Source organism: Macaca thibetana, chromosome 11 (assembly GCF_024542745.1).
Source record: "Macaca thibetana thibetana isolate TM-01 chromosome 11, ASM2454274v1, whole genome shotgun sequence".
Lineage (NCBI taxonomy): Eukaryota > Metazoa > Chordata > Mammalia > Primates > Cercopithecidae > Macaca > Macaca thibetana.
The window spans coordinates 65,493,221-65,565,309 of NC_065588.1; the positions used below are offsets into that span (position 1 = coordinate 65,493,221).

The following is a 72,089-nucleotide window of genomic DNA, read 5'->3' on the forward strand; positions in this document are numbered from 1 at the left end:
CCTTTGCTGACTCTCTTTTCGGACTCAGCCCGCCTGCACCCAGGTGAAATAAACAGCCTTGTTGCTCACACAAAGCCTGTTTGGTGGTCTCTTCACACGGGCGCGCGTGACAAATACCATTAGGGGGCAATATCCTTGGCTGACCTCCCCAGAGAAGGCCATCTGGCTCAAAGGTTAATGGAAGTAGGGTAAACAGACTTAACTGGGAAGCCTCTGTTGTCCCTTGTATTGACTCTATGACCTAATGCTCTAAGGTAAGAGCCAGCTGCCTTGGCCTGTTCAATTATTACAAGCTATGTAACCTTTTGGCCTTCTAAAAGGTTTGTGACTGTTTCCTATAATTTTCCCTAATATTTCCCTTTACCCTTTCTGCCACCAACCTGAGTGAATCCCAACAGTTTTCTCCCGTTGCAAAATGTACCACGTTCAAAAGTTTGAAGATCACTGTCTTTATTATCATCTTGCCTTTAATTTTGGCCTTCCTTCTCCAAACACGCACACACCCACCCCCACGCACAAAATCACTTTAGTCTGTACTAGCAAAAAGTGAGCTATGTGATCCTTTTTAGCACACAAAAAAATACAATTGTGTCATTTCTTTTACTCAGAAGACTTCAGTTTTTACATTGCCTTCAGCAATGATTATAACATATTTTAAGTACTTACACTTTTGAGAATAAATAAAGCTTTTCACTTTCTTCTGAGAAAAATATGCAATATAATTTTATATAATTTTGGAGGTATAGCAACACCTCTGAAGCCTATCCATAGATCTTCTAGGGATCCTTCACCTAACCTATACAATAAAAACGGAATCTCCTTTGAATAGCATAAAAGATTCTTCATTTACCTAGCCAGGCTCTTCACTTCCACTTCCTACTTTGAAAGGAACTTCCACAGCATACCACATTCTTTCTTATTGTCAGACCTCTGAGCCCAAGCTAAGCCATCATATCCCCAGCGACATTTGTGTATACATCCAGATGGCCTGAAGCAACTGAAGATCCACAGAAGTGGAAATAGCGTTAACTGATGACATTCCACCGTTGTGATTTATTTCTGCCCCCACCAACTGATCGATGTACTTTGTAATCTCCCCCACCCTTAAGAAGGTTCTTTATAATCTCCCCCAACCTTAAGAAGTTTCTTTGTAATACTCCCCACCCTTGAGAATGTACTTGGTGAGCTTCAACCCCTGCCTCCAAAACATTCCTCTCAACTTCACCGTCTATCCCCAAACCTGTAAGAACCAATGATAATCCCACCACCCTTTGCTGACTCCTTTTTCGGACTCAGCCCGCCTGCAACCAGGTGAAATAAACAGCCTTGTTGCTCACACAAAGCCTGTTTGGTGATTTCTTCACATGGACATGTGAAACACACCTTTTTTTCCTTTCTTTTCTCTTTTCTTTTTTTGAGACAGAGATTCCTTCTGCAACCCAGGCTGGAGTGAGTGCAGTGGCACAATGACGGCTCACTGCAGCCTCTACCTCCTGGGCTTAAGTGATATTCCTACCTCAGCTTCCAGAGTAGCTAGTAAGGGAGGAGACCACTGCTCATATCGTCTTATGCCCAATTTCTGCCTCCAAAGAAGGAAGAAGTAAAAACTAAAAGGCAGAAATGAAATCCACAGGCAGACAGCCCGGCGCTGCGCCCTGAGCCTGGTAGTTAAAGATCGACCCCTGACCTAATCGGTTACGTTATCTGTAGATTACAGACATTATATGGAAAAGCACTGTGAAAATCCCTATCCTGTTTTGTTCCGATCCAATTACCTGTGCATGCAGCCCCCAGTCACATACCCCCTGCTTGCTCAATCACGACCCTCTCACACACACCCCCTTAGAGTTGTGAGCCCTTAAAAGGGACAGGAATTGCTCACTTGGGGAGCTCAGCTCTTGAGACAGGAGTCTTGCCGATGCTCCCGGCCGAATAAACCCCTTCCCTCTTTAACTCAGTGTCTGAGGGGTTTTGTCTGTGGCTTGTCCTGCTACACTAGGACTACAGGCATGTAACATCATGCCTACCCAATTTTTTTTTTAACAGACAGAATCTCACTATGTTGCCCAGGCAGTGTTTATTTTTAAATGAACTTTTAATTTTAGCATAATTCGAGATTTACAGAAAAATCCTGAAGATAAGACAGTTCATTTCTGTATTCCCCACACCCACTTTCCCCTACTACTAACATCTTACATCAATAAGGTACCTTTGTTACAATTAATGAACCAATATTGATATGTTATTATTAGCTAAAGTTCAAACTCTATTCAGATTTTTTAGTTTTTACCTAATGCTCCTTTTCTGTTACAGGATCTTATCCAGGGTGGCATATAACATTTTGTTGTTGTATCTCTTCTGGTTTCTCTTGGCTGTAGTAGTTTCTCAGACTTTCCTTGTTTTTGATAAGCTTGGCAGTTTTGAGGAGTACCCGTTAGGTATTTTGTAGAATAATCTTCAGTTGAGGTTTGTCTGATGTTTTTCTTATGATGAAACTGGGGTTATATGTTTTGGAGAGAAAGACCACAGAGGCAAATGCCATTTTCATCACATCATATCAAGGATGCGTACTTATCAACACGCCTTATCACTGTTGATGTTAACGTTGATCTGCTGACTGAAGCAGAATTTGTCAGGTTTCTCTCCTGTGAAATTACTCTTTTACCTTGTTTCCATACTGTATTCTTTGGAAGGAAGTCACTATGTACAGCCTCAATACTTCCTTTAGGGTAGAGTATCTACATAAAGTACTTGAAATTCTTCTGCATGGAAGATTTGTCTGTTCTTCCTTTCTTTTATTTTTAAATATGTTCACCTCTACCTGGAATGCTGAAATAACACAATTTCAAAATTTCGATGACTTAGCACACATTTTATTCCTTATTCATTCCAAAATGCCTATCACACTTTAGCAAGTGGCTCTGCTCCACATAGTCACTCAGACGCTCAGGCTGCCAGAGGTTCCACCATCAAGTAGTTACACTTTCTGAAACACACAGCTTCATCAGTTGCCAAGGAAAAGTAAGAGCACTGGAGTGTTTTGTACCAGAAATTAAATGTTTCAACTTAGAAATGACATTTCTATCCATAGCTCATTGCCTAGATTTATCTACATCACTCTGCCTAACTCTACAAGGGGACAGGGAAGTATAATTCTCCCCTGTGCCTGGAAGGAGAGGGAACTAGATATGGGTGAGTACTGGAAGTTTCTACCACAAGTCTTCTACCCTACTTGTCCACTAAACAAAATTCTATTCTTCCCCCAATTCTCATTCAGCTGAAATGCTATGAAGCGTTCACCATCTCTTCCAGACAGACTTCAGGTTCCCTCCGTGCTCTGTCATCACTTTGTGGCTATCACCATTAAAACTATTATATTGGATTATAATTGTGGGTTTGCATGTGCTGTAGAAGAAAACAACCATGTTTTTTCACCTTGGTATCCTCAGCATCAATACCGTGCCTCTTACATAGAAAAATATTCAGTCAATGTTTATTATTGGCTGGGCGCAGTGGCTCACACCTGTAATCCCAGCACTTTGGGATGCTGAGATGGGAGGATTGCTTGAGCCCAGGAGTTTGAGACCAGTCTGGGCAACATAGTGAGACCCTATCTCTACAAAAAATGAGAAATTAGCTGGGTGTGCTGGTGGTGCACCTGTAGTCCCAGCTACTCAGGAGGTTGAGGCAGGAGGATCCCTTGAGCCCAGGAGGTTGAGGCTGCAGTGAACTATGATCACACCACTGTACTCCAGTCTGGGCAATAAAGCAAGACCCTGTCTCAATTAAAAAAGAAAGCTTTTATTATATTGAATTAATGAATAGACAAATTCTTAAACTTTGTAACCAATGTTACACAGGACCTTATTCTATAATAAGATTATAGTGTTCTTGGCAATGAAAGTGGAATTCTTTTGGTCCATATTAACTTTATTTATTTATTTATTTTTTGAGACAGGGTCTCACTCTGTCACCCTGGCTGGAGTGCAGTGGTACAATCTCAGCATATTGCAACCTCTGCTCCTCCTGGGCTTAAGCAATCCTCTTGCCTCAGCCTCCCAAGTAGCTGGGACTAAGGTACATGCCACCACACCCAGCTAATTTTTTGTATTTTTTGTAGAGATGGCGTTTTGCCATGTTGCCCAGGCTGGTCTCGAACTCCTGGGCTTACACAGTTTGCCCACCTTGGCTTCCCAAAGAGCTGGGATTACAGGTGTGAGCCACGGCACCCAATCCCTTATTAACTTTAAATGAAGTATTGAATCATACCTTCAAATAGTTTCTACCTAGATTGGTATGAGAAATCCTGTGCCTCAAACATATGGTTTTATTTCTAATGTATTCCAGAGGACTAAATTAACTGTGTATTTTTAAAAATTATTCTCTCGGCCAGGCACAGTGGCTCACGTGGTGGATCACACCTATAATCCCAGAACTTTGGGAGGCTGAGGTGGGCGGATCATTTGAGGTCAGGAGTTTGAGACCATCCTGGCCAACGTGGTAAAACCCTGTCTCTACTAAAAATACAAAATAGCTGGGCATGGTGGTGGGTGCCTGTAATCCTAGCTACTCGGGAGGCTGAGGCAGGAGAATCACTTGAATCCAGGAGGCAGAAGTTGCGGTTTGCTGAGATCGTGCCACTCTACTCCAGCCTGGATGACAGAGCGAGACTCCATCTCAAAAACAATAAATTAAATAAATAAATAAAAATTATTCTCCCTCTTTTTTTTTTTTAACTCTAAGCTATATTTTGTAATTATTTTCTAATAATAAAAAAACCCCACATCCCTCTGTAGTTTGTGGTTGGCTTTTATTTAGAACTTTGTGTTACTTCATTGTATCATGTGTAAAGTCCTGTTTTAAAACACATCCTGTTTTAAAACACATCCTGTTTTAAAACAATCCTGTTTTAAAACAATCCTGTTTTAAAACACATGTTCAAAAGAGAAGAGCAACAATTTAATTGTAGGTGGGATATATTTTTTATACAGTGATTTTACCAAATTTGTTGAGTGTCTACATTGTACAAATGAAGGCTTCTTACTGGTAAGGCAGAAGAAAAGGTTTAAAGGAGCATAATAAGCCCTCAAAAAGCTCATGATAGTAATTATAAAGACAATACAACAGCAAACAACAATAGAAAATGAAGTCATAGATGGCATGTAATGACATATGTGTGTGTTAAACACTAAGTCGTCTGAGTTCAAGAATGGCATGCTGTGGGTGTGGAGTGGGTCAGAAGAGAGAAAACCTGGAGTTAAGGGGATTAGTAAGAAGCCATGTACCAACATGAAGTTATCATGAAGTCCACACCCTTTAGAATCTAAAATAGATTCTACACTCCACAGGCGAGATTTAACTTGCAGTGTGATTGAATTCCTTACGTAGGTATGATAATTCTAAGTGTAGTTTTATGTGTTTAGGTTTATTTTACTACCTTTTTTCCTCAAATAAATAGTAGTCAAGTGTGTGTATGTGTGTGTATAAACTTTACTGTTGCCAGGCGCGGTGGCTCAAGCCTGTAATCCCAGCACTTTGGGAGGCCGAGACGGGCGGATCACGAGGTCAGGAGATCGAGACCATCCTGGCTAACACAGTGAAACCCCGTCTCTACTAAAAAATACAAAAAACTAGCCGGGCGAGGTGGCGGGTGCCTGTAGTCCCAGCTACTCCGGAGGCTGAGGCAGGAGAATGGCGTGAACCTGGGAGGCGGAGCTTGCAGTGAGCTGAGATCCGGCCACTGTACTCCAGCCTGGGTGACAGAGCAAGACTCTGTCTCAAAAAAAAAAAAAAAAAACTTTTCTGTTTTAGAAGATGGCACACTTACCGTGGAAACTTAAAATACCTTTACTTCCTAGATGTTAAAAAAATTCATTTCTTTTTTTTAGCAGATTAAGGTTTAGCATCCTATTTTTAAAATAACATTTCTAATTTACTAAGTTACTCTTCAATTACATGTCAGTTTGAAACAGCAGTCAAAGAAATTATTTTCTAAAATAAATGTGTGATTTCAACACAGTGTTTCTGGAACTAAAAAAACCCACACAAAATAGATGTGTGAGACACTGATACCAGCCTTCATCCTCTTTGGGTCAGGCTGACTTGATTGCAAGGCCTGGGTGTAAATGGCACTACATTTGTGGGTTCAGTTTCTACTTGACGGAGGTGGAAATTGAGTATTTCCATGCTGGCAAGCAGCCACCTCACAGAGCTATTGTGTACTGGAGTTGGGGGAGTTGGGGAGAAAAGAATAAGATAGTGTAGCTGTACCCAAAGCAACTTAGAGTGATGCCAAAAGGGAGACCAGCATCCTCTTCAAGTAAATGTGTATATACAAATCATCATTAATAGGAAGTTAAGTATTTTAACTTATTTGCTTTGCAGTAAAATATTTGTCAAGAGGGAGAAAAATGCAACCCACATATGTGATCCCATTATCCTATTTACAACCCTCTTTCATCAACATTTTGTGATGTTACCAGAGCTCATTTACAGATTGAAATCACTAGTTCAGTGAGAGGGAATTTAATAAACATGCAATTAGATAGGCACAAATGAAAAGATTATACAGAACCTAACTTAAAAAAAAAAACGGTAAAAATAAAAACAAAACTTTAAAAATACAAAATGAAAAGATTATACAGAACTTATATCCAAAGATCTTATTTAATACAGAACTGAAATCAGAATGCCCTTCTAGAAAGAGGAAGTTAAAATGGGAACACTTCTGTTTCTTTGCAAACAAGACTGCATTTCATCAAGTCTGAAAAATCAGTTGATGATTTCATTATAATTTCTCAATGTTGAATGCCCAGTTATTGTGTAAATTGAGGAAAGATCTTTGTAACTTGACCAAAGTGGGAAGAAAAATGTTTTCTTTATAATGGGAAAGGGGGAAGTGAGATCCAGCCAAAGTTCTAATTACTTTGGCCTTGGAAGCTTAAAGATAATGGAAATAATAGAGCACTGAGAAAGAAATCAAAAGTCCTTCAGAATGATTTTATCATTGTTCAACATCAAGGATATTGATTTTTTTAAATAGCCTCTAAGCGTTCAATGGCATTGCCTGCTATTAAACCAATCTCTTACAGAAAACTCATACCTTTAAAATAAATATATAAACGAGGTGTGGTGGTGTCTGGCCTATAGTCCCAACTGCTAAGGAGGCTGAGGTGGAAGGATCACTTGAGCCCAGGAGTTCAAGGCTGTAGTGTACTATACCCATGCCTGTGAATAACCACTGCGCTCCAGCCTGGGCCACATAGCAAGACCCATCTACAAAATATAACAAAATAAACTAAAATAAAAATTAAAAAGAATATAATGGGTTGGCACAACTATATCGGAACTGAAATCAGACAAGGGGTAGGCAAAGATGTTACAGCTTGTCAAAGCATGAGAATTGGGTCTCAACAGAATTTATTCCTTTTTCATTTCAATGTTTACAAGGTAGTATGGTAGACTGAAAAAAGGATGTAACTGAACCTGAATCCAAATCTCTGCTCTCGCATTTATTAGCTATATTTCTTTCTTTATTTATTTGTAAAATTGAAATAATACTTATAAAATCCCTGTAAGAATTATAGGTAATGTTTATTAATGGACTAGCGCTTTGTAAGTATGTGATAAACAAAAGCTAGTATTGTTTCCTTTCCCTTTTTTCTTAATCTCCAAATAGTCTAAGTAATCGCCAGTTTAGTAGGCTGACTATTCAACCTCCTAAATATCTCTTGAGCTCTCTCAGTTCTCTCCATAGGCAATCATCACCTGCCATCTAGATTATTTGTCAGTTCTCTAGCAACTGTCTCTGAAGCCAGTCTAGAGTGATTTCTTTAAAATTTTTGAGCCTGTTACTCTCCACTTTAATACTCATGAATAGTTTCTCATTGTCTTTGGGATTAAGTCCTAAATCCCACTGTCTTTGGGATTAAGTGCCTAGATGTGGCCCTGCCTCTCCCACCCTGACCTCAATCTCATTTCTCTTTGCCACTTTATCCAGTGGCAAATGTCTTTTACCAGACATTCTAGCACTTACAGATTTAAAGTCCAAATGTCTTTTTTTTTTTAATTTTTTTAAAAAATTTTTTTTAATTTTTTTTTTTTTTTTTTTTTTTTGAGGCAGTCTCACTCTGTCGCCCAGGCTGGAGTGCAGTGGCACAATCTCTGCTCACTGCAAGCTCCCCGTCCTGGGTTCATACCATTCTCCTGCCTCAGCCTCCCAAGTAGCTGGGACTACAGGCACCCACCACCATGCCTGGCTAATTTTTTGTATTTTTTAGTAGAGACAGAGTTTCATAGTGTTAGCCAGGATGGTCTCGATCTCCTGAGCTCATGATCTGCCTGCCTTGGCCTCCCAGAGTGCTGGGATTACAGGCACGAGCCACCACGCCTGGCCAAGTCCAAATGTCTTTACTAGACATTCTAGCACTTCTTTCAGGTTCTTCATCAACCTGTTCTTGCATTTTGCCTCTGGATTTTAGAACATGCTGTTTCAGCCCCACTCTCTCTCCACAATTTCCCTACCTCTCTCATTTGGCTAACTATAACTGATCATTCAGGTCTCAACTAGAACCTCCTAGACAGGTTTATCACTTTTGTTAATTTCTTCTATAAATACAGTGCTTCTATTTCTGAAGTACTCACCACACTTAAAATTGTTTTCAATCAGCATGACTATTCTATAAACTCTATGAGGGCAAGGATGTTATCTGCCTAGTTCCTACCAGAACCTGAGTTCCTTGCGCGGAGCTGCCTAGCGGATAATAGCTGCTAGATAAAACATTGTCAAACAAATTATTTCCCAATAAGTGCATGAGAGTATGACCCATGGCAAAGGCAACAACTGTAAGAAGCATATTAAAAGCAACTTAAGAACTTAAAAGCCAGGATGCCTTTACAAAACTGTTTTTGAACTTTAAACATAACTCTGAAAGAGTCTTAACTTTAAATATCCCTTTAACTGAAATGTTGTTACTTTTTAAAAACTATTTTCAGTGATTCTTTCAGATATGGCCTACTCTCTTTGTTCTCTGCCTTTGCTTATATGACTTTCTCTATTTAGAACACTGCCCACCTAACCTCAATTCCTTCAGTCCCCTGGCTGGCTAGTACTTCTTGAAGACTTTGTAGAATTAAGAGGCTTTCCATAGGCAGAGTAGGTGGGGAAGGGCATAGCAGATTGAGGAAAGAGCAAGAGAGAAGCAAAGAACAGAGTAAATGCACAGCAAATACCAGAAATGGTGAATTCTCCTCTGTGGCTGGAGGTAAAATGCATGGCAGAGCCTAGCAATACCCCTACTAGGCTAGTGCTATTTATTAGGCCAAGTGATCAAGTGACAGATTTTAAACATAGTAACATGTGGCTTTTGCTAGAGACTGTTGTAGCACAGTATTGGCAATATAGTAGAAATAATTCCCCATTACCCAGCCCTGTGATGTATGGTGAATTATGGTGAATAGTATTATTTCCTTTCAGAATTAACCAGTTACCTGACCCAAAATGCAACAGCAGCAAGACCATAGCATAAATTAAAGTTATATGATTTCTGGAGTTTAGACGGTGTCAGAAAACCCGGGAAGGAAATTATCTAACTTGTTTGATCTATTTTGCAATGAGCAGGACCTCAAATTACAGGGATATTGAGTGCTAAAAGAACAGATTGCATGCCAATCACAACAGGAAGAAAGAAAACAAAAAAGAACACACTGTGATCACTAATACTTGGAAAAAAAATACACTAGTCTGAATTAGCCAATCCTAAATTAGTTACCATTTCTTAGCAACCCATGTGCCTCAGGAGCCAACGAAATGCCACCTTTGGATTGGGGTCAAGCCCTACTCCTCATAGGGACTACTCCCACAGAAAGTCATTCTGACCCATGGCCCGGCTCCTGGACTTGCAGGGGGCAGCTGGTAGGGGTGCTCGTCCTGTTTCACAAGACTGGTACATAGCAGCTCCACTAGTTGAGAAAGTAATTACTTCACTTTAACCTTTCAGCGTCTAATGTCCCCTGGAGAGTCAGAGGGTATTGCTCCCTACATCCCAACTCTCTCACTCCCTGTATATTCTCCTAGCAGCCATGCTGCCACAACAGAAATGAATCTAGGTCCTCTGCACCCCTAAGCCAAACGCCACAGGGCAGCCTCAGTTGAGTCATGAGTGAAATGCAGCTGTCCTAACCACAGTATCCCAACGTCCTCAGTAACTTCAAGGAAGCAGCACTGCTTCACTACCAAGTGGTTATTTGCACCCTCTAACAAAAGCCATGCCAATGCTTCTCTCCATTAATACAATTTAGATTTATCTGCATCAGTGACATTCTGAGGTTTTTAAAATTCATTTTTCTGATATACTGACACAGGTAATATTTTAATTACTTAATACTAATAGCAAAAACAAGATTGTAGGAACAAAAAATATATAGTAGTGACATAAATTAGAGTGAAACAAGATTATAAAGACAGAGGGGTCTGGCTCACTAGTGTGGACCATTGAAAATCTAAACACTGGCCAGGCGTAGTGGTTCATGCCTACAAGCTCAGCACTTTGGGAGGCCAAGGTGGGAGGATCACTTGAGCCCAGGAGTTCAAGACCAGACTGAGCAACAAAGTGAGACCCCGTCTATACAAAAATTAAAATAATTAGCCAGGTGTGTGGTACGTGCCTGTAGTCCCAGCTACTCTGGAGACTGAGGCAGGAGGGTGGCTTGAGCCCAGGAGTTCAAGGATGTAGTGAGTTACGTTGTGCACTCCAGCCTGGGTGACAGAGTGAGAATCTGTCTCTAAAAAAAAAAAAGAAAGAAAAGAAAAGAAAACGACCTAGGGTTACCTCTGGAGTTAATGGTGACCTGAGTCATGACAACAACGAGCTAGTTTCAGGAAAATAGTTTAATCCCTAGAGCCCGCAGGAATCATCTCATTTTCTGCTTTCTGATCGCATTCTAATCAGAGCAAGCAAGTCTAGATCAAATAGTGTGGTTAGTATAGATTTGGTGTACCATAAATGGATGTAAGAAACATCACTTTGCTTTCTTCCCAAATCTAACAAAATATGTCTCTAAGCCCCGCTTCCCCCGTGTGGTGAGGCAATGCTAGTTTTCGTTAAACTTTTTAAGCTGCTCTCCTGTCCAGGAGCTTCTAGGAGTCTCAAAAAAACTACGAAGTTCCGAAAACCTGGGGAACACCTTAGAGTTTCAGCCCGTCATGGTTATACCTGAGCTGCTCAGACAGTGGTTATTGCCCAAGCTGACGTGGTCATTCAAAGGCAGGAGGCTCCTTTTCCAAGCTTTGTTGATGCCCAAGGCAGGGCAATTTGTGTTCAATTTCTCCAGCAGCTATGCGCCATCCAAGAGACCTCTTGCCATTGCCCTGGATCCCACATGGGAGTGAGATGCAGAGTGCTACCAGTCTTGGAATCTGCTGCCACTGTCACCCTAGATATGACCAAGTTTACCTTGTCAATACCCAGTGGCCTCAGAAAGTTCCTCCCCAGCTTATTCTCTCTCAGTGGAATTTGTTTCCCAAACAATAGCCTGGATAGGAGGTAGCATTCTGGAAGCATGGCAACTTGTGTTTCTTCCAGGAAATACAAATGCTATTCTTGCAAGAGTTTTAAATCTTTTTTTTTTTTTTAACTATGCAATAAAAATGACCCTACCAAAAGAACACTGTACTGAGATATTCTTTCTAGTTACTTTTTACACGGCTTATATGTTATTTGAATGCTGCTCATGAAGCTCTGTGAAAATAGTTCACTTATTTCCATTGGAATTTAAGAGAACACAGATCTGGGTAGAGATGAGCTGCAGAAGAAAGATGACTATAAAGTAATATGACTGCCTCAACAAATATGACAGAGTTCATATATGCAGATGAATGAGGAAGCCTTCAAAATAATCACCTTTACTTTAATAATTCCACTATCGATTAAAATATTCTCGGAACCTCTCTCTTAGAGTTCCCTTCAAGGCCTAAAACACACTCCTCTCTTTCTCCCTCCCTTTCTTTCTCTTATTTTCTCTTATCTCCCTGAGATATTCGTTGTAGCTTATGTCTTATTTTGTTTTGCCTCTGTTTCCTTTGAGTTCTTCTTCTCGAAATGTTTCTTTTGATATTAATGTCTCTGTATTTCACAATAGTGTCTTTCATCAAGTATCCTCCACTGATTGTGTAAGAGTAATATAAAGCACTAAAGAGCTGAGCAGAAAATCTGTAAGCCTGGGTACATCTCACCACAAGCAATTGATCGAGACTGGCCATTTCACTGTGGGCCCCAAATAATAATATCTATAGGTCTTTTCTCCTGGTTCAGATATTTACTCCAGAGAGAATCCTACTGGTTCCTGCCTGGGAGGTGGTTTTGGCAGCCAGACATCGAGGAGCTCGGTTCAGGCAGGTTGAGAGCTGGGTGACTGGCTTACTCTTCAGAAGGCAGATTTGTATTTAATGCCTCTATTTTCATTATGGCATTATCCCCTGTCTTTAGTCATGCCTTGAGTCCCAAGTCCAGAGTCTCTGGTTCATCATCTCCAAAGACTGATCTTCTCATCCTTCTTCTAGGATTGGGGAAAGGCAGCAACCTGGTTTCCTGGTCTGGGGGAGAAAATCTGGGGCTTAACTGTTTCATATACAGATTTCCAACCTGTCTTTCTGTTTACAGCACTGCCGTGCAGTCCTGCCTTCAGAATTACCTAGTTTTTTTCCAGGATCTAAGGCACAAGTTAGTTTGCTCTGTAGTGATTCCCCTTTTTCCAGGCACTCAGGTGTCAGCTCTCTCCATTATCCTAAATTAGTTACTACTCAGCCACTCTGTATTATAAACTTTTATTGACATTTCTCATCTATTATCATCTCGTCTGCTTTTCCTTTGCCCTTGTTGGTTTATACCTTTTCATATTCCTTTTGTTGATACTTTAATGTAATTTGGAAAGTGAACAGAGAGAAACCTGTGTGCCCAACCCACCACTTTCAAAAGAGGGCATAGTGGCTTATGCTTGTAATCCCAGCACTTTGGGAGGCCAAGGCAGGAGAATTGCTTGAGCCCAGGAGTTCAGGACCAACCTTGGCAACATAGCGAGACCCTGTCTCTACAAAAAATGAAAAATTAGCTGTGTGTGGTGGTACATGCCTGTAGGTGGGAGAGTCACCTGAGCCTGGGAAATCAAAGCTGAAAAAACATGATTGCACTGTTTCACTCCAGTCTGGGCAACAGAGTGAGACCCTGTGATACAGTTTGGTTGTTTATCCCCATCCAAATCTCCTGTTGAATTATAATCCCCAATGTTGGAGCTGGGGCCTGGTGGGAGGTGTTTGGGTCATGGGGGCAGATCCCTCATGGCTTGGTACTGTCCTGGTGATAGTGAGTGAGTTCTCACGAGATCTGGTTGTTGTAAAGTGTGGCACTACCCCAACCCCCGGCAACTCTCTTGCTCCCGCTCCCACCATGTGAAATACCTGTTCCTCCTTCACCTTCCTCCATAACTGTAAGCTTCCTGGGGCCTCTCCAGTAGCAGATGCCGATGCCATGCTTCCTGAACAGCCTGTAGAACCATGAGCCAATTAAACCTCTTTTCTTATAAATTACCCAGTCTCAAGTATTTCTTTATAGCAACACAAGAATGGCCTAACAGAGCTGGGTGCAGTGGCTCATGTTTGTAATCCAAGCACTTTGGGAGGCTGAGGCAGGAGGATTGCTTAAGTCCAGGAGTTCAAGACCAGCCTGGACAACATAGCAAGACTGTGTTTCTACTAAAAATTTAAAAAGTTGGCCAGGTGTGATGGCACACGCTTATGGTCCCAGCTACTCGCCTGTGGTCCCAGCTACTTGCCTGTGGTCCCAGCTACTTGAGAGGCTGAGGCAGGAGGATTGCATGAGCCCAGGAGTTCATGCTGCAGTGAGCCAAGATTGCGCCCCTGCACTCTAGCCTGGGCAACAGAGCAAGACCCTATCTCCAAAAAAGCAAAACAAAACAAAACAAAGCAAAACAAAACAAAACTGGCCTTACATCCTATCTAAAAACAGAACAAAACAGAGGGCTATAGCACATTGTTTAGAATATCTTACATTATGGCAAATCTTCATCTTTTCAGGATGGCTTTAGTTTTGGGGAATAGTCAAAAGTGTGAGAAACCCTTAGTCAGATTTCCTTTCCCAGGCCTGAAGCACCCAACACTCACCATAAATAATTATTTTTCTCTATCTTGAGAAACAAATGAGTAAATCATAACTATTATCCACTGTAATACAACAAAGTAATCTAGGGTCTGTAAGCAACTTTCGTAAAAAGATAAAATGCATACATTGCATCAAAAAGAACATGCAATACATACAAAATTTCTGAGGAAGAAAAATAATCTGTGCCCTCAAATCATGCTTACTTGCTATTTTATTTTTAAATAGATTGCTCATTAAACTTACCTCAAATGGAATGATAGGATTATAAATGGATAACTGCCCTTAACTTCTTCCCCAGGGGAGATAATTAAGGGGATCCCTTTGAAGTAGTCACTTGATAACATGCTATCACTTTGGTTCAGGTTGGCAGCAAATATTTGCTTGTTCCACTCCCAAGAAAGTATAAGGTCATAACTGTTTAGACATTTGAAAAGAAAAATTAATCTTATCAGCATAAGGCTGAAACCAGCATATGTAATAACTGGCCATCTTTAGTATTGAGTTGGGAATGGTATAAAGGGGACCAAAGACCAAAGGCTAACTCTTTTTTTCTTCTTCTTTTTTTTTTTTATTTTTGAGACACAGTCTCACTCTAGTTGCCCAGCTGGAGTGCAGTAGCATGATCTCAGCTAACCGCAGCCTCAACCTCCCGGGTTCAGGTGATCATCTGACCCTCAACCTCCCAAGTAGCTGGGACTACAAGCACATTTAAAAATTTTTTTTATTTTTATTTTTAGTAAACATAGGGTTTTTCCATGTTGCCCAGGTTGGTCTCCAACTCCCAGTCTCAAGCCATCCTCCTGCCTCAGCCTCCGATAGTGCTGGAAATATAGGCATGAGCCACGCGCCCAGCGAAGACTAACTCTTTTAATTGGTTTCTGTCTCTTTGGGTCTTGAAAATCTGTCTCACTATTTATTATTATTATTATTATTATTATTATTATTATTATTATTTGAGACAGAGTCTCACTCTGTTGCCCAGGCTAGAGTGCAATGGCACAATCTTGACTCACTGCAGCCTCCGCCTCCTGGGTTCAAGCAATTCTCCTGCCTCAGCCTCCTGAGTAGCTGGGATTATAGGCACCCACCACTATGCCCAGCTAATTTTTGTATTTTTAGTAGAGACAGGGTTTCAGCATGCTGACCAGGCTGGTCTTCAACTCCTGACCTCAGGTGATCCACCTGCCTTGGCCTCCCAAAGTGCTGGGATTACAGGCATGAGACACCACACCTGGCCCTCTTTATTATTGAAGAATCAAAATTAGACCTAGGCTGAAAAATGAGATTATTCTTGATTTTTGGACAGGGTCCTTGAACTGTCATTTAAAACCAAATCTGGTAATCTTTAGAGGCCACTGATGAAAAATAAGGGTGACTACAAAGTGATGACACTTTGTGTGGCTCAGAATCTGTCTTCATAGGCAGATACAGAAGCATAGTTCTTTTTGAGTTCTGGTAGCATTGTTTTAAAAGCTGTGCACAGCCTCGTGAGATTGCTATTTTCCAAGGTAGCATTTAGTTGGATATATGTGTTTGGGTAAGTTTGATTTTAAAAATGCTATTGCTTTCTAATAACCCCCTATGTTCTAATACGAAAATGGGAGGCAAAGTGTTGTGAAAAGTAGTTGGTAAATTCGGCCGGGCATGGTGGCTCACACCTGTAATCCCAGCACTTAGGAAGACCAAGGCGGGTGGATCACGAGGTCAAGAGATTGAGACCATCCTGGCCAACATGGTGAAACCCCATCTCTACTAAAAATACAAAAATTAGCTGGGCGTGGTGGCACATGCCTGTAGTCCCAGCTACCCAGGAGGCTGAGGCTAGATAATTGCTTGAATCCGGGAGGCGGAGGTTGCAGTGAGCTGAGATTGCACCACTGCACTCCAGCCTGGCGACAGAGTAAGACTCCCTATCAAAAACATAAAAAAAATGTAGTTGGTAAAGTTGTTCGCTTGGACCTTATTTATAATAGTAAAACACTGATTCATAATAATAAAACATTTACTATAGTAACAAAAAGAGTCTAGAGTAAGAAACTAGCTGAGCAACGTGGTGTCACACTATACACCTTGTAAGACAACAGGCACATGTGTCATGTCCATTTTGTGGAAAATGTATGTAAAATAATTTTAAGTAAAAAAGATAAATACCAAACTGTGAATGCATAGAAAAAATTTCATGAAATTGAATGTCAGTCAAAAATCACAGCTCATTTTAAGCTGTACAAAATAGTCATTGTTTTCTTTATAATTGCTCAAATTCATAATCAAACAGAAGAAGGTTCTTGTCTTGTAAACAGTGCTATGCCCCAATTCTTCCAGAGCCAGTACTTTAAACAATGCCATTTCATTATTTTCCTGTAGACTAATTCTTAGGAAATTAGAGTATCTCTCTTCAAGCATTAAAAAATCTCTTTAGAATCAGTAGATCAATACACAGTTCCTGTTTTCCACACAGCTGAAAGGGTGGAGCCACCAAAACACAAGGGGAAGAAGGAAGTTAAAAGATATAAATACTGGGACCAGCTCACCCTGCTCAGCCTGACCTAGCAGTCTGACCTAGCAGTCAACATGAAGGCTGTCATTATTCTGGGGCTTGTCCTCCTTTCTGTCACGGTCCAGGGCAAGATCTTTGAAAGGTGTGAGTTGGCCAGAACTCTGAAAAGATTGGGACTGGATGGCTACAGGGGAATCAGCCTAGCAAACTGTAAGTCTACTCTCTATACTTCCAGAGAATTAGTTATGTATGGAACAGACAACTAGGAGAGAAGGAAGAAGAAGGGGCTTTGAATGAATAGATGTTTTACTTCTTTGTGGTTTTATATACTTACAATGGCTAAAAACATCAGTTTGATTCTTTATAATCAGAGATACCCGATAAAGGAGTAAGAGCATGGCAGGGGAAAATTCCATTCTAAGTAAAACAGGACCTGTTGTACTGTTCTAGTGCTAGGAAGTTTGCTGGATGCCTGAGATTCAATGGCACATGTAAGCTGACTGAAAGATACATTTGAGGACCTGGCAGAGCTCTCTCAAGTCCTTGGTGTGTGACTCCAGTTATTTCCCATTTCGAACTTCTGAGAGCCTAAAGTGATGCAGCATTTTTTCTTGTCTTCAAGTGCCCTGCCATGATGCGGTTTTTTTGTTTGTGTTTTGTTTGTTTTGTTTTTTGTTTGTTTTAAGACGGTCTCACTCTGTGGCCCAGGCTGGAGTGCAGTGGCATGATCTCAGCTCATTGCAACCTCCACCTTCTGGGCTCAAGTGATCTCGTGCTTCAGCCTTCCGAGTAGCTGCGACTACAGGTGTGCACCACCATACCGAGCTAATTTTTTGTATTTTCAGTAGAGATGGAGTTTCACCATGTTGGCCAGGCTAGTCTTGAACTCTTGGCCTCAAATGATCCGCCCACCTCAGCCTCCCAAAGTGCTAAGATTGTAGGTGTGAACCACTGCACCTGGCTGACATGGGATTTTTAATAGTGATGTTTTTAAAGAATATATTGAATTCCCTACACAAGGGCAGTAGGAACCTAGTTCCCTTCATTCACTCTTTGTATAGGATTCCAGAAACTCAGCATGAAATATTTTATTATTTTTATCTACTCTACTTCACTATCTTTCATTTTCTCCCACACAATTCAAGATGTGCCACGAGGAAAAGTTATTTTACAGTTTAGTCCATAGTTGTCAATGTAATAATCTCTGTAGTTTTCAGATTTAATTCAGACATTTCCCCTCAATAGCTATTTTTGAATGAATGAGTGAAGGGATGAAATCACAGAATAGTCTTGTTTTCAAGATTCTAACTTGATATCCAAATTCACCTTTAGATATCATAAGAAAATTTCTCTCTATCAGAAAATCCTTATGTTTTTCCGATTTTTAAAAAAAGCATTTTTCCATCAGCCTATGTATCTGCTATGAATTTACAAAATCTACTCAACAGCTCTATTGATTTTTCTGTTCTTGGCTGAATGTTGCCTGAGGGATGGGAGCACAGGAAGGGTAAAAGCAATGGAAGAAACATGTATTTTAATATTTTTAAAAGTATGTTATATTGTTCATTAGTGTTACAAGATAATTTGCATTACAAAAGGATTCTCTTACAAGTCCCTTATCTTAATACTAAAGTGTTAAGATATTTTATAAGTTAAGTAAATCTTTATACTTATAAAACAAATCAGTAAAATAGAAGTAGCTAAATAGAACTGATTTTGCTATAGAGTGTAAGTCACTTAGTGTTGCTGTTTATTACTAAAAATAAGTTCTTTTCAGGGGTGTGTTTGGCCAAATGGGAGAGTAATTATAACACACAAGCTACAAACTACAATCCTGGAGACCAAAGCACTGATTATGGGATATTTCAGATCAATAGCCACTACTGGTGTAATAATGGCAAAACCCCAGGAGCAGTTAATGCCTGTCATATATCCTGCAATGGTAAGACCAGCTAATATTTGACCAATCTGGTTATACTTACAAGAATTGAGGTTCAATGCAAATGAAAAAGCCTTGAAGGGTTCATGAGGGACCTAGAAAAACTACATCTCAACTTCCAGAAAGTCATTATTATTTTCCTCATAATTCCCTGAGTAAGAAATTAAAGAAGCGGTATCATAAAAGGTTGACTTTTTTAATATACAGAAGTTTCTGAAATGACTTATTAATTTACTGTCAATGGCCTTACTGATGCTTTGTCCCAAACAATGCCATTGCTCCTGCTTACTTTGGGGAAGTTTAGGGATAATTTAATTGTATGGTCCCTTTTCAATCGTTTTACTTTTTATTAGGAAATGTTCTAAATACATACAAAATTAGAGACATTAGTATAATAAACAGCCATATGCCCATTATGCACTTTAAAAGTTGTTAACATTTTGCCATGGTCACTTCTTCTATGTTTTTTTGTTTTTTGTTTTTTGTTTTGCTGAGAGTTTTTTGTTTTGTTTTGTTTTGTTTTGAGAGAGTCTCACCGTACCCCAGGCTATAATGCAGTGGCACCATCACAGCTCACTGCAGCCTCAAGTGATCCTCCCACCTCAGCCTCCCAAGTAGCTGGGACTACAGGCATACACCACCATGCCTGGCTAGTTTTTGAAATTTTTAGTACACGCAAATTCTGTGTTGCCCAGGCTGGTCTTGAACTCCTGAGCTCAAGCAATCTTCCCACCTCAGCCTCCTTAAGTGCTGGAATTACAGGCATGAGCCACTGTACCTGGCTACTGCTGAGAGACTTTTAAGTGAATTAGGAACATTATGACATTCCATTTCTAAATTCTTTAGTTTACATCTTCAAAAAATACATTTCCTGTAGAACTATTACTGTAAATAAAAAATTAACTTAAGGATTTATTTAGGGTGAAACAAATGTTTTATTGAACTCATAAAAATAGAAATAACGTGGAATCTTCAGTGTCAAAAATATTGCAGAAATCTTGCAAAGTTGATATTACTAAATTTTTAAATATTAAAATTCCCAGTAGAGAACATTAATCTTATTTTAAAAATCCAGTTAATTAAAAATTTTAGGTCGGGTGCGGTGGCTCACGCCTATAATCCCAGCACTTTGGGAGGCTGAGACGGGTGGATCACGAGGTCAGGAGATCGAGACCATCCTGGCTCACACTGTGAAACCCCGTCTCTACTAAAAATACAAAAAATTAACCGGGCGCGGTGGCGGGCGCCTGTAGTCCCAGCTACACCGGAGGCTGAGGCAGGAGAATGGCGTGAACCCGGGGGGCGGAGCTTGCAGTGAGTGGAGATCGCGTCGCTGCACTCCAGCCTGGGCGACAGAGCGAGACTCCGTCTCAAAAAAAAAAAAAAAAAAAAAAAAAAAAAAAAAAAAAAAAAAATTAATTTATATTATATAATCTTTGGTCATTAAATAAAAATTAGAAAATACAAATAAGAAAATAACACCCATAATCTTACTCCCCAGAGGTTTATAACCATGGGTAAAATCTGGTATATATTCTTTTGTGTTTTTTGGGGTTTTTTTTTGAGACGGAGTCTCGCTTTGTCACCCAGGCTGGAGTGCAGTGGCACGATCTCAGCTCACTGCAAGCTCCGCCTCCCGGGTTCAGACTATTCTCCTGCCTCAGCCTCCCGAGCAGCTGGGACTACAGGCTCCCGCCACTACACCCAGCTAATTTTTTTGTATTGTTAGTAGAGACGGGGTTTCACCGTGTTAGGCAGGATGGTCTCGATCTCCTGACCTCATGATCCGCCCGTCTCGGCCTTCCAAAGTGCTGGGATTACAGGCGTGAGCCACCACGCCCGGCCTAATTCTGGTTTATATTCTTCCAGAATGTATATCAATCATGTGTATGAATGTTAAATTACATCATACATATATATACCCACATACAAACATGTAAGTAATGTGTGCTTTTGCAAAAATTAAATTGTATTATACACACTGCTTTACAATTTGCTTCTTATCACACAAAATTATTTGCATGTCAGCAAATACAAATCGATTTTTAATTATCTTTTGCTCCATTTTCCAGATGAGAAAAAAATACAAATCTGTATCATCATTTGAAAAGAATGACTAGAATTTTAATATATGAATAGTCTATAATGTACTGATCCAACTGTTACTATTGAGCACTTAGATTGTTTCCATTTTTCCCTCTTAGAAATTGCTATGAATAGTTTTGTGTATACATCTTTGGGTGCATTTCTTATTTCTTTTGGATAAATTTTCAGTAATAGAACTGCTGAGTAAAATATCACTAGGTGTTTTTTTACAGTGTCTAGTACAAAGAGGACCTTTAATCATTTTGTTAATACTTCCAGAGCTTCCAATGACTTTGGTAAATGAAGGAAAAAATACTTCATTTCATGCTGAATGGGAGAGAATGAAGAGAAAGTTTTCCTCAACAATCACACATATATGGACTTATAGAAAATAAGTCCATTCTTTCCACAGCCTAACAGAATAAAGCTGGCTAAACGTAAATTTAAAATAAAATATCTAATAAAGTTTTTATTGCTTACCACCTGTCTTTCAGCTTTGCTGCAAGATAACATCGCTGATGCTGTAACTTGTGCAAAGAGGGTTGTCAGTGATCCACAAGGCATTAGAGCATGGTATGTTTTAAGTGTTAAAAGGGAAAACTATTTTGCTCTACTGTTGATATATACAATGAGAGCAGACTTTCAAAGACGAAATTATGCTAATGACACCTAAAAATTGCAGCTTTTGGCTTATGCTAAATAATGTATTACCTACACCTTGAAGAAACAATCTACTTTAAGTGATCCAGACTCTTACTCTTTTACTCCACAATTTATTTTAGGGGATTTCTAGAGTTTTCAGATTCTTCACACTCTACCAGTTCCTTGTCATATCTTGAAATTCTTTTTAGAATAAGTAAATGTGGGCCGGGCATAGTGGCTCACGTCCATAATCCCAGCACTTTGGGAGACCAAGGCGGGTGGATCACCTGAGGTCAGGAGTTTGGGACCAGCCTGGCTAACATGGCAAAACCCGTCTCTAATAAAAATACAAAAAACTAGCTGGGTGTGGTGGCAGGTGCCTGTAATCCCAGCTACTTGGGAGGCTGAGGCAGGAGATTTGCTTGAACACAGGAGGTGGAGGTTGCAGAGGATTGCACCATTGCACTTCAGCCTGGACAACAGAGCGAGACTGTGTCTGGAAAAAATAAAAATAAAATAAAATAAAATAAATGTGGAATTCACTTTGCAGTTGCTGCTGTACAACGCACATTACTCAATCTTTATGTTCAGCATTCTATGCTCTACTGAGAGATTTGGGTAGGAGTGAAGTACTTTGTATACATATCTTCATTTAATAAATAGCAATCACTGAGTCTATCTTACTATTTTGTCTATTGATAAAATATTTTGTTTCCCCAAGGGGTGTGAAGTATGTATATTACAATGAAGATATGTTTTAACCTTTCACCATTTGCTTCATCTTTTTCTACAGGGTGGCATGGAGAAATCACTGTCAAAACAGAGATGTCAGTCAGTATGTTCAAGGTTGTGGAGTGTAATTGCAGAATTTTCCTTCTTCAGCTCATTTCGTCTCTTTCTCACATTAAGGGAGTAGTAATTAAGTGAAAGATCACACTACCATTATTTCCCCTTCAAAGAAATAATATGTTTACAGAAGCAGGAGCAAAATATGGCCTTTCTTCTAAGAGACGTAATGTTCACTAATGTGGTTATTTTATATTAAGCCTACAACAGTTTTCAGTTTGCAAATAGAGCTAATACTGGTGCAAATTTATCTAAAACCTTGGTTATCAAATACATCTCCAGTACATTCAGTTCTTATCAAAGAAATAACCCAGACTTAATCTTGAATGATATGAGTATGTCCAATATTAAGTAAAAAATATAACAAAAGGTTATCTTCAGTTGATCTTGGGCAAAATACCAGCAGCATTAGATGCCTTCATCTGTTCAGTCATCTCCAAAAACAGTAAAAATAACCACTTTTTGTTGGGTGATATGAAATTTTTAAAGGGATAGAATACTAAATGCTAGAAACAGACTGCCTGAGTTGAGAATTTTGTTTTCTTAAAGTGTGTTTCTTTCTAAATTGCTGTTCCTTAATTTGATTAATTTCATTCATGTATTATGATTAAATCTGAGGTAGATGAGCTTACAAGTATTGAAATAATTGCTAACTAATCACAAATGTGAAATTATGCATAATGTTTGAAAAACACAAACATTCTAATTAAAGGCTTTGCAACACATACCTTGTCTGTTTTTATTTAGACTCCTATAGTGCCTCTGAAGAAAAAAATACAAATATTTGAAAAAATATGATTTGATGCTCTTATTATCTCTTATATCCTCACTTACTTCACTTAAATAGTCGGATATTGCTGGAGAAAAATCCACAAGCATGCTGACAGGTCTCAGTTTAAATTCATAACCATAAATCTCAAATGAACCCTCATGTCTACCTGACCATTTTAGTTACTTCTCTGCAATCCTTCCATTTTTATGTCCCTAGTCTCCAAAATGACTGTTACTATTTTACTTTTCCTCTTCTCTCTTCAAAACCTCAAGACACACATTCAGCCTCCTCCTCTGCCCCGTTATCCTCCACCCTCCTCTGCTCTCAGCAGATAACCTGGCCTCATATTACACTTATAAAATAAAAGCAACTTCATAGCAAGTTTTCCCCTCCACATCACCAAAGCAGCAGTCATACCTTCCCATAGGCCCATCCTTCCTTCCTTCCCTCCTATTATCAGGATGAAGAGCCTCTGCTCCTACCAACAGCACTGACTCCACATGCAGTTCCCCTCCCATCCCTCTCACTACTCCAAGTTAGGTTGTTTCCTGCATCCCTAGTTTGTTCCTTTTAACTGGATCACCTCCATCATTCTGCAGTCTGCCCTAGTAACCTCCCATCTTACAACAAATACTCCACTGACCCTACATAATCCTCCAACTGCAATTCCATTCTCTGCTCCCTTTACAGCAAGACTTCTGGGGAAGGATGTCTGTACTTACAACTCCATGACCTCACCTCCCATTGTCTTTTCAACCCTCTCTAATCTGGCTTCCATCCTTACCCAGCTGAAACTGCTCCACCAGGATTTTTCCCATGACTCCTCAGTGCTAATTCCGTGGTCACCTTGTTCATCTCAGCAGCATTTGACAAAGTGAACCACTTCATACTTTTAGCAGTTTTTTTCTCCCTTGACTTTTCCTTATTTGCATCCTACTTCAATGACTATTCTTTCTCAGTCCTTCTTGCTCACTCTTTCTCTGCTATTTAATTTCTAAATGTGAGAGTGCCTCAGGGATCAAGTCTATAATAATTTTATATACTACATATTTTATTTATTTATTTCTTCTCACCAAAATATAACTTCCAAAATGACAGAGCTTTTCCCACTTTTTAAAAAAACATTGAAATAATCTCAATCTTTCAAAAAATGTAAAAGTACTGTACAAAGATCTTTTATTTTTTTCAGAACTGTTTTGAGAGTAAATAGCCAACATGATACCCAATGGCCCTGATTATATTGGTGTGTAATTCCTACAAAGACATTCTCCTACATAAAACCTCAAAACAATTATCCAAATTAGGAAATTAACACTGATACATTACTACCACCTAATCATCAGATTCCACTCAATTTCAGAGATTGTCCCAATAAGACCATCGTAACAAAAGCATCTAATTCAGAATCATGTTGTATTTTGTTTTCATGTTTTTTAAGTCTCTTTCAATCTGGATTATTTCTTCAGTTGTTTCTTTCTGGACTTTGTATGACCTTGCCACTTTTGAAGACCACGGACTAGTTATGTCATAGAATGTTCCTAAGGTTTTTCTGGTGTTCTTTCGATTCCATTAGGTTATGCATCTTTGGTAGGAATACCACAGAAGTGATGTTCTCACTGCATCATTTCAGGTGGCATGCAGTTTTGATTTGCCCCATGACTGATGATGTTCACTTGGATCACTTGATTAAGGTGATGCCTGCAAGCCATCTTCACTGTAAAGTATTTGGGGAAGAGGTGCCTTGAGACTACTGCTCATCAAATTTTCAGTTTGTTTTTTTATTTATTTAGAGACAGGATTTCACTCTGTCACCTAGGCTGGAGTGCAGTGGCGTGATCTCGGCTTATTGCAACCTCTGCTTCCTGGGCTCAAGCGATCCTCCCGCCTCAGCCTCCTGAGTAGCTGGGACTACAGGCACGCGTCACCAGGCCTGGCTAATTTTTGTATTTTTAGTAGAGATGGGGTTTTGCCATGTTGCCCAGGCTGGTCTCGAACTCCTGAGCTCAAGCAATCTGCCTGTCTTGGCCTCTCAAATGCTGGATTACAGGCGTGAACCACCGTGCCTGGTCATGCATTTATTTATTTTATCAATATGGACCCATGGTTTCTATTTTATTCAAATCATAAGGAGTTATAGTCCATTACTATTATTTATTTTGATGTTCACACTGTCCTCGATTTGGCCAGTGAGCCTCTGCAAGTTGGCTTCTGTGCCATTTTGACATATTCCCATTATTCTTCAAGCACTTTTTTGTTTTCTGGCACAAGATATTCTAAGGCTCACCTTGTTCCTTCCTTGCTTTCAGAAATGGACTAGCCATTTCTCCAAGGAGCCCTGATTCCTCAAAGTGCATAATAGTATTAAAAACAAGATCTGGGCACTAGGGTGTCACTGTTCCCAGGCCCTATCAGTGAACAGAGCTGGAAGATATATGTATTTACACTATATTTATCTCTACATCTATCTATTTATATTGAAAAGCATGAATCCACACCAGTATCTCCAATTCTAATCTCACACCACAGGATTCACTCTAGTTTTCTTCTTTTCCATGTTTTAACTCTCTTCTCTGACAGTAAGAAACTTAGCATCCATTACACTCAATATCCTTAAAATGTGTCCTTAGTACATTTATGTATTTGATGGGTTTGCCTGTATGTAACCAATTTCCCAACTCTGCCCAACATTGAGTGCTCTCCACTCAGGCTCTGACATCCCTCAGTGGGTTGCTTCCTTACCCCACACCTGGACATCCTCCTTACCATGATACATCTCTGATTTTATAATATGCTGAACCACTGTACTGATAGGAAGAATAGAAATTTTTCACTCATTCCACTTCTGTATTCTAAACACCTAGAAGAGTGACTGGAACATGGTACATGCTCAATAAGTATCAGTTGATCGAATAAATCTCTTGCTGATTATTTAGTATGTTCCCTCCAAGCTGATCATTCTAAGTTTTCTGTTTTTGAGACAGAGCCTCACTCTGTCGCCAGGCTGGAGTGCAGGGGCGCGATCTCGGCTCACTGCAACGTCCGCCTCCTGGGTTCAAGCGATTCTCCTGCCTCAGACTCCCGAGTCCTTGGGACTACAGGCACGCGCAAACACGCCTAGCTCATTTTTGTATTTTTAGTAGAGACGGGGTTTCACCATGTCAGGAGGTCGATCTCCTGACCTCATGATCCGTCCGCCTCGGCCTCCCAAAGTGCTGGGATTACAGGCGTGAGCCACCGCGCCCGGCTTTTTTTTTTTTTTTTTTTAATTAACTCTTCCAGGCCACATGATTCCAGTACAACAGCTTGCGGGGTTCCAAGCCACGTCTTGGCTATGTAAATGCAGCACATAGAGCAGCCATGGGAGGGCAGCAGAGGGCCACTACATAGGTGCCACGTTAGGCTTCAAAATTCTTGGATCATTCTGATGTGATTAAACTAAAAAAGAATGAGTTTATGCATATGGAGATACCCTGAGGTGTACAAAGGATGAGTCAAGGTAGGGGAGAGAGAGTTGAAGAGTGACAGCTGAGAAACAGAGATAGGACATGTCCAGGAAGTGCCAGGATAACCCAACAACACAGGCTGATTGAGGAAATTGCCAGAGATTAGACAAAGTAGACTGAAGAGGGAAAGCAATGTTTGTTGGATATTTTTGTTTTAGTTTTTGATAAATATTTCTTAGTTATACCAACTGTTTTTAATATAATTACGCCCCCAAACCAAATTTCTACTCTTATTCTGGCAAAAGATAAAAATCAATATCAATGTTTGATCATTTTCAAAAGAAACTCAGTTCCTATGTTGGTTGAAATGCAGTGACATTCATATGACAATTGAGCTCTTCATGTGGCACTGATTATAACTAAGCCCTGAGCACATCCCTTGCACTTCTATTTAGTGAAGTCTTTTAAAAAATATTTTCTTCGGCCGGGCGTGGTGTCTCACGCCTGTAATCCCAGCACTTTGGGAGGCCGAGGCGGGCGGATCATGAGGTCAGGAGATCGAGACCATCCTGGCTAACACGGTGAAACCCTGTCTCTACTAAAAATACAAAAAATTAGCCGGGCGAGGTGGTGGGTGCCTGTAGTCCCAGCTACTCGGGAGGCTGAAGCAGGAGAATGGCGTGAACCCGGGAGGCAGAGCTTGCAGTGAGCCGAGATCGTGCCACTGCACTGCGGCCTGGGTGACAGAGCGAGACTCCGTATCAAAAAAAAAAAAAAAAAATCTTCAACATTGTTAAATGGAATTACTGAAAATCACAATCAGCAATATTTTCTACTCTTTTAGCTTATTTTTAAAAAATACTTACCTCCATGCTTTTCAATATTACACTTACATTGCTGCTTCTTGATTTTTCCATTTTAAGATATTGACTTCCCACTATGGAAGTTAAAGATTAAGCTCTATTTCCTTCTCCTCCAACCCCATCAAGCATAGTACCTTTCTCCAAAGCCCATCCTTCCAAATGTAATTCTATTTTTGGGGGAGCGGGGGATCAATAGTCAGTATTTATGTAACCATAAATACAATTACTTTCTTTTCTTACGCAAGATTTTGTTTTCCCTAGAATTAATGGCTGCATAATTCTTACAGCCGCTTAGTTTTCTGTGTACCTGTCATGAGTTAAACTCCCAAACTCTCGGTCAAATCTCCTCTTGAGGATTCAACGCCAGCTGGAATTGTGTCAATTCCATCCTTCTAAAGCAGTGTCTCCCAAAGATTTCTGACCGAATCTAATCTGGATGCGTTGCCGTCTGTGCCTGTACACAGCTATCGTCCCCAGGGCTCTTTCAGTATCATCTTGGGATCTTATTATTTTCTGTGTTTATTATTTATTGTATTTCCTGTATTTCATAATTTCCTCCTTCTTGGCTTATTCCCTCATTTTGGTGGATCAGATCTACAAGATCTTCCTGGAAGTACTGAGAAAAGTAAGATAGGTACTATTTTTTATGTGTAGTGATTTAGCACGTCTGAAACTCTATTCACACACTAGATTGGTAGTTGGATGAGTATTGAAGACTAAATCGTAAGTAATTTTCCCTCAGAGTTTTGAAGACAGTACCGTATGGCTTCCTAGAATCTACCTGAGCAATCTGAAGCCACTCCGATTCCAGTCTTTATAACCTGGAAGGGTGTGGGGTCTCTTTATTCTCGATGTTCCGAAAATTCACAATGATATGCTTTGACATGGATGCTTTAATATTTGTGCTGGGTGCTTGGTAGGATCTTTCAATGTGGAAACTCATATTCTTAACATCTGGACAACCTTCTGAACTCATTTATTATTTCCTTCCTTTCATTTTTTTTGGTTTGGAACTCCCGTACTGGTCTTGCGATGTGACTGCAGCCGCCAGGCGCGTGCGCAGTGTACACTGCGTGCGCACACGCGAGCCCGTTGCGCCTGCGCACGGTGCCGCCGTCGCCCCTCCTTCCGCTGCGCTCTCCACCTGCGCGGGGCTGAATGGCCTTTGGGAGCGCTGTCGGCCTGAGGAGTTGACGGTTAGTCAGCGTTACAAGCCTTAGTAACTCGCCCTCCCTCGGCCAGAAACCCTCCGCCTGGGCCCGCGCGAGAGGAGCGCGGCCTCTGAGGGGAGCGGCGACCCCGCCAGCCCCGGTCTCTTTCCCTGGCGGCGGCGGCTTCTTCCGTGGGACAATATGTTCAAGAGAATGGCCGAATTTGGGCCTGACTCCGGCGGGAGAGTAAAGGTCAGTGCCCGGACCGCCCCTCTTCCGGGGTGGCTCTCCCGCCCCGGCTCCTCCCTGAGCGGCACGGGGAGGTCGCACTGGGTTTCCTTTCGCGCCTTCTCTCCTAGGGTTTGAACCGTGGTTTCAAGGCGGAGAGCGAGTCAGAGCCATTGAGTGAAAAAACGGCGTTCATTGGGCCCCAACTTCCTCGCGTCACTGCCAACTCCCATCCCCGCCAAAAACCAAACAAATCAGTGGTGGCTTGGGGAAACCTGGACGTGGCTGCCGAGGAAACGTGCGAGTCCGAGGGCTGGGAAAGCTCAGCTTGGTGCACATTCGCTGCCAATCTAGGTTATTGGTAAAGCGGTGACGCCACCCCCCTGGTGTGAGGATAACAATAACTAGCCAACAGTCGCTGAGCGCTCACCCGCAGTATTTCCAAGTGCGGTAACTGAGGCACCGAGGCATACGAAGGCTAAGAAAATTTGCCGGAGTTCATGGTGTTCAGAAAGCCCCAAAGCAGGGGCATAACACTGCCTGGCACATGGGGAACATTCAGTAAATGTCAACTTCTTTTGTTTTTAGTGAAATTATCATAGAGCCTAGCGTAATGTTTGACATTGTGTCATTTCCCTTACACATCCCCTGGCACGTTAATTTTTTTTTTTTTTTTTGAGACGAAGTGTCGCTCTTGTTGCCCAGGCTGGAGCGCAATGGCGCGATCTCGGCTCACTGCAACCTCCGCCTCTCGGGTTCAAGCGATTCTCCTGCCTCAGCCCCCCAAGTAGCTGGGATCACAGGTGCCCGCCACCACGCCCGGCTAATTTTTGTATATTTAGTAAAGACAGGGTTTCACCATGTTGACAGCCTGGTCTTGAACTTCTGACCTCACGTGATCCACCCACCTCGGCCTTCCAAAGTGGTGAGATTACACGTGTGAGCCACCGCGTCTGGGCCTGCACGTTGATTTTTAAGGCAGGGCCCACTGGCTCCTGATAAAACAACTATTTGTACCCCATCTGATTTTTATTTGTAGAGGAAAGGAAATTTTTCTTTAAAAAGAATCAACCATGGCCGGGCGCGGTGGCTCACGCCTGTAATCCCAGCACTTTGGGAGGCCGAGGTGGGTGGATCACCTGAGGTAAGGAGTTCGAGACCAGGCTGGTCAACATGGTGAAACCCCGTCTCTACTAAAACTACAAAAATTAGCCGGGCGTGGTGGAGGGCGCCTGTAATCCCAGCTACTCGGGAGGCTGAGGCAGGAGAGTTGCTTGAACCTGGGAGGCGGAGGTTGCAGTGAGCTGAGATCGCGCCACTGCACTCTAGCCTGGGCGACAGAGCAAGACTCTGTTTCTTCAAAAAATAATAATAATAATTAGTAGGTTTTAAAAATACCTATCTGTGTCTTTTTTTTTTTTTTTTTTTTTTTTTTTTTGAGACGAAGTGTTGCTCTTGTTGCCCAGGCTGGAGTGCAATGGCGCGATCTCGGCTCACCGCAACCTCCACCTCATGGATACAAGCGATTCCCCTGCCTCAGCCTCCTGAATAGCTGGGATTACAGGCATGCGCCACCATGCCCAGCTAATTTTGTATTTTTAGTAGAGACGGGGGTTTCACCGTGTTGGTCAGGCTGGTCTCCAACTCCTGACCTCAGGTGATCCACCTGCCTTGGCCTCCCAAAGTGCTGGGATTACAGGCGTGAGCCACCGTGCCTGGCCGCTTTTCTTCATTTCTTATTGTTGTTGGTTACACTCACTCAGCACTTTTCACATGTGGAAAATCTTGCTCTTTGTCCTTCAGATACATTTCTGTAACTGAGCCATTGGTTTCAGATTCATGTGCAACATTCAATATTTTCACTTAATTTGAAATTTTTTATCTTTCCGTCATAATCTGTCAATACTCACTGCCTTTGCACTTATCAGATATAAGAAATATGTATGTTAAACTAAGGACAAATGTAGCAAACATGTCATCAGCCATTATTTAACAAGCTTCAGGCCGGGCGCGGTGGCTCAAGCTTGTAATCCCAGCACTTTGGGAGGCCGAGACGGGTGGATCACGAGGTCAGGAGATCCAGACCATCCTGGCTAACATGGTGAAACCCCGTCTCTACTAAAAAATACAAAAAAACTAGCCGGGCGAGGTGGCGGGCGCCTGTAGTCCCAGCTACTCGGGAGGCTGAGGCAGGAGAATGGCATAAACCCGGAAGGCGGAGCTTGCAGTGAGCTGAGATCCGGCCACTGCACTCCAGCCCAGTTGACAGAGCGAGACTCCGTCTCAAAAAAAAAAAAAAAAAAAAAAAAAAAAAAACAAGCTTCAGTCATCCAAGTGACACTTGGCCATTTTTGCCATGTCTGAATTCAACTGTAATATTTATTGTAACATTTACATTTAAATCAATTTATTTTTTAAACGCCTTTTTCTAAACGTTAATGTTTTTGAAATTGTAGGGTGGGGTTTTTTTTTTGTTTTTGAAGACAGAGTCTCGCTGTGTCGCCCAGGCTGGAGTGCAATGGTATAATCTCGGCTCACTGCAACCTCCGCCTCCCAGGTTCAAGCAATTCTCCTGCTTCAGCTTCCCAAGTAGCTGGGATTACAGATGCACACCACCACACCCAGCTAATTTTTGTATTTTTAGTAGAGACGGGGTTTCACCATGTGGGCCAGGCTGGTCTTGAACCCCCTGACCTCAGGTGAAACACCCGCCTTGGTGAAATTGTAGGTTTTAATTTCTAGTTACAGTTATTATTATTTTTAATACTGATTAAACACATAAGTAAAAAAGTGAAAAATGACCTTTATTCTACCTCTCACAAATTACTCTTAATATTTACACTATGCTTTGGGAAACACTGCCACAGATTGGGTGATACGGACATTACCACAGGTGATGCCAGTCAGAATTGGCAATTTTTATTTCAATGCCTAGCTTTCAGGTGTTTAAGTAAAAGGCCTTTTGCATTTCTTTTAACAAAACTCTCAAAACGCTTTACGTGATAATTTAAATAAAAGCATTTTCAAAGAGGGAGCATTGTAATTATTCTGGTGATTTTTGTGTTAATATGAAATGAGGATAAGTGTCTGAAATTGATTTGAGAGAAATCCATTTTATAAGCAAACTATAGATTGTTAGACTGCCATTCTTTAAAACAAGTTTTCAGAGCTCTTATTCTGCTTATTTAGCTAATGGTACAATGTTCATTTATTTTAAAATTATTTTTCTTTTAGGGTGTTACTATCGTTAAACCAATAGTTTATGGTAATGTTGCTCGGTATTTTGGAAAGAAAAGAGAAGAAGATGGGCACACTCATCAGTGGACAGTATATGTAAAACCATATAGAAATGAGGTAGGCACTCGTTTTTTCTGTAACCGTTTTGCTTAAAGTTGTCTGTAATTTGTTTTGCTTAAAGACAACCTGTAATTTTTTATAGTAACTTTCTGATTATAAAATTGGTCCATCGTAGGAATGTTGTCAAAAAGTTTTTGAAAAAATAGAGAACCGTCATCTTCATATGATACTAGAATTCAATTTTCCAAAAATGTTTCCTAATTAAAATTCAGATAAGAATTATTATGCTATAAATATAGTACATCTTCCTAACATCATGTCTCAAGTTAACATAGTATTTAATCAGGAGTTTCAGGAATAAGCAGCTAATCCTTAAAGTGATAATGTGGTAATAAGACCATCAAAATATGTGAAAGACAGCTCTGCTGTGTCATCCGATTGCTAGTAATTTTGTTTCACTGTGGAGTCTTTAATGCCTGGAACATAGCCAGTATATAGTAGGTATTTAACTGATATTTATTGAGTGAGTAAATTATTCCTCCATTTAAAATCCTTCAAAGTCCACCCAAAAATTTGCATATGAGTATTGATACCAGTGTAATTCATAATAGCCAAAAAGTGGAAACAATTCATCTATCAACTGATGAATGGATAAATAAAATGTGGTATATCCATATAATTGAATATTATCAGGCAATAAAAAGTAAAGTACTGATAAAGTAAAGATGCTACTACATGGATGAAACTTGAAAGCATTATGCTAAGTAAAAGAAGCCAGATATAAAAAAGGCCACATATTATATGCTTTTATTTATATGAGATGTCCAGAAGGGGCAAATCCATAGACAAAGAAAATAGATAAGTGGTTGCTAGTGGGTGGGGCAGAAGGAGTATTGAGGTAAGTGCTAATGGATATGGCTTTCTTTTGTGTGATAAAAATGTTCTAAAATTGTAGTGATTCTTTTTTTTTTGAGACGGAGTCTCGCTCTGTCGCCCAGGCTGGACTGCAGTGGCCGGATCTCAGCTCACTGCAAGCTCCGCCTCCCGGGTTCCCGCCATTCTCCTGCCTCAGCCTCCCGAGTAGCTGGGACCACAGGCGCCGCCACCACGCCGGGCTAATTTTTTGTATTTTTTAGTAGAGACGGGATTTCACCTTGTTAGCCAGGATGGTCTCGATCTCCTGACTTCGTGATCCGCCCGTCTCGGCCTCCCAAAGTGCTGGGATTACAGGCTTGAGCCACCGCGCCCGGCTAATTGTAGTGATTCTTATGAGACTCTGTAAATATAACTAAAAACCACTGGCTAGGCAAAATGTCTCATTCCTGTAATCTCAGCACTTTGGGAGGCCCAAGCGGGAGGATCACTTGAGCCCAAGAGTTTGAGACCAGACTGGGAACATAGTAAGACTCCATCTCTACAGAAAAAAAAAGGTATCATTATGGTAAGATTCCAGTTTGTTTTTTAAATAATAAAGTTAGATATGAATGTAGATATAAGTAATTTAAAAATTCCTAAAAGTAAATTAAAAGGTTAATAAACATTACTATTGAATGTGACTTATTGCTTTCCATTTTTTATTCTTCTATAATGAATTATATGTTTTAAAAGCCACCTTCGCCAACAGAAGCCCCTTTATTTGCCATAACTAATGAATATACTTCTGTACTTTAAAATAAAGTTAAGAAAATGAGGAGTTTTTGTACTCAACAGTCTTAGATTGCTTTAAATTAGTTGTCCTTAGCTTTATGTAATATAATTTTTTGTTTGTTTGTTTGTTTGAGATGGAGTTTCTCTCTTGTTGCCCAGGCTGGAATGCAATGTCGTGATCTCGGCTTACTGCAGCCTCCGCCTCCTGGGTTCAGGTGATTCTCCTGCCTCAGCTTCCTGAGTAGCTGGGATTACAGGCGCCCACCACCATGCTTGGCTAATTTTTTGTATTTTTAGTAGAGATGGCGTTTTACCATGTTGGCCAGGCTGATCTCGAACTCCTGACCTCAGGTGATCCACCTGCCTTGGCCTCCCAGAGTGCTGGGATTACAGGCGTGAGCCACCGTGTCTGGCCTTTGTGATATAATTTTGTTCTTTGAAATTAACTATAGATTTGCCTTATATTTCTGTAATAGTACCAAATATGTACTGTTGTTTTAATGAAAAAAATCAAAATTGATTTAGAATATTATCTATAGAGGTTTATGAAAACAAGATTTGCCAAAAAAAGTGAATTTGGGACATGTATTTTTATATATTACAAATTATGAAAGAATTCAACACAGCCTTCCTTTGTTTTTGTTTTTTAAAAAAAGCAAAATAGCTTCCCAGGTATAATTCATATTTTTTAGAAAATTAGATTCCATAAAATTTGAAGGGAAGTATGTTTTTTATAAAATTAAGTATATATGCTCAGTGTATTTTTTTCCAAGTTTTCATTTGTAGATCATAAAACTAATTAATTCCTTATATTTTAGGATATGTCAGCATATGTGAAGAAAATCCAGTTTAAATTACATGAAAGCTATGGCAATCCTTTAAGAGGTACAATATAGTCTTTTGATTCACAATATCCAAAGTTAAAAATGGCTAGAAAACTAAACCGATAATTTACTATTTTTTTCTGTCTTTAGTTGTTACTAAACCTCCATATGAAATTACTGAAACAGGATGGGGTGAATTCGAAATAATCATCAAAATATTTTTCATTGACCCTAATGAAAGACCTGTGAGTAGCATTAATCTTTGTAAATATAAAATAGATTTCTTTGTAAATATGAAAATGCAATATACTTAATGAATAGGGTTCATTCAGATATGTTTTATGTAAATTTATGGCACAATGTATCTTGCCATGAGTTAAGTTTTTCATTTTTAAATGTAGTGCCTTTCAAAATCCTGTTTTTTCAAGTATGGAAAGAAAACATATAATATGAACATATATTGGAAAGAAACCATGGAAATCAGATGATTACTGCAGCAAAAATACTTAAAACTATTATTATCATTTGGTTATTAGTAATAAACAAGTTGAGCCCACATGCTGTGTAAAATGGTTTTTATAGTTTTTGGTAGTTAAACCCTAAGAAACAGTGTTTTGCTTTTTTAAACTGTCATCAGTACTAGTGCTTCATTTTATATCTTATTTATGAGTCTTTATTTTTATAGCCACTGGCTTTTTCATCTTTTGATCTCTTCTTATCAGATTGTTACTTGATAATGTAAAAAAAAATCCCTCCAGGCTTTTGCATTGATCCTTCAGCAAGGATATTAGGTTGTGATATCCTCATTTTACAGATCAGGATACCAAGGCCAGAGGTCAAGTCACTGCTCAAAAACACTCAGTTAATTATGGTAGAGCTAGTTTTCGAACCCAGATATTTGCATTCATACCTTTTTCTAGTATTTTTTCTTTTGAGTAAAACTACTAGGCCTTTTTTTTTTTCTTAAGCCCGTAGGGTCAAAACTCAGTAATGGCTCTCACATTCCACATATGTGACTGGGTTTTAACTCCAGTTTCAAGGCTTTCACATTCATCACCATTTTATCTTGTTAGAATCATATCATTCTTTTAGCACCAGACATTTACATTTTAATTATCAGATTATATTTTTTAAACTGTGTATGTATTTTTAAAGGAGCGGAATATCACCTGGACCAGTATTTCGGCAAACCGGTTCCTAACTGGCTGCATCAGAAACACCTGAAGTGCTTGTGTATTTATTTATTTATTATTGTGAAGTGCTTTTTAAAAATTCAAACTCCTAGACGTCACCTTTTGGAGAGTCTGATTCAGTAGGTTTGGAATGAGGCCAGCACCCCAGGTGATTTTGATGCACAGTGAGATTTGGGACCCATTGACATAGACTTACTCTTCTCTTCCTACGTAGGAATTTATTTAGGCAATCTCTCAAATGAAAATCTAGTTTGGGCTTGCATATCTCCAATGTGGAGAATTAACTTATGTCACTAAGTAAAACATTCTATTCAAGGTTGGGGTAGTTTTAGTTTTAAGAAAGCTGTACTTCGTTACACTTCCCTGAACCTTTTACTGATTACTATTCCTACATTAGTTTCCTTTTCTCATGAGTAAGCATCCATAGCTCATTTAAACATTTTTTGTGTTTTCATGTGATGAAGTTTTTAGATCTCCTACCGTCCATGTTGGCCTTCAGGAAAACACACTTGTTATATTTTGTTTGGCAAGAATTTTTTTTTTTTCTTTTGAGACAGAGTTACACTCTGCTGCCCAGGCTGGAGTACAGTGGCATAAACATAACTCACTGCAGCCTCCACTTTCTGGCCTCAAACTCCTTCTGCCTCAGCCTCCCCAGTAGATGGGACCACAGATGCATGCCACCACGCTGTGCTAATTTTTTATTTTCTGTAGAGATGAGGGCTCACTATGTTGCCCAGGCTGATCTCAAACTCCTGGACTCAAGCAGTCCTCTCGCCTTGCCCTCCCAAGGTGCTGGGATTATAGGCATGAGCCACCATGACCAGCCAAGAAATTATTAAATGTTATATCTGCTGTTTGCAAGATGTTGTTTAAGGGACTGAGAAGGATACAAAAATGAGACACTGACCTTATTGAGAATTGTTTATTAGGGAAAAGAGAGCGTAGAATTTAGCAGATGTTGAGAGGGAGAGAGAAGCAGCCTGTGATGTTACTAGAGTAGAAACTCTTTTTAACTTTGTAAGATTGCTCTGTTTTCATTTTTATTTTGAGAATATGCTGCCTTACCTCCCTGTCTCCTCATCTGTTACCCCTTATCCCCAGTTGGAAAATAAATCTGTGAAAGAAATCATTATATCCTGTAACCTCATTATGAGACAGCTCCTGAAGTCACTCTTAGAAAGGTAAAACAATATAACCTATTGCACTGCTGTAGTGATTAATCTATTGAATAGATTCCCATATAGATCTACATAGGCCTCAGTTTTATTCTCTAAAAAACATTGTAGTTTTTTTTTAGTATTATTTAACTATTGTACTTTTTCAATAGTTGGCTCTTACAGAAAATGTCAAATGAAGATTTATTTAAAATGTGTAAGAAAGACAACTTGGTTGGAAGGTAACTTGTGATTTACTTCTGTTACCCAGTAACCTATTATACAGATCAAGCTACTATAAAAAGAATGGTTGTTTCTGAAAGCAAAATGCCAAATTGAGTTTTCATTCCTAGAAATAGGGATTTCTAGGCAAGTATAGGCAGTTTCATTGTTCTAAGAATTTTCAAACAGCACTCAAAATTAGAGACATCTGTCTTGAAATGTTTTTATTGCCTATATCTGCATGAATGCCTCTGGAAGTCTGAATAATAAATTTAGGGAAGGACAGTTTTATGATGTAATTGTAAGAATTTTTTAATTATAAAAGTCAGATGTGCACATGATTTTAAGAGAAGATTTTTGAAATAAATGTGAGTCTTCTGTATTAGTTTTCTGGTACCACAAACTGTGGGATTAAAACAACAGAAGTTGATTCCCACAGATCTGGAGGCTACAAGTCCGAAATCAAGGTGTTGGCCATGTTTTTTCCAAAGCTTTTAGGGGAGCATCTTTCCTTGCCTCTTCCAGCCCCAGATGTTCCTTGGCTTTTGGCAACATATCTCTAATATCTTCCTCCATTGTCACATGGCCTTATCTTTCTCCCTGGTCTCTGTGTCTTCTTCTCTTAGAAGGACACCAGTCATACTGGATTATGGTCCACCCTAATGACTTCATCGTAATTACACCTACAAAGACCCTATTTCCAAATAATGTCACATCCACAGGTACTGAGAATTAGGGCTTCATATCTTTTGCCTGCATTTGTAGTCCCAGTTACTTGGGAGGCTGAGGCAGGAGGATCATTTGAGCTCAGGAATTCAAGACCAGCCGGGGCAACATGGTAAGACCTCATCTCAAAACAAAATATACCTTTTGCAGGGAGGTCACAATTCAGCCCATAACGTCTTCTTTATCCCATCTTTGACCTCTTTTCCAAGAAAACTACTTTTTAACAGTTACCTGTTTTCAATTCATCTAGAAATTACTCACTCCCATGCATTTCATATATTTGAATCCCTAATGTTGGATTTCTCAACTTCAGATAGTATCTTTCAGTGCATAATGATTATAGATGATCCTTTTTCTTCCTCTTTCCAAGTTTCCTTTTTACATTTTGCTGAAGGAATTTTTCAGAAAGGATGCCTGAGAAATAAACTTTCAGAGCCATTGCCCATCTGAAATGTCCTTATTTTTTCTTCATACTTCATTGTTGGGGAGAAAAATTCTAGGCACTAAAGGTAAATATGCTTTCTTGCCTATGAGTGGAAAGAGAAGGCAAGGTCAAGAGGCCCAGCTACCCCATAGCGTTCTTAACTTTGATACTTGCCAACTCTGAGCTTGGAGCACTGTAGGGCTTCTGGGAGCTCTGGCTCCCACCTCTGAGGCAGTTTTCTTAAGTTTTCAAGTTGTGGTTTTTCTCTGTTATTGTTTATTATCCTTCTTGGTAGACTCATCTGCTTTCTGTCTGTTCGAGAAATTTGTTAAATTATTTGCTTTAAATAATTTGATATGTAATTCATGCTCTCTTATTTTGCAGATTGTCTGTCTTTACTGTTATTTTAGTAGAATTCTGTGCATTTCCCTCCTCCCCTTTCTACATTGTTAGTGCATCATCTAGAGCCTGGAAGATGTCCTTTAAGTGGGATATTTCCGTTTGCTGAGCCATGTCCAGGGAAATCTGACACTCTATTAATTGAGCTAAATTGTCTTTATGGGGAGTTGATCGTGCTTGTTTAAATCCAGTTGCAAGGAATTTTATATTTTCTGACTTTTTCAGTGTACCGTTCCTTGCTCCCTATTTCGTGACTTTTGTGGAGAATAGCATTCTCTTACAATTATGTTAACTAACTTTTTGGAAAATTATTTGAGGTCTCTGGTTTTCAGAACTTCAACATGAACTCTGATGTTTTCCCAACTAGATTTTATTTTGCTAAAATAATCACACATTGTGCTGCAAAGCTTTTCCCTTGATGTCTTACTATACTTGTTTTAAAGTATTTGAAGACTTGTTGCTCTTCCCAAAGTGAATTACTACTGACCAACTTTTTATTTATTTATTATGTCATTTATGTAATAATCTTATAGATCCCCAAAGAAATTATCTTGCCCTCACTGAACTTTTTCATTCCTTTTAAAAGTATCAAATCTTTTATTCCCCACAGTAAATTTGTAAACTCTAATCTTCAAAAGCAGTTGTCACAACCTACTTGTGTAAGTAAAATAATTCATCTTTTAGTGATTTCTCAGTTTAATTTCTATAGCTTTATCTTGTGTTATTTTTATAGTTTCCTCTCTAGAGATTCTTGAACAGATTCTTCATTAGCCTCTAAAGAATATTCATGTTAGGTAGATATGAATATATCTACTAGGAAAATAAAGGTACAGAAAATTTGGGTGATTTGCTGCAATCAGTTGCAGTTGAAACAAGATCATGAATTTGACATGTATATACTTACTTCAGTCTCTAATTCAGTTTGAAAAATGCCAGTGTCTTGTGATGATAAAAACCATTGCACAGATGTGACATCTGTTTTTATTTCACAGGTAACCCTGTATCATTTGCTAAAGCTGTTTCAATCAGATACCAATGCAATGCTGGGGAAAAAGACAGTGGTTTCAGAGTTCTATGATGAAATGGTAAGAATATTTTATAATGACGGTTTTTTGTTTTTTTTTGTTTTGTTTTTTTTTTTTTTTTTTTTTGAGACGGAGTCTTGCTCTGTCGCCCAGGCTGGAGTGCGGTGGCGCGATCTCGGCTCACTGCAAGCTCCGCCTCCCAGGCCCACGCCATTCTCCTGCCTCAGCCTCCCGAGTAGCTGGGACCACAGGCGCCCGCCACCGTGTCCAGCTATAATGATAGTTTCAAAAGCATTTGAAGTTGGAGAACTTTGAAGTTATTGGGTTTTTGTTCATTCTATCCCATTAGATATTTCAAGACCCAACAGCAATGATGCAACAATTATTGACAACATCTCGTCAGCTAACATTAGGAGCCTATAAGCATGAAACAGAATGTAAGTGCCATGCATTCCTAATTCTGAAAAATAATGTATTCTGTAATGGTGAAAGGGTTGTATGATTAGTGCCTTTTAAACTTTAAAAAAAATGATATAGGTAAGTTTTTTAGGTGTTAAAAAACAGTTTGTATTACAGTAGAACATGTAAGAAGGATGTTTTAAATTGTTCCTAAGTAGGACTACTTTCAAGAAGGGTGAAAGACAGCCTCTCACATTCTCTGAAGTACTGTTTGTCTGTTTTATTCCCTAATTACATTTAAGTATAGTTTTTCATTAGTCTTGCTTAGCCTATCATTTTCTGTTGACTAATCTTTGCTAACAAAATCCGTGTGACGGAACTTGCAGAGCGTAATTATACTTTTATGTACTGTGAGCTAGTTTATCTTGTATTTTTGCCGATGTTATTTTACATAGTTTTAGATTAATGCTCAAGTATTGACTACCTGAATGCCACATTGATAATCGGTCATGTTGTATTTTCTCTCTAAGCTGATATGGTCTCAGAATCCTGTACACATTAATCCGTGCGTCTATTCTCAGTCATTTGCAATTAGCATTTAATATGAAATCTATTTGCCATCCCTGTGTTAACATTTATGTCACTGTTCAGTCATTTCTTTGATCATTCATTCATTACAATATATAGTGAGTACCAGTTACATGCCAAGCTTTGTTCTAGGTGCTAGGTGCTGAGGTTGGAGCAGTGTCCGAATCAGACAAAAAGCCCTATCCTCATGGGCCCTACATTCTAGTGGGAGGAAAACAGGTATTAAATAAACAGAACAAGGAAGTATAAGGTAGTGATTAGGTGCTACGGAGACAAAGTGGGGCAGGGAGCATCTTTGGTGGGAGGAGGTGGTTGGAGTTTTAGATACTAATACCAAAATATCAGTCAGGAAATGCTTTCTGACCATTTGGAGACCTAAAGGAGTAAAGGAGTGATCTAAGGGAAAGATGTTATATGTAGAGGGAGCAGTGAGGACGAAGGCCCTCAGGTAAGTGAATGGCTGAAAAACAGCAAGAAGTCCAGTGTGACTAGAGTAGAGTGAACAAGAGGACAAGGAGTGGGAGATGAGATCAGAGAGGTTAACAGGGGACTAGGTCATGTAGGGACTTGTGGGTAACTATGAGGACTTCAGATTATTAAACTGAGATGTGAAGTCATTTTTGAGTTTTGAGCAAAGGAATGACATCAGATTTAACTTCTTTAAAATGTTTAATTTTGTGGGTATATAGTAGGTGTATGTATTTGCTGGGTACATGGGATATTTTGATACGGGCATACAATGTCTAAAGATTATATCCAGGAAATGAGATATCCATCACCTCAAGCATTTACCCTTTTTGTTACAAATAATCCAAATATACTCTTTTAGTTACTTTTAAATGTACAATTACATTATTATTGACTATAGTCATCCTGTTGTGCTATCAAATACTTAATCTTATTCATTCTTTATATTTTTTGTACCAATAACCATCCTTCACCCACCTACCCACTATGCTTCCCAGCCTCTGGTAACTGTCATTCTACTCTGTTTTCTCTATCTCATGAGTTCAGTTTTTGTTTGTTTTTTGAGACAGAGCCTCGCTCTGTTGGCCTGGCTGGAGTGCAGTGGCACGATCTCGGCTCACTGCAACCTCTGTCTCCCAGGCTCAAGTGATTCTTCTGCCTCAGCCTCCCGAGTAGCTGGGATTACAGGCGTATACCATCACGCCTGAGTAATTTTTTTTTTTGTATTTTTAGTAGAGACAGGGTTTCACTATGTTGGCCAAGCTGGTCTCGAACTCCTGACCTCAGGTATTCCACCCACCTCAGCCTCCCAGAGTGCTGGGATTACAGGCATGAGCCACTGTGCCCAGCCTAGTTGTTTTAATTTTTAGCTCCCACAAATAAATGAGAATATATGATGTTTATCTTTCTGTCCCTGGCTTACTTCACTTAACATAATGACTTTCAGTTCCATCCATGTTGTTTGGAATGATAGGATTTCATTCCTTTTTTATAGCTGAATAGTACTCTATTGTGTATATGTACCATATTTTCTTTATCCATTCATCTGTTGATGGACACTTGGGTTGCTTTCAAATCTTGGCTCTTTTGAATAGTGCTGCGATAAACATAAACATGGAAGTGCAGATATCTTTTTGATATACTGACTTATTTTCTTTTGGATATATACCTAGCAGTGGGATTGCTGGATCATATAGCTCTATTTTTAGTATTTTGAGGAACCTCCAAACTGTTGACCATATTGGTTTTACTAATTTACATTCCTACCAACAGTGTATAAGGATTCCCTTTTCTCTGCATCCTTGCTATTTGTTATTGCCTATCTTTTTGATAAAAGCCATTTTAACAGGCATGAGATGACATCTCATTGTAGTTTTAATTTGCATTTTTCTGATGATCAGTGATGTTGAGCACCTTTTCATATACCTGTTTGCCATTTGTATGTCATCTTTTGATAAATGTCTATTCAGATCTTTTTCCCATTTTAAAATCAGATTCTTAAGGAGTTGTTTGAGCTCCTTATATATTCTGATTATTAATTCTTTGACAGATGGGTAGTTTGCAGATATTTTCTCCCATTCTGTGTGTTGTCTCTTCACTTTGTTGATTGTTTCCTTTGTGGTACAGAAGTTTTTTAACTTGATGTGATCCCGTTAATCCATTTTTGCCTTGGTTGCCTGTGTTTATAGGGTATTACACAAGAAATCTTCGCCCAGTCCAATGTCTTAGAGAGTTTCCCCAGTGTTTTCTTTAGTAGTTTAATAGTTTGAAATCTTAGTCTTTAATCCATTTTAATTTGATTTTTGTATATGGCAAGAGAAGGAGTCTAGTTTCATTCTTCTGCATATGGATATCCAGATTTCCTGGCACCATTTATTGAAGAGACCATTTTTTCCCCCAAGTGTATGTTCTTGGCACCTTTGTCAAAAATGAGTTCCCTGTAGGTGTGTGGATTTGTTTCTGGGTTCTCTAGTCTGTTCCGTTGGCTTATGTGTCTCTTTTTCTGCAAGTACCATGCTATTGTGGTTACTGTAGTTCTGTAATGTAATTTGAAGTTGGGTGATTCCTCCAGTTTTATTCTTTTTGCTGAGGATAACTTTGGCTATTCTGGATCTTTTGTGGTTCCACATAAATTTCAGGGGGTTTTTTTTTCTATTTCTGTGGAGAATGTCATTTGTATTTTGATAGGGATTGCATTGAATCTGTAGATTGCTTTGGGAACCAGGACTGGTTCCTTCTCTTCAAGGCACTGGGTTCTCTTCTGGCCCAGGGTGTGTCTGGAAATGTCTGGGAGCTAAGGCCTGGGGCCTCACAACTCTGCCCAATGCCCTATCCTACTATGGCTGAGCTGCTATCCAAGTTGCAAGACAAAGTCATCTTTTCACTTTCCTCTCCTCAAGTGGAAGGGAGAGGATCTCTTTCAGAGCCATGAGCTGTGTTGCCTGGGGCTGGGGGAGGAGTGGTGCAAGCACCCTTAGCTGCCCCAGCTGGTGTCTCACTAAGCCAGGTGTCCCCCAAGTCTACTGGTGTCAAGCACAGCACTCGCCTTGCCTAAGAGTTGCAGTCCTTGTGGCCTAGATGGCCTTTCAAGTTTATTTAGGACCCCAGAGCACTTTATCCCAAGGGGGTGAGGCTTGAGGCTTGCCAGAACTCAAGTTTTGACCACAGGGATGGGCAGTTCTCTGGATAGGGCGTGTAAATACTCTTTCTCTGGGCGCTAGCTGAGTTCTGCCCAGTGTTGGGAGCACTGTGTTCTAATGCAAAGTCCCCCAATCACTGTGCTCTCCCTCTCTTAAGTGCACAGATTCTCTCTTCGCACTGTGCAGCCGCTGCTGGGGGTGAGGGAGGGGTGGTGTTGGAAATTCAGTACTGTCTTTCCTATCCTCTTCGGCACCTCTTTCAGTGATATGAAGATAAAACCAGGTACTGTGATCGTTCACCTGATTTTTCCTTCTTATCAAGGTGCTCTTTTGTGTAGATATGTGTCAAATTTGGTATTCCTGTTGGGAGGACAATTGGTAGAGGCTTCTGTTCCACCATCTTGCTCCACTTCCTCCCCAAACTAACATCACCCTGGTTCTGCAAAGCAGATGTAATAGAAGGAGAAGTTGTAGTGTGGAGGCTGTCTCAATAATTCAGATTTGGTAGAATGGTGGCTTGGATCAGAGTGATAGCAATGGGAGAAGACATTAGATTTTGGACCTGTTTTGAAAATAGGTACAGTAGGATTTGCTGATCCTTTGAATAATGAGGTATTGGAGAAAGACAAGCAAAGGATGACTTACATGGTTTTGGGCCTGAGGAACTCCAAAAAAGTCATTGCTTTTTACACAGATGGTTTTGCGATTCAGAGTACAGCTTTGACTGGCCAGGTGTGATGGCTCATGCCTATAATCGCAGCACTTTATGGGGGCCAGCGTGAGAGGATTGCCTGAGCCCAGGACTTCAAGACTAGCCTGAGCAATGTAGTGAAACCCCATCTCTACAAAAAATTTTTAAAAAATCTTCTGAGTGTGGTGGCACATTCCTGTAGCACCAGCTACTCAGGAGGCTGAGGTGGGAGGATTACTTGAGCCCAGGAGGGCAAGGCTTTAATGAGCTGTTATCATGCCACTGCATGCCAGACTGAGCAATACAGCAAGATTCTGTCTCAAAAAAAAAAGTGCAAGTTTGGACATGATGGGTGTGGGATGCCTGTAAGACATGTAAGTTGAGATGTTGAGAAGGATGTTGCACACTGGCATTCAAAGAGAGGAGAGGTCTAGGCTGGAGACATAAATTTGAAAGTTAATAGAATTGTAAATTATGAGACCAAATGGTATCATCAAAGGAGTAAGTAAAGATAGAAAAGAGGTCCAAAGACTGAGAGACATGGGCACTCCAAAATTTAAAAATTGAGGAGATAACCAGCAAAGGGAATGAAGAACAAACAGCGAATATGGAGGGAGAAAAACTAGGTGCATGTAATGTCCTCAAAGCCGAATGAGAAAAGTATATCAAGAACTAGAGAGTGTCTAATACTGCTGGTAGGTCAATTAAGATGAGGGCCCAGTAATTGGATAGAGTAAGATGGAGCTCCTTGATGATCTTAACAGGAGCAGTGTAAGGAGAATAGTAAGGTCAGAAGATCAATTGAAGTGGATAAGAGAATATCAGATGAGATAAATTGGAGACAGACAATATAGACAACTCTGTCTTGAAGCCTGGCTGTAAAGGGGAGGAGAAGTCTTTGAAGCAGTAGCCAAAGCAAGATACGGGGTCAAGAGGGTATTGTTTTCAGGGGGAAATAAACCAGTATATTTGTAGGCTGAAAGGGAGTGATCCAATAAAAGAAGAGGTGGAGGGATGGTAATGAAGTGGGGAGGGAATTGCTGTTTAACAATTAGTGGTTATAGCAGTGTTTTGTTTATATTTTCATAAAACACTTGGTTAGGACTTAAAAGATCTGGGTACTATTTATAATTTTGCAACTTGGGTAGTCATTGAAAATTTGTATGCTTTAATTTCTATATCTGCAAAAAATGTTATGAACATAAAAACAGTTAAGTATATGATCACTTTGAAAAGGTAAAAAGCACTAGTGTGCTTCATTATTGATCACTCTCTTCTTTCTCTCATACCATGAAATGTGCCCATGCATGGTGGAAAATTCTCTTTCAAAATTCAAGTGCTCACATTTTTCTGTTTTTGACAAAACTATTATTTATTTATATATAACAAGTAGGTATAAATAATGTATTTTGTGAAAAGGCTGTAAATCTGTTTCGATGTGTTAAATCTTATGTATGGAGCTGTATAACCTTGGGAGGTTTTTATCAATAAATTACATTTTCTGTATGATCTTTAGTTCATTTTCTTAACAGTACCAAATCAATAAGGGAGAAAAGTCTAATTCCATAAATGGTGTTGGCATAATTGGTAAGCTTTTGGGAGGAAAACTTAATTTTGATCATCACTTTATAGTACTTACCAAAACAAATTCCAGTTTCGTTAAATATATTTAAATGTTTTTTGAAAATCAGTCAGCCTGTTTTTCGAAAAATTAGATTACTGGCTATCCTGGCTAGGGAGGACTTTCTAAATTTAAAGTGTTAGGAAAAATCACATTAAAAGAAGGATAGACTTTATTAGATATATTTAATTTCTACATTTCAAAAAGGCAAAGAAGAAAAGTTTGCAGAAAATATGGCAAAGAATTAATTTTTTTAATGCTAAAATTGATAAATGGAAAAACATGTTAAACCTCAGTAGATAAATGGGCGGAAGATATGGACAGACAGACAGAATAAGAGATCACCAGTAAATAAAATGATAAAATATTTGGCCCTGCTAATAACTTTAAGAATGCAAACCAAACAGTAATGAATGACTACATTTGTCCTATCAAATTAGCAAAAGGATTTTTTTTTCCCCCTAGAGACAGGGTCTCACTCTGTCACTCACTGGGTTGCAGTGGCGTGATCATAGCTCACTGCAGCCTCAAACTCGTGGGCTCACATGATCGTCCTGCCTTGGCTTCCCAAGCAGTAGCTAGGACTACAGTTACGTGTCACCACGTCTGGCAATTTTTTTTTTTTTTTGTAGAGGCAGAGTTCTCCCACCTCAGCCTCCCAAAGTACTGACATTACAGGCACGAATCACCGTGCCACCCAGGAATTTTTAATAGTTGTACCGATTAAGAATATGGTAAACTTTGCATTCTCATGAATTGTTTTGTGAGTATAAATTTAGCTTTTTAGGAAAGCTATCTGGGAATGTTAATCAAAGGTCTAAAAAATGTATGTATAGTTTTAACAATTTGAGGGCATATGATAGTCAATATTTAGTAATAATAAAATATCCGACTTAGTGCTTACTATTTGTACTCTTCTGAGTCTGTGTATATATAAACTCACTTAATTCTATAACAACTTTATTAGGTAATATTTAGAAAAGGAAACCAAGGTACAAGGAGGTTAAGAAATTTGCCCAGGGTCACACAGCTAGTTAGTAGTAGAATCAGAACTTGATCCCCGGCAGTCCTCAGAACTTAGGCTCCAAAAATTTAATAGTATTTTTATAGAGAATATTTATTATGGAGTATATTGGAAGTTTATTTAAGCACTAATGATCTAGCTTTTTAGTTACTTCTTCAAGAAGTAATAAAAATGATAGTGAACACTTACTGAGAGTTTACAAGTTTCTTAACTTGTTGAATACTCTAAATAATCCTAGGAGGGCGATACTATGACTAGCACCATTTTGTAGGTAAAGACTCTAGAAAGATTTGATAACTTGCCCAAAATTACCCAGTAGAGCCTGCATTTTAAACCCCAAATCTGTCCGCTTAATTAATAAGTTGTAAAAAGCCTGATAGTCTGTCTCCTAACCAGTAATTTGAACTGACTTTGTAAAAGTAGTAATTCTTTGGATTTGTTTTCTCGAAATTGAGACTTCATTGGGAAATTAAAAACAGAAACTTTTCTTTTTTTGTGTAAGCATTTAACACATAGGAAGCAGAACACTGGAACAAGCTAAAAGAAGTTTTAAAATGTTTTCCCCCAGGATCTCATTGCTAACTAACTCATGTCTTCTTCCAAACATCTAGTGCCCTTCGCAGTCTTACAAGTTGTCAAAAATAAAAGTATCATGAATCAAACAACATGAATCTATGTTACATCTACAGTGAATGCCGTCCTTCTGACAATTGAGTTAATCAGGTCTCCCTGGCTAGTTTTAAAACTACCACTTATAGCTATACAGGACTCCTTGTTTTTATGCTGCTTCCTGGGCCTGTATGCCCACTTCATTTACCTAACTCCTTTCTCATTGTTTAAAATTTAGTTTAGATGTTACTACTGCCAAGCAGCCCCCCTTCATAAAACTCACCCTTTCTACTTGATTTGAATCCAATCTACTCTTGTCGTTCCCTATGATTACCTCATGACATTAGTGCATTTTTTTCTTACCTGTTTCCTGCCTCTGTAGCCCAGCATCTAACAAAGTGCATATCATTCAGTGTGTTTTTTAAATTGATGTGGGGAGAGAGGGTACAGGGGAATACAAATTTCTGCATAGTAAAAAGCACTGGGAACAAACTCGAAAGACTGACAAGCCATAGAAAATGTACTCATGTCACACATGACTAGTTTCTTAACATACTGTAGTCCCCCTTTATCTGGAGAGGACACGTTCCAAGAACCCCAGTGGATGCCTGAAACTGCAGATAGTACCAAGCCCTATATACTGTTTTTTCCTATACATATATACCTATGATAAAGTTTAATTTATAAATTAGGCACAATAAAAGATTAACAATGATAATTAATAAAATAGAATTATAACAATGAACTCTAATAACAGTTATGTAAATGTGTGCTCTTCCCCCACCCCACCCCCCAAAAAATCTTATTCTACTGTACTCACCTGTTTTCAGACCGCTGTTGACAGTGGGTAACTGTAAGCATGGAAAATGAAACCATGGATGAGGGGGGACTACTGTATAAAGCTGTATATAGCTCTTATGAATCAATAAGAAAGGCCAATAACCCAATAGGAAAATGAGCAAAGGGAAAACAGATCATTTGTAGAAAGGGAGAAATGTCTCAAACATTATAAAAAAGATGAGTCAGCCCCAGTAGTAATAAGATGAATGCAAATTAAGACTACACTGAAATACTGTTTTTAACCTTTCAGGTTAGGTAAGACCAAAAAGTTGATGCAGTAGGGAAACAGACACAATGCTAATGGGATTATAAATTGGTAGATCCTTTTGAGTTGCTTAACATTATTCCAGAATTACAAGTATATATATATTCTTTTCTAGGAATTTATCCTACAAATATACTAAAATGATTATTCACAGCATACACATTATTGCATTTTTTGTAAAAGAAAAAATGGAGATACTCTGAATGTACATCAATAGGGGGCAGACTAAATGAATTGTGTATATCCATTCAATTAGGTCCTCTGTAGTCATTAAAAAGAATAAGACAGCTCTGTGTTATAGGATGAGCTTCCACATATAATGTTAAGTGAAACAGCAAGGTGCAAAACAGTGTGTATAGAATGATACCACTTGTGTTGGGAAGAAGAAGAAACTGCACTTGGGTATATGCTTTGTATATCAGCAGACTATTTCTGGGAAGATATCAGAGAACCCAACAGTGATTATTTCTGGGAAGATATCAGAGAACCCAACAGTGATTATCTCTGGGAAGAAGCACTGATTGATCGTGGCAGGCTGGGGAACAAGTGTAGTAGAAGGGCATATTTTTTCACTATCTACTGTTTTTAACCTTTTAATTTGTAATCTTGTATGTACTACCTATGTATAAATACAATCTTTAAAAGAATGAAAAGAATTACGAAGTAAAATATGAATTGTTTTGGCAGTCACTAAAAGCAAGTCGCTAGCAATGAGCAAAATAAGGAGAGAACTCATTAATAATTATTGCATGTTTTTTATGTGTTAGATGCTTTACATATAATTACTTCATGTAATCCTTGTAAATCCTCTGAGAAATACCTAGTTTTAACTGTATCATATAGACAAAGAGATTGATGGAGCCTTAGAAATGTCAGTATTCAGCTAATAAGGGAGCAAGGGTTTATTTGAACTCAGGTCTTTTCTGATTCCATAGTTGGGTTTTTTCCCACCAAAATGTAAGTATACTTTAATAGCGAGCAGCAGCAGTTACCAAAAATGTCCACAAGATGGAAATGTTAGACACAAGAAGATATTTTTCTTTGTAAAACATCATGCTACATATCCAAGTGGCATATTTAAATAGATGTGTCCTGTTTTGCAGTAATGTTTCTTTAGTACTTTGTCCTGGATAGTTTCAAATATCATTTAATGTTTCTCTGTTCTCATAACAATAGTTGATAGGGCTTTTTCTGTACCAGGCAGTATTCTGGGTACTTTGCATAAATTAATTCATTAAGTCTTCTTAACAGGTTGGGTGTGGTGGCTCACACATGTAATCCCAGCTGCTTAGGAGGCTGAGGTGGGAGGATCACTTGAACCCAGGAGTCAGAGTTTGCAGTGAGCCAAGATCACACCACTGCACTCCAGCCTGGGTGACAGAGTAAGATCCTGTCTCAAAAATTTTCTCAACAAATAATATTATGAAGTATTTGCCATTATCATTTCTGTTTCATAAGTGAGGAACATAGGTGAAGTAGCTTACAGTGTCACAACTCGTAAGTTGCAGAGCTGGGATTCAGCTTTTAGCAGTTATTCCTACCTCTTTGAAAAAAAAAAGGTATTTGCTTGTTTTGATAGTGTGATTTTGTTTATAAAAGTCTCACCTGGGCTGGGTGCAGTGGCTCACGCCTGTAACCCCGCACTTTGGAAGGCCAAGGAGGGTGGATTGCCTGAACTCAGGAGTTAGCAATCAGCTTGGGCAACATGGTAAAACCCCTTCTCTACTGAAATACAAAAAATTAGCCGGGCGTGGCAGCATGTACCTGTAGTCCCAACTACTCGGGAGGCTGAGGCAGGAGAATTGCTTGAACCTTGGAGGCAGAGGTTGCAGTGAGCCGAGATTGTGCCACTGCACTCCAGCCTGGGCGACAGAGCGAGACTCCATCTCAAAAAAAAAAAAAAAAAAAAAAAGTTTCACCTGTATATAAATTTAAGAATACGTGTAGTTAGCACTTCTCTCCTCCCCCCCGGCCACCTCCTTTAAGACAGACTCTCACTCTATCGCCCAGACTGGAGTGCACTAGCAACATCTTAGCTCACTGCAACCTCTGCCTCCCAAGTTCAAGTGATTCTCATGCCGCAGCCACCAGAGTAGCTGGGATTACAGGTGTGCACCACCACGCCCTGCTAATTTTGTATTTTTGGTAAAGACAAGATTTTGCCATGTTGGCCAGATTGGTTTCGAACTCCTGGCCTCAAGTGATCCACCTGCCTTAGCCTCCCAAGGTACTAAGATTACAGGCATAAGCCACTGCACCCAGTCACCTCTTATTAGCTGATATATCTTGGGTTTGTGTGCCCCCTTATTTCAATCTTAGTATGTGTATGGAAAAAAGGACATTATGTCTTAAAATTTTAACTGTGAGTTGGTGATCAGAATTTCATTTTTAGTTGTAGTAAACATCTTAGATCCTCTCTTGGGAATTCAGACATTCTTCCCCTACCCCAACCTACACCCATGTTTAATGTTGTAATTCTTAAGTTATCCATATTTCATTATGGAAACATTGTCGCCAGGAAATGCCATATTTATTACCCTATCATATATCTTAAACATGTGAGAAAAATACTTTAGTAAAATATTTGTTTTCTTTAGTTGCAGAGCTTGAAGTGAAAACCAGAGAAAAATTAGAAGCTGCTAAGAAAAAAACAAGCTTTGAGATTGCAGAGCTTAAGGAGAGATTAAAAGCAAGTCGTGAAACTATAAATTGTTTAAAAAATGAAATCAGAAAACTTGAAGAAGATGACCAAGCAAAAGACATATAAACAGTTCTCATGAGAACTTGGTAGTAAGCTAAACTGAAAATAAGGTGGGCTTCACTGGAGAAATGGACTTACTGCAAATGCTATGACGTTTCTTAGAGGAACTTCATATATAGCTGTTGACCATGAATTTCTCAGCAATAGGAATTTGTACTATTTAAGCAATCTTTAATGGAAAGTACATGTGTAAGAATGGATGCATATACATTTTTACCATTTTACCAACCCATTTTAAGGAAATTCTATGATATTAAGCGCAATTTTAAAAAATGTTTATTGTAGTATATGTATAGCTTATTACCCTTTTGACAGGCATCAGCATTTCATTATAAAGTATTACTTGTACAAATTTTGTACTTCTCTAGTAGTTAGAATTAGTGATAAACTTAATGTATATATTTAATTTCTTCAAGTTCTTACCTGCCCCCACCCTATCTTTTTTCTATATGATGTGTCCAGTAAGTAGTCAATAAATGTAGTTTATTGATCCTATTTCTCCCTCCTGATCTGTTTCTTCCTCTTTGAAGACTTTCTGGAACACCCTCAATACAATTAAAGTATCTTTATAGTATTGTGACCTCACATCTCTTACTGGCACTCATTGTCGCATATAGAAGCTCTTTGATGGTAAATATTATATTGTAAGTTTTGTTCTGCCTATCACAGTGTCATTATTCTTCACATACAAATGTATTAATTCTTAGGGGCCAGGCACGGTGGCTCACGCCTGTAATACCAGCACTTTGGGAATCCAAGGTGGGTGGATCACCTGAGGTCAGGAGTTCGAGACCAGCCTGGCCAACATGGTAAAACCCCATCTCTACTAAAAATACAAAAATTAGCCGGGCATGGTGGTACATGCCTGTAATCCCAACTACTTGGGAGGCTGAGGCAGGAGAATTGCTTGAACTCAGGAGGCAGAGGTTGCAATGAGCCGAGATCACGCCACTGCACTCCAGCCTGGGTAGCAGAATGAGACTTCATCTCAAACAAACAAAAAAAAAAAGTTAAATATTTCCTAGAGACATATGGGAAGCAGCTACAGCTGTGCATTAGCTTCATGCACTACTCCCACCCTCTCCTCTTTAGCCTCTTCTGTTCAAATCCACACAGCAAGTCCTCTACTTTTGGACTCATCTAATTTAACATTCATTAATACCTAATCTTTAAAGGTATGTTGGCTGAACCATCTTGGCAACCTAGGAACAAAAATACTTTCTTATCTGTCTGCCCTGATGGATTGGTTACTTTTTACTTTGTGGCTTTATTTTTTAAAGTTGTGACTTTTACAATTATTATGGAGGATGTACAAAGGCCTCTGTGGTCTGAAATTTCGGCCAGAGCCCTCTGAGGCTTGGTACTGGTACTTTTAATTGTGCCAAGCATCATTCATTTTTCTCTGCACCTTTTATCCCCATGCCTACCTACCAGGCTCATCATGCTAAGATTCCCCACACTACAGCATAGGACCTGGGGATAGATCAGGAAAATGACATGAGGGAAAGCCCCATTCTACTTGAGGCGTTGGTACAGGCAATCATTATTCTAGTTAGCCCCCCAAGAATGTATTGGTTCATAAAACTAAAGTCCATGTAGGTAGGTCTGACTTTATGCATATGCATACAAGGGTTCAAAATATGTGCTCATGGCTCAGTCTTACTCTACTGGCTCTTATTTCTTTGTTGGCTTTAATCTTGGTGGGATTTCACTGTGACATTGCAAAGAACTCCTATAACTCAACAAAAATTTTTTTAATGGGCAAAGGATTTGAACAGATTTCTTGAAGGAAGGTATCGAAATGGTCAATAAGCATATGAGGAGATGCTCAGCATCATTCATCATTAGGAAAATGTGAATTTATAACCACAATGAGATACCACCTCACATCCACCATTGTGGCTGTAATTTTAAACAAAATACCCAAAAAAGTTGGGTGAGGATATGGAAAAATTGGAACCCTCATATATTGCTGTTGAGAATGTAAAATGGTTCAGCCACTTTGGGAAACAACTTGGCAGTTCTTCAAAAAGTTAAGCATAGTTATCCAATGACACAACAATTCCACTCCTGGATATGTACCCAAGAGAAATGAAAACATTCACACAAAAACTTGTACATCAGTGTTCATAGCATCATATATGACTGCCAAAAAGGAGACAATTCAAAATGTCCATCAACTAATGAATGCATTTTTTAAATGTGGTATCTCCATATGATAGATTTTCCCATTCTTTTATAAGTAGAAAGAATATTTATTTCCCAAGGGATAATTTATTCATCTAGACAATAAGAAGAATTAAAGAAACTCAGCTAATTAGGCCGCTCACTTCTTTAAAGAAGATCAAAGTATTAGTCTCATTTTTTCTAACCAATGTAGGTGGTTGGTGCTGTTATTCATATTTTACAGATAGGAGATTAAGGAACTATAGCTTGGTGTTGAGTCAACCAGCAGTGACTCAGATGAGTAATCTGCTATGGGCTTTTCTGTCTCATTAATACTTAATTCTTATGTTCAAAGTGTTAGCATTTTTAATCGTCTGTTGCTCATGACTAAATACTTCTCAAACCTCCTTCCTTTAACTAATTGGAGTAACTTAATACTATATCAAATATGAACATCAGGTAGCATAAATGCAAAACACTGCAGATAAAAATCTTGCTAGCCTTTAATAACATGTAAGAAAATTCTAGTGTTAATTCTATTGGATGGAATGCTAAAGCATAGATATTTGAAATCTCTTTACAAAACATTTCAGGTACCTGTTCCTTAGCATTACCACTAATGTCTTCAGTTTTGTTTTGTTTTGTTTTTTAATAATAATAGATTTCAAGCTCTTGAGATCAAAACCAAGGAAAATGACTGGGCATGGTGGCTCACACCTGTGGTCCCAACACTTTGTGGGGCTAAGGATCTCTTGAGGCCAGGAGTTTGAAACCAGCCTAGGTCACATGGTGAGACCTGGTCTCTACAAAAAAAAAAAAAAAAAAAAAAAAAACACACACAAACAAAAAACAGAAAAGTTGGCCAGGTATGGTGGCATCCACCTGTAGTCCCAGCTGCTCAGGAGGCTAAGGCAGGAGGATTGCTTGAGCCCAAGAGTTTTTGAGACTGCAGTGAGCTATACGTGGGCCACTCACTGCATTGCAGCCTGGTGACAGAGCAAGACCTTGTCTCTTAGAAGAACAAAGAAAGAAAATGAGATCATACAAGTACCAGCTAGGAAAAAAAAATGAGTAAATTGCTTCCCCTCAACCCAGTCCCTGCCAACAATTGATAAAGAAATGAAAAAAAAAAAAAAAGTAAATATTATTTTATTGGAGTTGGAAAGTACAATGCAAAACCCAGATATCATAAAGTTTTGGATCTCAAATTTGAATGAGTTTAGGAATCTCCTGAGAGTTGCTAAATCTGGGGAAAGGGGATGGTAGGGGGAATAGGAAATACAGATGAAACAAGATTGACCGTTGCTAATTATTAAAGCTTGATAATAGGTACATGGGAATTTATATTATTTTCTGTACTCTTATGTATGCTTGAGATTTTTCATAAACAGGGTTTTAAATAATGTCAGAGAAAACCATGTTTTCTCCCTGAAGTCAACTGATGAAGAATAAGTCAATCTTATCTTAATCTTACTGGATCAGCACACTGTCTCACAAGATAACAGTAGCTTCCAATTGCATGGTTAGCATGTTTACTTGTATGTTTTATTTTAATAATTCTAGCAAATTCTTCAGTGCTGATCATTGAATGTAATAGAAGTTTGGAAGAATGGATGGGAGAGAGGAAAAAATAAAGGGGGCAGTTAGGGAAGGAGAAAGAAAACCCCTTAGGGAGCTTCTTAATAGTTTAGAGTACAATAGTAAAGACATTTGATTAGGTCTAGAACAGAGCTCAGGAATTTGCATTTGTACAAGGCATCCAGGTGATTTGAGAAACGGCATAGTGGCACAACTGCACAAGTTGTATTACATGAAATGCAACACTTCTAGATGGAGACAAAAAATAAAAATAGCCTAAAGGAAAACTGGGACATATGTGTGTCTAAAGCTTTAAGACTAAAAGAATTATTATAAATCATTAAGGAAAACGAACCACTGGCAAAAGCAAAAGACTTGAACAGGTAGTTCACTAAAGAGGATACAAAAATAACCAATTTTATGCTTCATCTCACTAAATCTTAAGAATATACAAATTTAAATAGCAAGTATTTCTCATTCATGTAGGATGAGATAAATGGTGCAGATAAATTGATAACAGAGAAGACACCACTGATGATACCAACAGAGAGAACAGAAACAGGCCATCTGGAAGATGGAGATAGTTTTTGTTTGTTTGTTTGAGTCTGAGTCTCACTCTGTTGCCCAAGCTGGAGCACGGCAGCCTTGACCTTTCTGGCTCAGGTGATCCTCAGACTAGAGGCCTGCACCACCATGCCCAGCTAATTTTTGTATATTTTGTAGAATTTCACCATATTATTGCCCAGGCTAGTCTTGAACTCCTGGGCTCAAGCAGTCAGCCCAAGTGCTGCGATTACAGGCATGGGCCACCATGCCTAGCCTGAGATAGAGTATCATTTTTTATCTGAAATTCAAATTTAACTAAACATACTCTATTTTTATTTGCTAACTCTACTTTTTAAATTCTAGACTTAAAAAAGCAAAGCAAAACAAAAAAAGACAGTGATAGCAAGAGAGTGAGGAAACAGCTACCCTCATACAATGATGGTATTATAAATTAGTTCAGTGTTTTTGGAGGATAATTTAGGAATATCTGCTAAAAGACTCTGAGTCAATAGTTTCACTTTTAAAATTCACATTTGTTTACTTTTTTTTATTGAAAGCAAGTAAAGTTTTAGGAATATGTTATTTATTTTCACAGAAGGAAGAAGGGAAAAGGAAAAAAAAATAAGAAAAAAGAATGTATTACTTATAACATTTATCCAAATATGCAAGATATGCACAAGAGTTTTCACTACAGCATTATTTACAATGAAAAAATAGAAAAAAATTGGAAGCAAGGCAAATGTCTGTCAATAGAAGCTGTATAAATTATGATATATCATGATACAATGGAATCCTCTGTGGTTGTCAAAATGAATAAAGCAGATCTATGCACTCTGTTGGTAGGGGAGGGAAGGCAGTTTGAAAAACAGTGTTTATAATTCAATGTTTGTACGTAATATGTTAGTAAGCAAATAAAAGTAACTTGGAGGAATGAATCATCACCAATCCTAACAGGAAGAATTATAGGGACTGTAACTATCTTCATTATGTGTCTAAATATTTAGCTTTTAAAAAAATAAGAATGCATTTCCTTTGAGTGAAAGAGAATAAAAATAGTTTAAAAATTAAATGAAAAGGAAAAACAGATGTCTTGATTATCGGAACATTGCCTCCTATGATGAAGTATCATATAACAGTTCAAAGAAATTAAACATGACCTGTAAATGATGTAAGGGACCAGGGCCAGGACTCCTTCAGGAACTTTATTGAAGGGACTTATGGGTAAAGTCCTTGCTCTTCAGTGCATTGTCCAGTGAACTGGGATAAATAACATTATGATCCTAATGTAAAAATAAGCAGTTAAACGTATGGGTTTCATCTGTATCCTGCCCCAGTCTGGACTCTCTGATCTGGCTTTTAAATTATTCTTAGTTATTTTTACTTAAGATAAATTTTAACCAATTGACCACCTAGATTTCAGTAGCCTTATGTAATGTGCCTCATGTCAGTCCCCAACTCTAGGTAGCCTTCCCCAGTCTCCACCCTAGCTGTTTACTTTTCTCACTTTCACTGGCTATCCTGAGTTAACTGTTCTCTACTCTCAACAAGGCTTCATTGCTCTTTAGTAATTCCTTAGTCTACCCTTAGTAAATTCTTCATTGTTGCTGTCTGAAAATTTCCAGTCTACTGAATCACCAGTCTGCTTATTCACTAAATGAATAGAGTCATAAAGCTGGGAGCTAATCATCTAACTTAATTCCCTCATTTGATAAGGGAGTAAAGTCATGAAGAAATTAAATGACTTTCAGAGTCACACAATCTGTTGGGACCAGAGATTCAATTTTAATTCAGCATTTCCTGACTGAACAGTCATGGTACAGCTCCCCCAAAGCTTAGAGAAGAGTGTGCAAACTGGAAATCAACTGGGAAACAAACTTTCCAAGAAAGAAGGAATCTGTAAGCTGAGGTTTACTGTTACTGAGGTAGTCAAATTCCTATTACTAAAATTTTGGCTCATTCTCCCACCAGTTAATCTGGTTAAATCATGTTCTCAAAATTAATGAGAATTGTCACTCCTATTTGGTTTAATTACATGCATGAATTGAAACCACGAATCTATTTACTCTTATTCTGCACATCAGCAGATGATCTCAGTTCTTACATCATTGAGATCACTGATGCTATTCAAATTGATTCTGTAAACTTCCATCCATACAAAGTTTCTCTTTGTTCTCACCAAATCCTGCTTTCTTTTATCTCCCTAAATGTTCTCCCCATCTGTAATTTTAATTCCAATTTATACTATGTACTACTGCAAGTTTATAATTAGGGGAAAATAAACTTTCCTGAGCCTCAGTTTGTTGTGGTAAACATACTACCTACCTCACGGAATTCTGTTTAAGAGTAAATGACATAGCACATGTAAAAGCATGTTGAATGGTAAGAATAAAGAGGATAATAATGCTGGCCATCTGCTAAAATCCTTGATGAAATACTAACACACCAAATCCAGCAACATAAAAAGGATAAAAAGTCCCATTAGCAAGTGGGATTTATCTCAGGAATGCAAGGTTGGTTTGGCATATACAAATCAATAAGTACACATATACTATTATGAGCTGAATTGTGTCCCTCTTCCAATTCACATGTTGAGCCCTAACCCCTAGTACCTCAGACTGTGACTGTTTTTGAAGATAGTGTCAAAGAAGTAATTATAATCATTAGGTTGGGCCCTAATCCAATACGACTGGTGATATAGTTAGGCTGTGTCCCCACCCAAATCTCATTTTGAATTGTAGCTCCCATAATTCCCACTTGTTGTGAGAGTGACCCAGTGGAGGTAACTGAATCATGGGGGCTGGTTTTTCCTGTGCTGTTCTCATGATAGTGAATAAGTCTCATGAGATCTGATGGTTTTATAAAGGGTAGTTTCCCTGCACACGCTCTCTTGCCTGCCACCATGTAAGACATGCCTTTGCTCATCTTTCACCTTCCACCATGAGGCCTCCTCAGCCATGTGGAACTGTGAGTCCATTAAATCTCTTTTTCTTTATAAATTACCCAATCTTGGTATGTCTCTATTAGCAGCATGAAAATTGACTAGTGTCCTTATAAGAGGAGACTAAGACACAGACACTCATGGAAGGAAGACTATGTGAAGACACAGGGAGGAGACAACCATCTACAAGCCAAGGAGAGAGGCCTCAGGAAACTAATCCTGCCCACAACTTGATCTCAGACTTATAACCTCCAGAACTGTGGGAAAATAAATACCAAATACCCATATGTGATAGTTTGTTATGGCAGCCTTAATGAACTAACATATACACTATATTAATAGAACAAAGGACAGAAAATACACATGATCATGTCAATAAATGCAGACAAATCATTTGACAGAATCCAATACCCCTTTATGATTAAAAAAACACTAAACAAATTAGTAATATAAGAGAACTTCCTCAGTGGGAAGCATCATATATAGTGGTTAAAGACTGGATTCTCTCCCCATAAGATCAGGAAAAAGATAAGGATGTTCACTCTTTCCACATCTATTCAACATTGTGTGGGAGGTTCTAGCCAGAGCAATTTGGCAAGCAAAAGGAATAAAAGTCATCCAGATTAGAAAGGAAGAAGTAAAGTGATCTCTATTTGGAGATGACATAATCTTGTACAAAGAAAACCCTAAGGAATACACACACCAAAAAAAAAAACCTAATAGAGGTAATAAATGGATGCAGTAAAGTTGCAGGATGAATGATTATATACAAAAATCAATTATTTCCATACTCCAGCAATGAACAATCTGAAAATAAAAATTAAAAAAACAATTTCATTTATAATAACATCTAAAACAATAAAATACTTAGGAATATAACACCTAAAGTGCACTCAACCAAATAAAAAAATAGACAAATTGACCGGACACAGTGGCTCAAACCTGTAATCCCAGCACTTTGGGAGACAGGGTGGGTGTATTGTTTGAGCCCAGGAGTTCGAGACCAGCCTGGGCAACATGGCAAAATCCTGTCTCTACTAAAACAATACAAAAATTAACTGGGCATGGTGGTGTGCACCTGTAGTCCCAGCTACTTGGGAGGCTGAGTTGGGAGGATCACTTGAGCCCAGTAGATGGAGGTTGCAGCAAGTCAGGATCATGCCACTGCACTCCAACCTGGGCAACAGAACAAGACCCTGTCTCAAAAAAAAAAGACAAATTGATCTTCATCATTAAAAACTTTTGTGCTTTGGCCGGATGCGGTGGCTCACGCCTGTAATCCCAGCACTTTGAGAGGCCGAGGTGGGTGGATCATGAGGTCAGGAGATGGAGAGCATCCTGGCTAACACGGTGAAACCCTGTCTCTACTAAAAATACAAAAAAAATTAGCCGAGAGTGGCGGTGTACACCTATGGTCACAGCTACTCATGAGGCTGAGGCAGGAGAATTGTTTAAACCCGGTAGGTGCAGGTTGCAACGAGCCAAGATCGCACCACTGCACTCCAGCCTGGGCAACAGAGCGAGACTCTGTCTCAAAAAAAAAAAAAAATTGACAAAAAATTTGAATATACATTTCTCCAAACAAGATATTCAAATGGCCAATAAAAATATAAAAAGATGCTTAATATCATTTGGAAATACAAATCAAAATGATGATAACACTTCACATCCACTAGAATGGCTGCAATAAAACAGACAGACAATAATAAGTGCTGATTAGGATGTGGAGAAATTGAAACTCTCATATATTTTTGGTAAAAATGTAAAAAGACACAGCTGATGTAGAAAAAGTTTCAGAGTTCCTTAAAATGTTAAACATAGGCCGGGCGCGGTGGCTCAAGCCTGTAATCCCAGCACTTTGGGAGGCCGAGAAGGGCAGATCACGAGGTCAGGAATCGAGACCATCCTGGCTAACATGGTGAAACCCCGTCTCTACTAAAAAATATAAAAAACTAGCCAGGCGAGGTGGCGGGCGCCTATAGTCCCAGCTACTCAGGAGGCTGAGGCAGGAGAATGGCGTAAACCCAGGAGGCAGAGCTTGCAGTGAGCTGAGATCTGGCCACTGCACTCCAGCCTGGGCAACAGAGCGAGACTCCATCTCAAAAAAAAAAAAAAAAAAAACATAGAGTTACCATATGACCTCAAAATTCTTCTAGATATATACCCAGGAGAATTGAAAACATGTCCACACAAAAACTTGTGCATGAATATTTATAGCAGCATAATTCAGAATAGCCAAAATTGGAAACAATCCCAATGTCCATCAACTGATGAATGAATAAATCGAATGTGGTGTATCAGTACAATGGATTATTACTCAGCAGTAAAAATGAATGATGTGCTAAACATGCAGAATGAACCTTATAAACATGCCAAATGAAAGATGCCAGACACAAAGGCTACCTACTGTATGACTCCACTTATATGAAACATCCAGAATAGGTAAATCCATAGAGTCAGAAAGTGATTAGTGGTTGCCAGGAGATGGGTGGGGAAGGGAGGATGGGGAGTGACTGGGTACAGAATTTTTTTAGGTAGGGGTGATGGAAAAGTTCTTGAATTAGATAGTGGTGATCCTTGCACAACCTTGTGAATATACTAAAAATGACTGACTTCTACACTTTATGGTATGTGAATTATATCTCAATTTAAAAAAAGAAAGCTAAGTGTTACCATTTACTGAATACTTTATGTGTCCCATACTCAAGACAAGCCAGTGAGTACATCTATCATCCCCACTTAGCAAAACAGGTTCAGGGAGATTAAGTGCTTTGCGCAAGGTCACATACTAGGAAGTCATAGAGCTGAGACACAAGTCTAACTCCAAAGCCCTGACATTCACTTAGCCACCAAGCTGTACTGATCAAAAGTTTTTAATAGTTTCCATTACATATCTAATAATACTCAATAAAATAGAAATATCGTGTGTATATAAACAATACATTAATATATATGCCATATATATATATCCCCTGCAAATCAATGAAAAAAGTCAATTCAATAGAAAAATGGGCAAAGAATATGATCACATACAAAAAATATAAATGGTGATTAATAAACATTTGAAAAGGCATATGGCCAGGCATGGTAGCTCATGCCTGTAATCCCAGCACTTTGGGAGGCCGAGGCATGAGGATCACATGAGCCCAGGAGTTTGAGAAAAGCCTAGGCAACATAGCAAGACCCCCCTCTCTAATTTAAAAAGTTTAAAAAAAAAAAAAAAAGGGTGTATGAACTCACTAGTAATCAGAGAAATGCAAATTAACAAAAGACAATTGTTGGTTCATTGTAAAGACAAAATTTAAAGATGTCTAATATTCAGTCACAGAGAGTGAAAGGAAATTGGTACTCATACATTGTTGGTGTGCATTAAGATTAATAGCCACTTAATATTACCTATCAAAATTTAAAAGTTACTGAGTGCAGTGGTGCGTGCCTGTAGTCCCCGCTATTCAGGAGGCTGAGGCGGCAGGATCGCTCAAGTCTAGGAATTCTAAGCTGTAGTGCACTATGCTGATCTGGTGTCCATACTAAGTTTGGCATTAATATGGTGACCTCTGGGAGCAGGGTACTACCAGGTTACCTAAGGAGGGGTGAGCCAGCCCGGGTCAGAAATGAAGCAGGTCAGAGCTCCCATGCTGATGAGTAGTGGGATCATACCTGTGGATAGACACTGTACTCCAGCCTGGGCAACATAGTGAGTCCTTGTCTCTTAAAAAAAAACTGAAAATTTACCATTTGATCAAGTAATTTCACTGATAGGAAATACTTTCATGTGTACATAAGGATGTTCGTTGCTTGTTTTAATAGTGAAAAAATAGATATAAACCAAATGTCTACCTATATCTACATAATTTCATGTAAATTCTCAGAAAAATATTACCAGGAGTTATTTTGGGGGAAAGCAATGAAACTGGAGCTGGTGTTGGGGAGCATGGGTAAAGGGCTGGCAAAACTGTTTCCCTTTCTGCACGAGAACTCAACCTTTGGTGGCCAGTAAGGATCTTGCTGTGGGAACCTAAGCAGCACTGCTGGGTGGACTGCTGCAGGGAGTCCTGGGAGGACATGTCCATGGCCCAGTGGCAATCTATGCTTCCTTTGGAGTATCCGCTGCAGTATCTGAGTGTGGTCCAGATTGTGAGTTCATGTTTAGTTGAATCTAAAAAAGACCTCCTGTTGTGCATAGCTGGAAATTGAAAGTAAATTTGTAAGTTAAAAATTAGTTCATACACACCCTCCATTTCAGCCAGTAGGATCTTCATGCTGTTCCTTAAACGTACTCTGAGGTTTCTTGTCTCTCACACTCTCCGCTTTCTTTTGTTCAAGTATTTCCTTCCTTCCAGGCTGAAATTGCCTGCCGGCAAGTAAGCTCACCCTCCTTTAAACTACCTTAGCATCTTGCTTGCCTCTGTTTCATGGTATTCAACTCACCCAGAAAGGGAAAACTGGAATGGGTGATCTCCCAGATCCAGCTGTGAACCTAGGATTTTAACCCTAGATTTGTATTCCCACTCTTCAGACGGTAAGCTTTTTGGTGAAAGAGGAGGCCGTTGGTCTTGTTTATCTTGGTAAGTGTGTATAAAGCCCTTGGTAGGCCTCTCATCTGGGAAGTGCTCCACGGCATTTTATTGTTCCCTGCCACTTAACTTCCAGGGCCCGTCCTGGAACTATTCCACACCAGGGCCTAAGTCTAGTTACAGATCTTGGCTTTTCCTCTCTCTATTCTAGCCTGTCCCAATGCCAGGCACAGAGTCTTGTCCAGTTGTGTTCCAAGACACCACAAATGAGTACATAGCTCACTACATGTCAAAAGTGAAAACCCCGAGATTTGGCCTAAAATGGGGCCATTCGTGTGGGCCTAATTCTGCTAGGGTTGTTCCTATACCTAAAATTTTAGGAGATTAAACAAATATATAGTATGCTTTTTGTTGAGGTTTGGTGACAATAACTAAGCTATTTTTACATCTCCAAAGAGCAACCTAAAGTCCCAGGACTGCCCTGTCTAATTGTCTAGAGTTGGGATCCACAGACTTTTTCTGAAAAGGGCCAGATAGTAAGCATTTTATGGTCTCTGTCATAGGTATTGAACTCTGCTATTGTAGCACAAAAGCAGTCAGACATAGATGAGTGCTGAGTTCCAATAAAATTTATTTATAGACACTGAAATTTTGTGATACACGACATTATATGATTTGATATTTTGTCAAACATTGAAAAAATGTAAAAAAATATTCTTTATAAACAAACCATACAAAACCTTGCAGCAAGCCAGATGCAGCGCAAGGACTGTAGCTGGCTGGCCCCTGTTCTGATGTTTCTCTAGACTGGGAGTATATAAGAATCACCAATCCCAAGGGGACCTTTGTGATTTGCTCTGTGAATTCAAAGTAAAAACCTGAGATTTGGCCTTTGTAAATGTTCTGAACTGACGAGATTAGTCCAAGTTACCCTGTTAAAAGGGATTTGCATCCAGGTGTGGTTGCTCACACCTGTAATCCCAGCACTTTGGGAGGCTGAAGCAGGCAGATCACCTGAGGTCAGGAGTTTAAGACCAGCCTGGCCAACATGGCAAAACCCCATCCCTACTAAAAATACCAAAATTAGCCAGGCGTGGTAGCGCACGCCTATAATCCCAGCTACTTGGGAGGCCAAGGCAGCAGAATCCCTTGAACGTGGGAGGCAGAGGTTGCAGTGAGCCAAAATCGTGCCACTGCACTCCAACCTAGGCAACAGAGCAAGACTCTGTCTCAAAAAGAAGAAAACGGGGGGTGGAATTTGCAGAAGAACCGTGACATACAAGCACAATGGTTTATTTCTTCTATTTAATGTTATGCAAAGCTTGTCACCTACCTGTTCATGAATGTGGCAAGGGAATTATATCATGAGGAATTCATTTCCTAACCTCCTAAGTGCATTGCAATTTGGCTTCTTCCTTCACCTTGATACCCAAATTATCAGATATCTTCATGGGACCACATCCAAACAAGCAGTTTTCAGGGCTTATTTTATATGACCTCTCAGAAGCATTTGACAAAATTGACCACTTTCTTTTACCTGAAACTTCCTTTCTCTTTCTTCTGTCTCTTTCACCATGATTTTTTGTTTGTTTGTTTCTTTTTTTTCCTCCAGTCCTTTTGCCCAATTCTTCTCAGTCTCTTTCAGCATTTCCTCTTCCTCTGTTCATTCTGTAAATGTGTCTTATTCCCTAAGGTTCTATTCTGAACCATCTTCTTTTCCCCTTACTTACCCTTGGTTTCAAACACAATTTTACGCTAATTGTCACAAGTCTAGATTTCCAGCACAAATTCCCATGCTGAACTCTAGACTCTCTGTTCTGTTACCTCCTAAATTATATATTTGGATGTTCTGCAGGCACCTCAATTGAGCATGTTCCAAGCTTAAGTTATCATCTCCTATTTCAAACTTCTCCCCATCGTGAATTTCCTGCTCTGTTAGATGGCATTAGTACCAACGCAGTTGCTCATTGCTATGGTTTAAATGTCCCCTCCAAAACTTGTGTTAAAATTTGGTTGCCACTATGATAGTGTTGGGTGAGACCTTTGGGAGCAGAGCCCTCATTGAATGGATTAAAGCTGTTATCTCAGGAGTGGGTTAGTTATTTTGGGAGTGGGTTAGTTATTGTGGGAGTGGACTCCTGATGAAAGACGAGTTTGGCCCTCATTTTCTCTCTGGCTCTTGCACTCACTTGCCTTTCTGCTTTCATCGAGGGGATGATAGAACAGGAAGACTCTGACCAGATGGCCAAGCAGCTGCCAGTGCCATACCCTGGGACTTCCCAGCCTCCAGAACCATGAGCGAAATCTATGCCTTTTCTTTGTAAATTACCCAGTCTGTTATTCTTTGTAAATTACCCAGTCTGTTTGGCAGTTGAAAATGAACTAAGACACCCATATTGTCAACAGTAGATAGGATCTCTCCGTTCTAGGTTCCTCTGGTGAGAACTGCAACCCTCCACTCACAAAGGTGGGTTCTGTGGCCATGTTTATATTATGTGAACCTTCCCCCTACTTTGATTGGACTTGGGTGGGTGCTTAACCCAATCTGGATTAATCAGACTGTCTCCTGGGATTATCTTCAGCTATCGCTAATTCTTGAACTAGAGCTGGTACAGCTATGTGCATGGAGAATAGCAGAAAGCTGGTATACAGAGAGAGATTGAAGTTGATACACAGAAAGAAGCAGAGAGAGATAGGAAGATATGGCCTTGGACAGAGTAATCTTGGCCCTGCTCTTCTCACTCACCACCTGCCTGTGTCAAAGCCTGCAGGGCAGCCCATGTACCCAGATTACCACTTTCTGGATACAAATAGTTTTGCCTCTAAACCTTTGTAATTGATTCCTATGCAGTAGTTCCCACCCTTATCTGTGGGGGATACATTCCTAGACACCCAGTGGATGCCTGAAACTTCAGATAGAACTAAACTCTATAAGCACTATTTTTTTCCTATGCATGCATGTCTATGATAAAGTTTAATTTATAAATTAGGCACCGTAAGAGATTAACAATAACTAATAATAAAATAGAACAATTATTACAATATACTGCTCACAATTTCATGGATAGATGATTCATTCTTACTAAAGAAGACCTTTAGCAACCTCAGCATACAATTTTTTTTCTTTCCTTATTAAGTCAAAAACTTTCACCTTTTCATTTAAAAGAAGCACTTACGGCTTGTCTTTGGCATATCCAAATTGCCAGCATCACTACTCTTGCACTTTGGGACCATTATTAAGTAAAATAAGGCTTACTTTGAACACAAGCACTGGGATACTACGACAGCGAATTTGATAACGGGCTGACTACTAGGTGACTAACAGGCGGGTAATGCAGACAGCGTGGATCTGCTGGACACAGGGATGATTCATGCCCTGGGCAGGATGGAGTGGAACTGCAAGAGATTCCATCCTGCTACTCAGAACAGTGTGCAATTTAAAACTTTATGAAACTTTCTGGAATTTTCCATGGAATATTTTTGGACTGCAGTTGACCACAGGTAACTAAAACTGAAATGGAAAGCAAAACTGTGAATACGGGAGGACCACCATATTAAATTCCATCTACTGAATTATCTGACATGAGTTTTGTGTTCCTGGCTGGATCTTGACTGATGTAGCTAACTTTGCAAATAAGCACATACAACAACTCTACATCATTTAAGACCTGCCCATGTTCTACTATATGAATGTTCTACAATTTATTTCATCATTTGGCTATTGATAAACATTTGTTTCCAATTATTTTGCTACTACAATCAGTGGTATAATGACCATCTTTGCATATTTGTGTATTTCTATAGGACAAATTTCTAAAAGTAAAATTGCTAGGTCAAGAAGAGTATACATCTTACTTTTTTTTTTTTTTTTTTTGAGATGGAGTCTCACTCTGTCGCCCAGGCTGGAGTGCAGTGGCGCAACCTCCGCTCACTGCAAGCTCCGCCTCCCGGGTTCACACCATTCTCCTGCCTCAGCCTCCCTAGTAGCTGCGACTACAGGTGCCCACCACCACGCCTGGCTAATTTTTTGTATTTTTAGTAGAGACAGGGTTTCACCATGTTAGCCAGGATAGTCTTGATCTCCTGACCTGGTGATCCACCTGCCTCGGCCTCACAAAGTGCTGGGATTACAGGCGTGAGCCACTACACCTGGCCTTAAATTTTTAATAATATTGTCAAATTTCTCTCAAAAGTTTGTACCAAATAATACTTTCAACAACTGTGTGTTAGAGTACCTGCTTCTCCACACCCTGCGCAACTCAATGTGAATCTCATTGATGAAAGTATTACGTCAATTTTGTTTATTTGAGTATTTTGTTTGTTTTGAAACAAGGTCTCACTATGTGGCTCAGGCTGGAGTGCAGTGGCAGGAAAGTGTTTCAGTGCAGCCTCCACCCCCTTGGTTCAAGTGATTCTCCTACGTCAGCCTCCTGAGTAGCTGGAACCACAGGTGTGTGCCACTATGATAAGGTTTCACCATGTTGCCCAGGCTCGGCATTTTATTGTTTTACTTTGCATTTTTAAAAATTCTGAGTAAGAGTGAGTATTTTTGCATATACTTATTGTTCATCTACATTTCTTTTTCTGTGAACGGCCATGTAACTGGTTTTATTTTTTGCTTTTTTTCACTTAATATTATATGTTGTGAACTTTATCTAGAATAATTAAAAACATGATCAACAAGAACTGCATATTATTCCATTCTGTGATTATACCATAATGATTCTTTTATTATTAGACATTTAGATTGTTTCCAATTTTTCTTTTTTCTTTTCTTTTCTTTTCTTTTTTTTTTTTTTTTTTTTTTTTTTTTTTTTTTTGAGACGGAGTCTCGCTCTGTCGCCCAGGCTGGAGTGCAGTGGCCGGATCTCAGCTTCTTCTTTTTTCTTTTCTTTCTTTTTTTGAGACCGGCTCTTGCTCTGTCACCCAGACTAGGCCTTTCAATATGTTCTCATTCCTCTCACAGCTGTTTTTGGAGCATCTATTGTGTGTCAGGGGGCCTTTTCCTGTCTTAGAGCTTGCCCATCAAAAATAGCGAGACCCACAGTTGCATATCATTAGAAATGTCATAATATTTAGAAACTACTTAGGGCTTAGAGAACCCCAATTCCAGATTGTGTGAACTTGAGTAGGTTACTGGATTTCTCTGAGGCTCGGTTTTCTCTTGTTTACAATTGAGATTATAATATGTATCTCAGACGACTGACTTACAGTGCCTGGCCTATCTGGACACTGTAGTTTTTGAGACCGGGTCTTGCTCTGTCACCCAGGCTGGAGTGCAGTGGTGTGATCACAGCTCACTGCAGCCTCGACTTCAGTGTATACTTATTGTTCACTCTTAATAGGGATTAAGAGTGTGGGCTTTGGAGTCAAGTTACTTGGTTTGAATCGTGGCTTTGTTGCACACTGGCTTTGTGATCACAGGCAAGTTATTTAACCTCTCTGTGCCTTACTTTCCTCATGTTTAAAGTGGTCATAATCATACTTGCATCATGGTGTTATTCGGAAGATCAACTGAGAGATGTTTGTAAAGTATTTAGCCTAGGACTTAGAACCTAGTTAATGCTCAATTAATATAAGTTATTTTTGGCCAGGTATGGTGGCTTACACCTATAATCCCAGTACTTTGGGAGGCTGAGGTGGGCGGATCACTTGAGGCTAGGAGTTAGAGACCAGCCTGGCCAAGGTGATGAAACCCTGCGTCTACCAAAAATACAAAAATTAGCCAGCCGCAGTGGTGCTCACCTGTAGTCCCAGCTACTCAGGAGGCTGAAGCAGGAGAATCACTTGAACTCGGGAGGCGGAGGTTGCAGTGAGCCGAGATTGTACCACTGAACTCCAGCCTGGGCAACAGAGTGAGACTCTGTCTAAAAAAAAAAAAAAAATATATATATATATATATATATATATATATATATATATCACCTTTCAGCCTCCAGAACTGTAAGAAAATTTCTCCCGTTTAAGCCACCCAGTCTGTGAAACTATATTATGGCAGCCCTAGCAAACTAACACATAAACCATAAAATTTAGCCATGTTAGCATATAATTCAATGGTTTTTAGTAAAATTGCAGAGTTTTGCAGCCACTACCACGATCTGATTTTAGAGTATTTTTGTATCCTCTAAAGAAGCCTTTTTGCCATTTGCAGTCACTCCCTACTCCCACTTTCAGCTCCAGGCAACCACTCATCTTCTTTGTACCTTGACAGATTTGCCTTTTCTGGGCTTTTCATATAAATCCTCTCCAATGAATAGGAAATTCTATATATTAAGAGTCAGCTCATTCTATATTCTTCTCAGCTTCTTATTAAAACTTCTTAGAATGAGCCCAAATCTACTGCCTTGTAACTTATTCTACACAGTTAACATACTCCTATCATAGTTTATTTTTAACAGAAGTCAGGCAAAAATTATTATATGTGCCACATAATTGTTGGAATGTGGATGGAAACCTTTAGTCAAAATGACCATTGTCATCATAATTTAAGAAACAACCACTTTATTTTTAGCAGTCGATAAGGAAACAGATTGACAAAAGAAACTATAAGCAAGCTTGCTGTTTTGAGTCGCCGGAGGACATAAACGGCCCAAGAAGAATTTCAAGAGAACTGCTAATGAGAAACCTTCCGTGATGAGACTTGAACTAACAAGCTATTCCCCCGGGCTGCTCGGGAACATCTCATAACTAATCAGGGCATTCCATCAAGACCACATGCACAGGGCCACAGCCTAGACGGCAGAGCGTCCAAACCGCCAAAGAAAATGTTGAGGCTGCACCAATAAGGGACTTTGTGCAATGCCTCTGTTATTGAAAAAGTCTATTTAAATGAAATCTTTCTAGGACATTATGTCGAAACTGCAACCGGAAAAGTCTGCTTTCCTCACCTGGAAGAATTGTCCCTATTAAACCATAGTAACTATAAACAGAAATTATGTATAGCTGTGCATAAGCATGCATGTGTGTATCTATAGGTAACCATTTATTTAACAATACGTATTAAGCACCTTGTGTGTGCCAAGTACTGTTTTTTTGTTGTTGTTAGTTGGTTTTTGAGATAGGGTCTCACCGTGTCACCCAATCTGAAGTACAGTGGTGCAATCACATTTCACTGCAGCCTCGACTCTCTGGCTCAGGGGATCCTCCCACCTCAGCCTCCCGAGTAGCTGGGACCACAGGCCTGTGTTACCACACCTGGCTAATTTTTGTAGTTTTTGTAGAGATGGGGTTTCGCCATGTTGCTCAGACTGGTCTCGAACTCATGGGCTCAAGCAATCCTCCCACCTCAGCCTCCCAAAGTGCTGGGATTATAGGCATGAGCCACCATGCCAGGCCCAGGTACTGTTATAAGTGCTTGTGAATATGTCAACGAACAAACAAATGTCCGTACCATTGTAGTGCTAACATTTTAGAAGGGAAAGTCAGAAAATAAACAATAAGCATAATAATAAATTAATTAATTACAGTGTTAAGTTAGAAGGTGTTTCATGATACAGGAAAAAGAAAATTTGAACAGGGGAAGAGAGTTGGGAGTACTGAAGGGGAGTGTGGACAGGGTTGCAACTTTAAATGGAGTGGTCCATGCAGGCCTTATTGAGAAGGTGGCATTAGAGAGAGACATGAAGGAGGTGAAGGAGTGAGCAGGCCATTTTCTCTGGGAATAATGGTCCAGGCAGAAGAAACTACCAGGGCAAACTCTCTGAAGCGAAAGCTTTCCTGGTGTGTCTGGGGAGCACCCCAGTGGCCAATGTGGCTGATGCCAAGTGAGCAAGAGGAAGATTGCAGATGAGGTCATGGTGGATACTAGGAACCAAACCACGCAAGGGTTTGGGGTTCATTGCAAGGACTTTAGTTTTCATTCCAAGTGAGACAGGAAACTCGAAGAGCAACATGATCTGACTTCAGCCTGGAAAAGATCCCTCTGGCTGGTTTAGAAAGGAGCAAGGGTAGAAGCAGGGCTGAGGGACGGGAGCCTATTTCGGAGTCCAGATACGAGGTGATGAGGGTCAGGAGCGGTACATTTAATATGTCTGTGCAACTACAGATTCATTTATCCAGCAAATATTCATAGCCACTATACCATGTGCTGGGGTGCTGTGGCAACCAATTTGCTCACAGTCTCTCTTCTATTAATGTAAACAACATAAGAGTTGACGTGGATGGAAGGTTCCCTGCAGGTCAGGCTGGCTCTAAGCGCTTGAAAGGTATTCTCTCAGTGAGCCTGAACCTTATCTCAAGGGCTCAGGTGCCACTATTGTCCTCATTTAAAGGTGAGGAAAGGCTGGCGCGATGGCTCACACCTGTAATCCCAGCACTTTGGGAGGCTGAGACAGGCAGATCACAAGGTCAGGAGTTCAAGACCAGCCTGGTCAATTTGGTGAAACCCCATCTCTACTAAAAATACCAAAAAAATTAGCCGGGCGTGGTGGCCGGTGCCTGTAGTCCCAGATACTCGGGAGGCTGAGGCAGGAGAATCTCTTGAACCCGGGAGGCGAAGGTTGCAGTGAGCAGAGATCGCGCCATTGCACTCCAGCCTGGGCGATAGAGCAAGACTCCATCTCAAAATAAATAAATAAATAAAAATAAAAATAAAGGTGAGGAAAGTCAAACTCTGAGAGAGTTGGCAGCCCAAAGTTGTGCAGTCAGGCAAGTCAAGATTCAAGTGCACAGGCTTGGGCTACAGAGTGCTTTCCTGAAGATGGCGGTGTGATGAGGGTTAGAATAGGATGACGTGGGAGGGAGAGCAGGAGGGCCACCTGGAGGAGGTGACATTGAAGCTGAGGCTTCATAGGAGTTAGCCAGGGGAAGAGTGGATATAGGGAGGAAAGAATGCAGCGGTGGAAGGGGGAGGGAAGAGCATGTGCAAAGAAAGACCTAGAAGTGAG

The 72,089-nt window shown here is 39.5% G+C and overlaps 2 protein-coding genes across 2 annotated transcripts; both read left to right on the forward strand.

Annotated features, from left to right (window-relative positions):
• Positions 1 to 16,678: 16,678 nt before the first annotated feature.
• Positions 16,679 to 22,908, forward strand: LYZ (lysozyme). The gene is made up of 4 exons (XM_050749975.1): positions 16,679 to 16,881; positions 18,449 to 18,613; positions 21,190 to 21,268; positions 22,131 to 22,908. The coding sequence occupies exons 1-4, from the start codon at positions 16,746 to 16,748 to the stop codon at positions 22,195 to 22,197; spliced, it is 447 nt and encodes a 148-aa protein (XP_050605932.1). The 5' UTR covers positions 16,679 to 16,745; the 3' UTR covers positions 22,198 to 22,908.
• Positions 22,909 to 28,367: 5,459 nt separating this feature from the next.
• Positions 28,368 to 51,954, forward strand: YEATS4 (YEATS domain containing 4). The gene is made up of 7 exons (XM_050749974.1): positions 28,368 to 28,664; positions 31,875 to 31,994; positions 34,403 to 34,469; positions 34,559 to 34,653; positions 39,522 to 39,614; positions 39,904 to 39,991; positions 51,296 to 51,954. The coding sequence occupies exons 1-7, from the start codon at positions 28,614 to 28,616 to the stop codon at positions 51,463 to 51,465; spliced, it is 684 nt and encodes a 227-aa protein (XP_050605931.1). The 5' UTR covers positions 28,368 to 28,613; the 3' UTR covers positions 51,466 to 51,954.
• Positions 51,955 to 72,089: the final 20,135 nt, after the last annotated feature.

Coding starts and splice junctions, on each gene's coding strand:
- YEATS4 (XM_050749974.1), top strand. CDS start 28,614: ATGTTCAAGAGAATGGCCGAATTTGGGCCTGACTCCGGCGGGAGAGTA. Junction 34,654..39,521: donor TTGACCCTAATGAAAGACCT/GTGAGTAGCATT, acceptor TTTATTTCACAG/GTAACCCTGTATCATTTGCT. Junction 39,615..39,903: donor CAGAGTTCTATGATGAAATG/GTAAGAATATTT, acceptor CTATCCCATTAG/ATATTTCAAGACCCAACAGC.
- LYZ (XM_050749975.1), top strand. CDS start 16,746: ATGAAGGCTGTCATTATTCTGGGGCTTGTCCTCCTTTCTGTCACGGTC. Junction 16,882..18,448: donor GGGAATCAGCCTAGCAAACT/GTAAGTCTACTC, acceptor AGTTCTTTTCAG/GGGTGTGTTTGGCCAAATGG. Junction 18,614..21,189: donor CTGTCATATATCCTGCAATG/GTAAGACCAGCT, acceptor CCTGTCTTTCAG/CTTTGCTGCAAGATAACATC.